Genomic DNA, 72,089 nt, shown 5'->3' on the forward strand with positions numbered 1-72,089 from the left:
CCCTCACAAAATACTCGCGCAAAATTCCTATCGCCTTCTACTCCCCTTAGGAAGTTACGTCCCCGTAATGCTACTAACCTGAAAGAGATAAGGGTACTTTGCTCGCATAGAGTCCTCTGTTTCCGATGTAGCCGCTTCATGTTCGTGCTTTGACCACAAGAATTTTACCATAGATATATCCTTCCGCCGTGTACTACGGACCTTCTTGTCCAAGATTCTAACCGGTTGCTCAGATTAAGACAAGGATGTATCCAAATCTAAAGGTTCGAGATCTAAGACATGAGAGGTTGCAGCTTGATATCGCTTAAGCTGCGATACATGAAATACGTCGTGTACCTTTTCCAAGGAATTTTGTAACACCCCGTAATTATCGGGTCTAGAAATAAATAAAATATAATAAAATAAAGTATAATAAAATAAAATAAATAAGTAATATTAAATTATGCTACTTTATATAGTTAATTATAAGTAATAAAGTAGGTTTAATTTTAACGGTAACGAGTTTTATCGCGTGACGTTTCTTTTCTGTTGTGACAATAACACAATAATTACTCAATTAATTAATTAATTAATTGATTAAAAAAAATTAAGCAGGGAATGGGAAGGGGGCAGCCGGATGAGTGAAGGGAATGGGAGCAGTTTTGTAACTCCTCTCATAATGGGGTTTATGGCAAAATAAGTGATTAATAATTCTTATTAATCCTTTAAACCTCAATTGAATTCTTCACATTTTTTTAATCCCCAAAAGTGATCACAAAAATCAGAAAAAAAATTCCTTCCCTTGCTCTTGGTTTCGGCTGTCTCAAAGAAAAAAAAATTTTTTTTGGTTTGTTCAATTCAATCTTTTGTTCAAGGGGTAAGTTTAGTTGAATTGTTATTATAAATTTAAGTCATAAGATTTCTAAGGTGAAATATATTTTATGTGTGATAATATCCTATGATTTTTTTTAGGAGGATTGAATATATATTCTTTTATATATAATTTTCTCTACTAATCCTTTAATAAACCTCAATTTTGTTAAAAGGATTGAGTTATGTTTTTGATTTATATTCTTTAATAAAGTTTAATTTGTTAAAAGAATTAAGTTAATATTGATATTTAAATAAATTTCTTTTATGATTCACATTCCTCTAACTAAATTACAATTTGTTAGTAGGAATTTTAATGGTATGGATCAAGTAGTGTAGTCATCTATGAAGTTATAAATCCTTTAGCAAAAAAAATTTGGATTTTTTTTTTACTTGAGTGATTGTGTGTTTATGTATATGTCTTGATTCAAGAGGATGATTTTTGTTTTATGATTCTCTACCAAATTTTAATTTGTTAAGAGAATTAAGTAATTAATTTAATTATCATAATTTGTGGAGTTTTAAGTCTCTTGAAGATCTTATGGATGGGCCTATTCTTTTTATTTTGATGACCCTTACGCTTTGATGATGGGGTTTTTTGTGTATGAATATATATAAATAATAATAGCAACAATAATAATGTAATGAGAGTTCAGGACAGCAGCTGCTATCTCGGTATTGGTGACGGCTCGGAAAACGTTAGTTGCTTCCGTTGTTGGTTTATGCATCCGATGTGTTTTTTTTTTCAACTCGTTAAACGTTTAAAATAATTAAAAAAAAAATAGTAAATGGATGTTATAAATTTTGAAATTTGGTACCCAAGGTAATTGACACGTTCCGAGCGCAATGGCGAAGTCGGATTTTTATTTGAATTTTCTAATCTCTCCGAAATGACCCTTAAAGTTTCTGGTCAGAATTTGTAATTTGGAATCTTTGGAAATTGGATGAAAACATTTAAAATTATCAAGTCTTAGTGATATCTTAGTGGTATGGAGTGGATTAAATGTGTAAACCCGATCTAATATGTGATCGTTTTGTGTGTGTTGTTTAGGACCTCGATTTATAAGAGGGCGAAGTTCCTTTTGTGTCTGTGCAACGTGTGTGTTTGCAGCGTTTAAGGTACATGCTTAGACCATACTGTTATATGGTTGTGCAAGTAATGTTGTTTTATTTCTAATCGAGGCATTGTAAATCACATAAGGATTAGACACCTCAAATAATATGGAATAATTAAGTGAAAATTGAGCATTTATGTGTTTGTCACCCAAAGGGATTGACGTTTGGTTATGTTACCCAAAGAGGGTTAACAAATGGTTTGGAATATTATAAATTATTGTTCCCATGGCAGTTTTGGATCATTACGGTCGCCATGGGGGTATGCGTACTTTAGCCTTTGGCGACCTGAACAGGACGGGCAACTCTTAGGTCGGTGGTTGCCTTGGAATTAGCTCTCCCAAGTGTATTCCTCCAAAAAAAAATATTTGAATTTATACTTGAACGACCCGAACAGGACGGGCAACGTTACAAGTTGGGATTATAAAAAAATAAAATATGGTTTACACTTGAACGACCCGAACAGGACGGGCAACGTTACAAGATTGGAAATATTGAATAGTGAATATATATTAGAGCCTTTGCATGCTAGGATAAACACAATACTTGTATTCAACCTGTTTGATATATGTATGAAGTCTCTGACGTGTATTGGTTGTTCTTTGGAACCTGCTACGTGTTGTCATACGACGTGCAGTAGGTTGATTGCAGGTGGGGGCTGGAGTGAGGACTCAGCTTAGAACCCGTAACCATCAAATCTAAGATATACTTTGTAATAAGTTTATGAGTCGAAATAACTCAGTTTATGTAACGAAAGTTCATGACGTTTTTCTTTTTATCTTGTACAACTTTTTAGCTAGCCTAGAGCCCGGTAGGCTCTCGAGTTGTATGTAAAGACTTCCGCTGACTTGTTTTCTTTATTTGGCGTTAATTCTTGCGTTGACCATATTCCTTTACTGTTGGAACGTTGATGATCCGAGAAAAAAAAAATTTAATTTAGTGTCCGTTTGCGAACCGGGATCATGTTTTCATATGATTTTCCGGGTCTCTTAAACCGGGCCGTTACAATTGGTATCAGAGCCAACATTCCCTAGGAGCTAAAGGAATATCAGACCTTAAGAAAGAGAGCTGGGGAATGGTCGAATGTAAAAAAAAAAAAAAAAAAAAAAAAAAAAACGTTGTATGTGATTGTAGTGATGTAGCTAGTTTTGGACCATTAGGATTTTATAGTGTTTTAGGTGTCCTTAGTTATCAATATTCTTACTTGATTCTTTTTCGTTATGTGTATATGTTCAGGAATATGAATAAGGGAAAAACACCAATGGACTCAGACACCCCTAGTGAAGCGAGGGAGGTACCAATGTTTGACCCAGAGACTGCCTGGAGAGAAGTCTCCAATGCTGATATATGGAAAATAAGGAGTGGTGAAAGTATCCGAGATTATAGGGAGAGGATGCTTATGGTTAAGGAAAAAGCCGATAGGGTATGTTACGATTTAGATTTGGACCTAAATAGGTTACACCGTTTGTCTGAATCTAGGAAGAGTGTAGAACCTGTGAAGAAGGGCGACCCTCCAATATCGGACGGCACCGATGTGACCATGGAACCGTTGAGGGAGCGGGTCCTTCCTGATTCCCCACTGGTGGAAACGGAGGCTCAGTCGGAGAGTGATATTGAAATGTGGGAGCCTAATTGGGAACCGCCTACTTATATAGAAATTTCCAGCGATGATGAGAGAGAGAACTGGGGATCGCATTACGACTTATATGGCTTAGAGGTTGGGTTTGATAGGGGGTGGTCAAATGAGGAAGATCTTGAAGAGGAGGTGGAGGATTTACGATTAAGCAGCCCCAGAGATAGTGGTAGTGAATCGGAAAAATCGTATTCGAATTCCAGCTCTGATTCTGGAAAAGACGGGGATGATGAGGACTTCGATATAGCAAGTTACGATGAGGGATGCTTGGCGCTAAATGTTCTTTTTTTGTTTCCGCATCTTTCTTTGAGTCATTTTCAAGTTGTATCTTTTAAAAAAAATAAATAATAAAGTAAACTCTTGCATGAGGCAATTTTGGTGTATTCAAGAATATCTATAAAATATTGACGTGTGCTTCCTATTTCTTTTGGTATTGTAAGTTTATGCATTACATACGTAATTTCCTTTTTAAATATTTCGACTTGGAAAAAAAAAATAATAATAATAATACTTATATATATATATATATATATATATATATATATATATATATATATATATATATATATATATATATATATATACATATATATATATATATATATATATATACATATATATATATATATATATATATATATATATATATATATATATATATATATATATATATATATATATATTCATAGATTTAAACAAACAAGTAAACGACTGTTAAATATTTTCAGCAAAACCTTGTTCGTTCTCCAAAGGTTTTGAATCTTAGGATATTCTTTTGATTTGAACCTTTCTTTCGCTTGCAGAAGATGCCTCCAATTTCTAGGAAGAGACTGTCTAGAATTGATCCTAACCGAACGCTAAGAAATCTGGTGAAAGCGTTATCAAATGTAAGCGCACCCCGAGAGAGGTCTGTGTCAGAATTAGCCTCTGAAATGAGCAAACGGATTAGCCAAAGCAAACCCTCGACCTTCGATGGTAAGGGGGAACCGTCAGAACTGGAACTTTGGTTAAGAGAATTTGACAAACTTTTCGATGTAGTAGAGTGCCCAGAAGAATTGAAAGTCAATCAAGCTGCCTTTTATTTGGTTGGAGAAGCCGACTACTGGTGGGCAAACAGTAGATCGGGGTTGTTAGAGCAGATTGAGGGGGATTTTGGTTGGGATTTGTTCAAAAGGGCCATGCGAGAGAAATTTTATCCGCTGCATGTAAGGAAAGATAAATCAAACGAGTTTGCACGATTAGAGATGGGTGGTATGACTGTTGATGAATATTACCACAAATTTATGGAGTACCTCAAGTATTGTCCTGATGACGTACCCACTGAGGAGAAAAAGATGCAACGCTTTGAGCTAGGTTTATCTTTCGACATTCAAAAACATATTGAAAGTGACCGTTATAACACTCTGGAACAGATGTATAAGCGAGCGTCACAAATAGGGAACATTTTGAGGAAGGAGAAGGAAAAGGAGAAGGGCAATGTCCCTGAGAAGAGGAAAGAAGTTACTGGCCAGGCACTGGAGAACATGTCGGGCTTTTATCAGAAGAAGGCAAGAAATTTCGGAAATTTTCAGGGAGGCGGGTCTAATTCGAATTCAGGGATTAGGAATGACGCGAAGCCTGCTAAGCCATTACTGGACCGAGACGGCAATGAAAGGAAGTATTTCTGAAGAAGGTGCAAGAGAAATCATCCTGGAAAAGATTGTGAAGGAAATTTGATCGAGTGTAACTTTTGCCACAAAAGGGGACATAGAGAGTTTGAATGCTACATAAAGAAAGGGGGTAGAAGTCAACATCCGAGTGGACAACATCGGCAATAGAATTTAAACAACGCCGGTAATCAAGCCAGCCAACAGTACGGGAATGGAAATCGTGGTAATGCTGGTCAGAGATTCCAGCGACCTTTTTATGGAGGACAAGGCCGGGTAGATGGAAACCGGGTTGAAGGGTCAGAAATGCATCGCGGGGGAAATCAAGTCGGAGGAAATAATGTACAGCCGGAGAGTGGAAGGGTATCTGCGGTCAGTGCAAGAGAAGTTGACCAGGCGACAGATGTGGTTACAGGTACGTTCGCCATTCATTCTATAGCTGTGAATGTATTATTTGATTCGGGAGCTACATGTTCATTTCTTGCAAAGAGTAAAGTAAACGAATTGAATTTGGAACCTTTGAAAAAATATACGGTGGCTGTTCCATCGGGAAAATTGTACAGTTGTGAAAAACTGTATAGGGATGTACCCTTAAGGATAGGAAAGGTTGTCTTTCCTAGCGACTTGTATGTGTTAGATATGGAAGGTTTAGAGGTAATTTTGGGGATGGATTGGCTAGGAAGGTATAAGGCCACTATTGAATGCAGAGAGCAGAGAGTTTTGTTGGAAGGACCAAGAGGGGAAAGCGTTAGATATAGGAAGTTTCCCAAGGGGCCCAGGACGAATTTGGTGTCGACCTTAGAGTTGCAAAGGCTTGTGAGGCAAGGACACCCTTTGTACTTATGTCATATCAGCCAGGGGTAAAAGAAAGAGGTGGAACCCAAGGATATTGTTGTAGTGAATGAATTTTTGGATGTTTTTCCTGACGAGATTTCCGGAATGCCACCTCAACGGGAAATTGACTTCACGATTGACTTGGTACCGGGGACTGGACCGATTTCTAAGGCCCCTTATCGTATGGCTCCGAAGGAGATGGAGGAATTAAAGTCTCAGCTTGAAGAATTGTTGGATAAAGGTTATATTCGACCTAGTGTTTCACCTTGGGGCGCTCCAGTTCTGTTTGTGAGAAAGAAAGATGGTAGTTTGAGGTTATGCATTGATTACAGAGAGTTAAACAAGGTAACAGTTAAGAATATATACCCGTTGCCCCGGATAGATGACTTATTTGATCAATTGAGAGGAGCCGGGATCTTTTCAAAGATTGACTTAAGATCGGGTTATCATCAGCTAAGAATAGCTGAAGGGGATATACATAAAACCGCTTTCAGAACACGTTATGGACATTATGAGTTCACAGTGATGCCGTTTGGGTTGACAAATGCTCCAACTGCATTCATGTGCTTAATGAACCAAGTGTTTAGCGCGTACTTGGATAAATTCGTCGTTATCTTTATTGATGATATATTGGTCTATTCGAAGGACCGAGATGAACATCAGGAACATCTACGATTTGTCCTGCAAACCCTGCGAGAAAACAAGTTGTACGCGAAATTGTCAAAGTGTGAATTTTGGTTGGACAAGGTATCATTTTTGGGTCATTTTGTTTCCAAGGAAGGTATTTCGGTGGATCCGGTGAAGGTGGAGGCAGTTCGAAGTTGGTCGTCACCCAAGAACGTTACCGAGGTACGAAGCTTCTTGGGCTTGGCCGGGTATTACCGTCGTTTTGTCAAGGATTTCTCGCGTATTGCTCGGCCCATGACCTCGTTAATGAAGAAAGAGAAGAAGTTCGAATGGACTGATGAATGCGAACAGGCCTTTATGACTTTGAAGGAAAAGTTAACTACAGCCCCTGTTCTTACTCTACCTGACCCTAAGTTGGATTATACTGTATTCAGTGACGCATCGAAGAAAGGGTTGGGTTGTGTTCTGATGCAGGACCGTAAGGTGATTGCTTACGTATCACGACAACTGAAAGTACATGAAGTTAATTATCCGACCCATGATCTGGAGTTAGCCGCTATAGTATTTGCTCTCAAGATATGGCGGCATTACTTGTATGGCATTAAGTGTAGGATTTACACTAATCATCAGAGTCTGAAATATCTCTATACACAACCTGACTTAAACATGCGACAACGTCAATGGTTAGAGTTGATGACAGATTATGACCTGGAATTCATATATCATGAGGGACGAGCGAACTTGGTGGCCGATGCTTTGAGTAGGAAGTCTAGTCACTCGCTGTCTGCCTTGGGCAGGGTTGAAGAGCTGCATCGGGATTTTGCTAGACTGAACTTGGAAGTGGTACGTAAAGGGGAACTACAGGGATGTCTGAATGCCTTAGCTATTCGACCTTCATTCTTTGAAGAAATTTTGAATTCCCATGGTAAGGACCCGAAACTCTTGGAGTTAAAGGAGCAAGCACGGGAAGGAACAGCAAAGGGATTCCTTGTCCATGAAGATGGAAGCTTGAGGTTCAAGGGTCGTTGGTGTTTACCAACGGGGGAGGAATCTTTGAAGGAACGTATCCTGGATGAAGCGCATTGTACGAAATTTTCCGTCCATCCGGGTGGTGACAAGATGTACCAAGATCTTAAGTTAATGTTTTGGTGGTCTAGGATGAAGAAGGATATTGCAGGATATGTCTCACGCTGCCTGACCTGTCAAAAGGTTAAAAGTGAGCATAAGAGACCAGGAGGGTTATTACAACCGTTAGAGATACCGGTATGGAAGTGGGATGATATCTCTATGGATTTCGTTGTGGGTTTACCTCGAACGAAAGCAGGTAATGATGCGTTATGGGTTATAGTTGATCGTTTGACTAAATCATCACGTTTCATCCCTATGAACTGTCGGTGGGAAATGGAACAATTGGCTCGAGCTTACATTAAGTATGTCGTGCGATACCACGGTGTGCCCCATACTATTGTGTCCGATAGAGACACACGGTACCTGCCACAGTTTTGGCAAACCTTGCAATAGACAGTGGGTACTACGTTGCTTTATAGTGCGTCGTTTCATCCGTAGACGGATGGACAGACAGAAAGAACAAATCAGATATTGGAAGATATTTTACGCGCTATTGCCATGGAGTGGCAAGGGTCATGGGATGAACACTTGGATCTAGTTGAATTTTCTTACAACAACAGTTATCAGGCATCTATACAGATGGCCCCATTCGAGGCTTTGTATGGGCGTCGTTGTCGTAGCCCGGTTTTTTGGGACGCTTTCACTGAAGCGGTGACCTTGGGACCTGAATTGTTGTTTCAAATGACTGAGAAGGTAAGATTGATAAGGGATCGTTTGAAAGCGGCATAGGATCTCCAAAGTCGTATGATGATTTGAAACGACGGCCAGAAGAGTTCACCGTGGGAGAACAGGTGTTACTTCGCGTATCACCCATGCGCGAAGTAGTACGTTTTGGTGCTCGTGGAAAGTTGAGTCCTCGATTCATAGGGCCATATGAAGTTTTGGAACGTGTAGGTAAAGTGGCTTATCGGTTAGCTCTTCAAAATCTTTAGATAAGGTACATGATGTATTCCATGTGTCTCAATTAAAGCGTTATCATGCCGCAACCACTCATGTATTAGATCCTGAACCTTTAGAATTGGATGCATCCTTGTCTTACCCTGAGCAACCAGTTCGAATCTTGGATAAGAAGGTTCGTAGCACTCGACGGAAGGATATATCTATGGTAAAAGTCCTATGGTCAAATCACGAGCGCGAAGCGGCCACATAGGAAACTGAAGACTCCATGCGGGAAAAGTACACTCACCTTTTTCAGGTTAGTAGCGTTACGGGGACGTAACTTCTTAAGGGGGGTAGAGGGCGATAAGAATTCCGTGCGAGGAATGTTAAATCTTTGATTGGTAGTTTTGTTTTACAAATGTTGAGTTATGATGTTGAGTTATGATGTGGAGTTATAGTTATGATAGCATGTGTGTTCGATGTTTTTCGTTGTCTATGTTTTGCGTTGGTCATTACAAGTTACGAGGACGTAACTTCTTTAAAGGGGGGTAGTCTGTAACACCCCGTAATTATTGGGTCTAGAAATAAATAAAATATAATAAAATAAAGTATAACAAAATAAAATAAATAAGTAATATTAAATTATGCTACTTTATATAGTTAATTATAAGTAATAAAGTAGGTTTAATTTTAACGGTAACGAGTTTTATTGCGTGACGTTTCTTTTCTGTTGTGACAACAACACAATAATTACTCAATTAATTAATTAATTAATTAATTAAAAAAAATTAAGGAGGGAATGGGAAGGGGGCAGCCGGTTGAGTGAAGAGAATGGGAGGAGTTTTGTAACTCCTCTCATAATGGGGTTTATGGCAAAATAAGTGATTAATAATAGCTATTAATCCTTTAAACCTCAATTGAATTCTTCACATTTTTTTAATCCCCAAAAGTGATCACAAAAATCAGAAAAAAAAAATTCCTTCCCTTGCTCTTGGTTTCGGCTGTCTCAAAGAAAAAAAAATTATTTTTTTAGTTTGTTCAATTCAATCTTTTGTTCAAGGGGTAAGTTTAGTTGAATTGTTATTATAAATTTTATTCATAAGATTTCTAAGGTGAAATATATTTTATATATGATGATATCCTATGATTTTTTATAGGAGGATTGAATATATATTCTTATATATATAATTTTCTCTACTAATCCTTTAATAAACCTCAATTTTGTTAAAATGATTGAGTTATGTTTTTGATTTATATTCTTTAACAAAGTTTAATTTGTTAAAAGAATTAAGTTAATATTGATATTTAAATAAATTTCTTTTATGATTCACATTCCTCTAACTAAATTACAATTTGTTAGTAGGAATTTTAATGGTATGGATCAAGTAGTGTAGTCATCTATGAAGTTATAAATCCTTTAGCAAAAAAAAATTGGATTTTTTTTTTGCTTGAGCGATTGTGTGTTTATGTATATGTCTTGATTCAAGAGGATGATTTTTGTTTTATGATTCTCTACAAAATTTTAATTTGTTAAGAGAATTAAGTAATTAATTTAATTATCATAATTTGTGGAGTTTTAAGTCTCTTGAAGATCTTATGGATGGGCCTATTCTTTTTATTTTGATGACTCTTACGCTTTGATGAAGGGGCTTTTTTGTGTATGAATATATATAAATAAAAATAGCAACAATAATAATGTAATGAGAGTTCCGGACAGCAGCTGCTGTCTCGGTATTGGTGACGGCTCGGAAAACGTTAGTCGCTTCCGTTGTTGGTTTATGCATCCGATGTGTTTTTTTTAACTCGTTAAACTTTTAAAATAATTAAAAAAAAATAGTAAATGGATGTTTGAAGTTATGAAATTTGGTACCCAAGGTAATTGACGCATTCCGAGCGCAATGGCGAAGACTGATTTTTCATTTGAATTTTCTAATCTTTCCGAAATGACCCTTAAAGTTTCTGGTCAGAATTTGTAATTTGGAATCTTTGGAAATTGGATGAAAACATTTAAAATTATCAAGTCTTAGTGATATCTTAGTGGTATGGAGTGGATATAAATGTGTAAAAACGATCTAATATGTGATCGTTTTGTGTGTGTTGTTTAGGACCTCGATTTATAAGAGGGCGAAATTCCTTTTGTGCCTGAGCAACGTTTGTGTTTGCAGCGTTTAAGGTACACGCTTAGACCATACTGTTATATGGTTGTGCAAGTAATGTTGTTTTATTTCTAATCGAGGCATTGTAAATCACATAAGGATTAGACACCTCAAATAATATGGAATAATTAAGTGAAAATTGAGCATTTATGTGTTTGTCACCCAAAGGGATTGACGTTTGGTTATGTTACCCAAAGAGGGTTAACAAATGGTTTGGAATATTATAAATTATTGTTCCCATGGCAGTTTTGGATCATTACGGTCACCATGGGGGTATGCATACTTTAGCCTTTGGCGACCCGAACAGGACGGGCAACTCTTAGGTCGGTGGTTGCCTTGGGATTAGCTCTCCCAAGTGTATTCCTCCAAAAAAAAAATATTTGAATTTATACTTGAACGACCCGAACAGGACGGGCAACGTTACAAGTTGGGATTATAAAAAAAAATATTGTTTACACTTGAACGACCCGAACAGGACGGGCAACGTTACAAGATTGGAAATATTGAATAGTGAATATATATTAGAGCCTTTGCATGCTAGGCTAAACACAATGCTTGTATTCAACCTGTTTAATATATGTATGAAGTCTCTGACGTGTATTGGTTGTTCTTTGGAACCTGCTACGTGTTGTCATACGACTTGCAGTAGGTTGATTGCAGGTGGGAACTGGAGTGAGGACTCAGCTTAGAACCCGTAACCATCAAGTCTAAGATATATTTTGTAATAAGTTTATGAGTCGAAATAACTCAGTTTATTTAACGAAAGTTCATGAAGTTTTTCTTTTTATCTCGTACAACTTTTTAGCTAGCCTAGAGGCCGGTAGGCTCTCGAGTTGTATGTAAAAACTTCCGCTGACTTGTTTTCTTTATTTGGCGTTGATTCTTGCGTTGACCATATTCCTTTACCGTTGGAACGTTGATGATCCGAGAAAAAAAAAATTTAATTTAGTGTCCGTTTGCGAACCGGGATCATGTTTTCATATGATTTTACGGGTCTCTTAAACCGGGCCGTTACAAATTTGGAAGGGCTAACCGATATGTCACCTTACCCACCCGTTCCAAAATTTCATATGGTCCCATGAATCGAGGGCTCAACTTTCCACGAGCACCAAAACGCACTACTCCGCGCATGGGTGACACGCGAAGTAATACCCGTTCGCCCACGATGAACTCTTCTGGTTGTCGCTTTAAATCAGTGTAAGACTTCTGGCGATCCTGTGCCCCTTTCAAATGATCCCTTACCAATCTTACTTTCAAATCATCCCAATAAACCGGATTACGAACAACGACACCCATACAAAGCCTCGAATGGAGCCATCTGTATAGATGCCTGATAATTGTTGTTGTAAGAAAATTCGACTAGGTTCAAATGTTCATCCCACGACCCTTGCCATTCCATGGCAATAGCGTGCAACATATCTTCTAGTATCTGATTTGTCTGTTCCGTCTGCCCATCCGTCTGCGGATGGAAAGACGTACTATAAAGCAACGTAGTGCCCATTGCCTGTTGCAAGGTTTGCCAAAATTTATGACAAATACCGGGTATCTCTGTCGGACACAATAGTACGGGGCACACCGTGAAATCGCACGACATACTTAATGTAAGCTCGAGCTAATTGTTCCATCTCCCAACGACAGTTCATAGGGATGAAACGAGCTGATTTAGTCAAACGATCCAGTATGACCCACAACGCATCATTTCCCGCCTTCGTCCGATTTCCATAAAGATATCATCCCACTTCCATACCGGTATCTCCAAAGGTTGTAGTAAACCTCCTGGTCTTTTATACTCACCTTTAACCTTTTGACAAGTCAAACAGCGCGAGACATAATTTACAATATCTTTCTTCATCCCAGACCACCAAAACATTAGCTTAAGGTCTGCATACATTATGTCACCGCCCAGATGGACTGAAAATTTTGTACAATGGGCCTTATCCAAGATACGTTCCTTCAGAGATTCTTCCCCTGTCGGCAAACATCAGCGAACATTGAACCTCAAGTTCCCATCTTTATGAACAAAGAATCCCTCCGCTTTTCCTTCTCGAGCTTGTTCCTTCAACTTCAACAGTTTCGGGTCTTTATCTTGGGAATTCAAAATTTCTTCAAAGAATGAAGGTCGAATAGACAAAGCATTCAGACATCCCTGTAATTCACCCTTATGCACCACTTCCAAGTTTAACCTCGCAAAATCCCGATGCAACTCTTCAACTCCGTCCAAGGCGGACAACGAGTGACTAGACATCCTACTCAACTCATCGGCTACTAAATTTGCTCGTCCCTTGTGATATATGAACTCCAAATCATAATCTGTCATCAACTCTAGCCACCGACGTTGTCGCATGTTTAAATCGGGCTGAGTGTAGAGATACTTCAGACTCTAATGATCAGTGTAGATCCTATATTTGACGCCATACAAGTAATGCCGCCATATTTTGAGAGCAAACACTATAGAAGCTAACTCCAGATCATGGGTAGGATAATTAAATTCATGTACTTTCAATTGTCGTGATGTGTAAGCAATCACCTTACGGTCCTACATCAGTACACAACCCAATCCTTTCTTCGATGCGTCACTGTAAACAGTATTATCCAACTTTGGGTCAGGTAGAGTAAGAACAGGGGCTGTAGTTAACCTTTCCTTCAACGTCACGAAGGCCTACTCACACTCGTCAGTCCACTCGAACTTCTTCTCTTTCTTCATCAACGAAGTCATAGGTCGGGCAATACGCGAGAAGTCCTTGATAAAACGACGGTAATACCCAGCCAAGCCCAAGAAACTTCGTACGTCGATGACATTCTTTGGTGACGACCAACTTCGAACTGCCTTTATTTTTGTCGGATCAACCGAGACGCCCTCCTTAGAAACAAAATGTCCCAAAAATGAGACCTTTTCCAACCAAAAGTCACACTTCGACAATTTCGCATACAACTTATTTTCTCACAGGGTTTGCAGGACTAAACGTAGATGTTTCTCATGATCATCCCGCTCTTTCGAATAGACCAATATGTCATCAATAAAGACTACCACAAACTTATCCAAATACGCACTAAATACTTGATTCATCAAATACATGAATGCAGCTGGAGCATTTGTTAATCCAAAAGGCATCACAGTGAACTCATAATGCCCATAACGTGTTCTAAAAGCTGTTTTATATATATCCCCTTCAGCTATTCTTAGTTGGTGATAACCCCATCTTAAATCAATTTTTGAAAAGATTCTAGCTCCTCTCAATTGATCGAAAAAATCGTCGATGCAGGGTAACGGGTACTTATTCTTAATGGTCACCTTATTTAGTTCCCTATAATCAATACATAATCTCAAACTGCCATCCTTCTTTCTTACAAAAAGAACTGGATCCCCCCCAAGGAGAAACACTAGGTCGGATATAACCCTTGTCCAACAATTCCTCAAGTTGAGACTTTAATTCTTCCATCTCCTTCAGAGCCATGCGATAAGGGGCCTTAGAAATTGGTCCCGTCCCAGGCACCAAGTCTATTGTGAAATCAATCTCCCGTTGAGGTGGCATGCCGAGAATTTCATCAGGGAAAACATCTATGAATTCATTCACAACCGTAATATTCTTAGGATCCTCCTCCTTCTTCCCCACTTGGCTGATATGACATAAGTACACAGGGTGTCCTTGCCTCATGAGTCTTTCCAATTTTAAGGTCGACACCAAATTCGTTCGGGGTCCTTTTTGAAATTTTCGATATCTAACCGCAAAATTAACTCTAAGCCTTCCATATCTAACACATACAAGTCACTAGGAACAATGACCTTCCCTATTCTTAAGGGCACTTCCTTACACAATCTATCTCAATTGTACAATCTTCTCGATGGAAGAGCCACTATATAAGAAACTTTTTCAAATGTTCCTAAATTCAACTCCTCTACTTTATTCTTTGCAAGAAATGAACATGTTGCACCCGAGTCAAAACGTACATTAACAGCTACAGAATGAATGGTGAAGGTACATGTAACTGCATCCGTTGCTTGGTCAGCTTCCCTTGCACTGACCGTAGTTACCCGTCCATCAAACGGCTGTGTATTTATTCCTTCCACTTGATTACCCCCACGTTGCATACCTGACCCTTCGATCCGGTTTCCATCTACGCGGCCTTGTCCCCCACTAATTGGTCGCTGCAACCTCTGAGCATTGTTTCCATGATTACCATTTCCGCACTGTATGTTGACTTGCCTTCCGGAGTTATTCAAATTCTGCTGTCGGTGCTACCCACCCGGCTGTTGACTCCTACTCTCTTTCTTGATGTAGCATTCACACTCCCTATGTCCCCTCTTGTGGCAAAAATTACATTCAACCAAATTCCCATCACAATCCTTTCCAGGATGATTTTCCTTGCATCTCCTACAGAATTACTTCCTTTCATTGCCATCTCGATCCAGCAATGGCTTAGCAGGCTTCGCATCACCCCTAAACCCAGAATTTGTACTAGACCTACTTCCCTGAAAATTTCCGAAGGTTCTAGCTTTCTTCTGATAAAAGTCCGACGAACTCCCTGATGTCTGGCCTGCAATCTGCTTCCTCTTCTCAGGGACCTTACCCTTCTCTTTTTCCTTCTCCTTCCTCAGAATATTCCGTATTTGAGACGCACACTTGTACATTTGTTCCAGGGTATTATAGCGGTCGCTCTCAATATGTTTTTGAATATCATATGACAATCCCAGTTAAAATCGCTGCATTTTTTTCTCCTCGGTGGGAACATCGTCAGGATAGTACTGAATATATTCCATAAACTTTCGGTAATACTCATCAACAGTCATGTCTCCCATCTCCAAACGAGCAAACTCGTTTGACTTATCTTTTCTCACGTGCAAAGGGTAGAATTTATCTCGCATAGCCCTTTTAAATAAAACCCAATTAAGGACTCCATCAGCTTGTTCTAGTAACTTAGATCTACTATTTGCCCACCAATAGTCGGCTTCACCAACTAAATAAAACGCAGCCTGGTTGACCTTCAGTTCCTCTAGGCATTCAACCACATCAAAAACACTAGTGGAAAAAACCTCGTTTGCTGCGGTTTTTTTTGCCATTATTTGCTGCGGTTTTGGCCCCCAGCAATAGTGATAGCAGCAAATGTCCTACTTTAAATGCTGCGGTTCAAAACCGCAGCAAATAAGGGCATTATTTGCTGCGGTCATGGGCTAAAACCGCAGCAAATAATGGGTGTTATTTGCTGCGGTCAGGGGGAAAACCGCAGCAATAAGTGTGTCATTATTTGCTGCGGTCAGGCTTAAAACCGCAGCAATAAGTCTCTTTTTTTTTTTTTTCTTTTTCCGTTTAATCCTTATAATAATGCAATAATATTACAATGTAATAACAGTGATTAATCCAATGATAATCACAGATAATCAACATTAATCTCTTTGTAATAATAAACTCTCGCTCGTATATATATATAATATAATATGTACGTACATATATATATATATACATTAAATAAACTATAAAAAATAATCAATAGTAATTACAATTTATCAAGGACAAATATTAGCAAGATACACGGCAATCTTGTCTTTTAATTCGCGCATCTCTTCACTTCTCAAAGCGCGTGTTTCCCTCGGAATGTCGTTTAAAACCTATATTATAATATTAAGATAAAAGCTATTAATATAGAAACATTAGATTTTACCAATAATATATTTAATTAAGAACGTAACAAATACTTACGTCATCTATATTTTCGACTCCAAATTCCTTCACGGAATTTATAATATCGTCCATAAACTTCAGCGCGTAGTAGCCGCAGTCAACGGAAGAAGGAGGTTGTTGAAAGCACTAAGAGAAAATAGAAGTTAGTGTCAAAAACGGTTAAAAACGCATAAAATCACAACTTAACACATAAATTCTAGAATATGACTATGATTTTCAATTCTAACAACTTCTACACAATAATATATACCAAATAGTGTTGTGTGCCAAGTTTCGTGCAAAACAAACAAAGTTTGAGCTACTTTACGCGCGGAATTGACAAAAACGCTTAAAAACGCATAAAATCGCAACTTAACTTCTAATTTCTAGCATATGACTATTATTATCAATTCTAACCATTTCAACACAATAATATATGCCAAATAGTGTTGTGTGCCAAGTTTCACGCATAACAAACCAAGTTTGAGTACTTTACACGCGAAATTGACAAAAACGCTTAAAAACGCATAAAATCGCAACTTAACTTCTAATTTCTAGCATATGACTATTATTATCAATTCTAACCATTTCAACACAATAATATATGCCAAATAGTGTTGTGTGCCAAGTTTCGTGCATAACAAACCATGTTTGACCTACTTTACGCGCGAAATTGACAAATAAAAACGCGAAATTGACAGCATCAAACTAGTGACCAGAACACCTGGCACGACACGTGGAGACCAAACCTATGCATCCAGGACCTAGGCTAAAGTGGAAATGGAATCTTGGTACTTGGATCTAGCTATCAAGGTCCTAAAACCATTCTAACAATCCCCGTGGAGTCCTAGAAGCTGAGCCGAAGGAGGGCTGGTCGACAGTTTGCTAGATCAGAAATTTGTTTAAGTGTTTGTGGTTGTTTCGTGTTCTTTTCATGATCATTTGTAGTTTTTGACTGTGTCATTAATCAAAGCTTACGCACAACATTAATCCTTGCATAACCAAGGCCTTAATCAGTCCCGGTTTCGCATCAAAACCAAGTTTGAGCTATTTTACGCGCGGAATTGACAAAAACGCTTAAAAACGCATAAAATCGCAACTTAACTTCTAATTTCTAGAATATGACTATTATTACCAATTCTAACCATTTCAACACAATAATATATGCCAAATAGTTTTGTGTGCCAAGTTTCGTGCATAACAAACCAAGTTTGAGTACTTTACGCGCGAAATTCACAAAAACGCTTAAAAACGCATAAAATCGCAACTTAACTTCTAATTTCTAGCATATGACTATTATTATCAATTCTAACCATTTCAACACAATAATATATGCCAAATAGTGTTGTGTGCCAAGTTTCGTGCATAACAAACCATGTTTGACCTACTTTACGCGCGAAATTGACAAATAAAAACGCGAAATTGACAGCATCAAACTAGTGACCATACCACCTTGCACGACACGTGGAGACCAAACCTATGCATCCAGGACCTAGGCTAAAGTGGAAATGGAATCTTGGTACTTAGATCTAGCTATCAAGGTCCTAAAACCATTCTAACAATCCCCGTGGACTCCTAGAAGCTGAGCCGAAGGAGGGTTGGTCGACAGTTTGCTAGATCAGAATTTTGTTTAAGTGTTTGTGGTTGTTTCGTGTTCTATTCATGATCATTTGTAGTTTTTGACTGTGTCATTAATCAAAGCTTACGCACAACATTAATCCTTGCATAACCAAGGCCTTAATCAGCCCCGGTTTCGCATCAAAACCAAGTTTGAGTACTTTACGCGCGGAATTGACAAAAACGCTTAAAAACGCATAAAATCGCAACTTAACTTCTAATTTCTAGCATATGACTATTATTATCAATTCTAACCATTTCAACACAATAATATATGGCAAATAGTGTTGTGTTCCAAGTTTCGTGCATAACAAACCAAGTTTGAGTACTTTACGCGCGAAATTCACAAAAACGCTTAAAAACGCATAAAATCGCAACTTAACTTCTAATTTCTAGCATATGACTATTATTATCAATTCTAACCATTTCAACACAATAATATATGCCAAATAGTGTTGTGTGCCAAGTTTTGTGCATAACAAACCATGTTTGACCTACTTTACGCGCGAAATTCACAAAATCGCTTAAAAACCCATAAAATCGCAACTTAACTTCTAATTTCTAGCATATGACTATTATTATCAAGTATAACCATTTCAACACAATAATATATGCCAAATAATGTTTTGTGCCAAGTTTCGTGCATAACAAACCATGTTTGACCTACTTTACGCGCGAAATTGACAAATAAAAACGCGAAATTGACTGCATCAAACTAGTGACCAGACCACCTTGCACGACACGTGGAGACCAAACCTATGCATCCAAGACCTAGGCTAAAGTGGAAATGGAATCTTGGTACTTCGATCTAGCTATCAAGGTCCTAAAACCATTGTAACAATCCCCGTGGACTCCTAGAAGTTGAGCCGAAGGAGGGCTGGTCGACAGTTTGCTAGATCAGAATTTTGTTTAAGTGTTTGTGGTTGTTTCGTGTTCTTTTCATGATCATTTGACCAAACCTATACAAAACCCATAAAATCAAATTTGTGTAACTTTCTTGCTATCCATTTTGGAAATGTGGCTCTGGATGTAGATCCCATTTGTCCACGCACTCTTTTCATTGCGTTGAAACGCATGGGAAAAGTAATACCATTTATATATATATATAACACTTAATTAAATCAAATTGGTAAAATAATTAATATTACGTACGCATTCAACAATGCTTTGAAACTTGTGTTGCGAGGTAGGCTGTTAGGTTTTTGTAATGAGTCGAAGACGTGCACGGTGTTCGTTAAAGGACATATGATCAAAAGTATCCAATGCAAACTACAAACACAAATTTAAAATCAACAAATTAGAGATTAGGTGACTTTAAAAATCAAAAGATAAGTTCAATTTCAAAAATAAAACTTACTCTTCCCAATATGGAGCCAGAATGAATGTGTGTTTACATGCAAGGGAATTAGTCAAAGCAGTCTCAATGTATGCTCTGACGACATCTGGATCATTTCTACATTTACTACCCGAAATCGTCTCCGGACAAAACCATCCAATTTTTATTGGAGGTTTGCAAGAATTTACCTCCTCGTAAACCGCACTAAACTCACAAAAAAGAGAATTTTGTTAGTAATTCGGTCATTAAAACAATTAAACAACAATGCCTAACTTGTAAGATAATGAACATCACCTCATGTAGACATGGAAAAGAGCTACGTTCAGCATCTCTCCTCTCAAAAATTGCCCGATGTCACTAGGACCAATAATTACATACGGGTCTTCTGAAAAGCAGTATTGCTCCTTCAGCAGGGGCAACATGATTGGGTCCTCCTCACTTATGCGAGATGCACAATAATGCAACCATTTGCAATCTTGAGAGAGATCTTTTAGCTCCTCATCAGTCAAAATTGGAGTGCTTGGCATCGACTTTGACCCAGTCGACACCTTTGCTGAGGAACCGGCCTCTCTACAAGATCCCTTTTGACTCTTTTGCTATTTCAATTTATAAAATTAAATTAGTGTGAGCATGCAATTAAAAAATAAAAATTAATAAGGTACAAATGATTCTTACCATGTTAGTGAATCGGACCCAAGCATATGGCCATGTGACGAAACTACCTAGGGCGTCTGATAGTTTCTCAAGGCTCCATGCTGGCATTGGAATTGGGAGTGAAAAATCTTCAAACCCCTTTACAATAGTCTCCACGGCCACACTGATGTGGCCATTTGTAACAAGCACTGAATGCACTGTTTGGCCCTCTTTATTTGGCTGTGCCATACCATATGCAACCTCAGTTAAGTCGCCATCACTAGCAACACCTAACTGAGGCAGCAAAAGAGAACAAGGAGTCGCCTCCTGAAAATTGTGTCGTTTAGTATAATAAGCATCATAATAAAATTTTAATTACGCGTTGCAATTTAAATTAATAAGTGCTTATATATTTAAAAACTATGTACCTGTAGCACTGGCACCGGAGTTGGCTCCGGATTTTGAGCAACGGGGGTATTAGTAAAGAGCTGGGGTGCTACGGGGGTAATGGGCTCAGGTGTTGGCTCGACCAAAGCGTTAGAATCCCCATGTTGACTTCCCTGATCCTCGACAATCAGGTTTGCCAAGTCCACAATGGGTGCACCCATCTTTTGCAACACGGTGGCCAACTTCGCGAGAACGTCCTTCGTAATCTCCGCTCGGAGGGTTGCTGCTTCTTCCCGCAGTGCCGTTCGGGATTGAGTAGCAACACACTCTTTGCCGAATGCCTTCCGTAACCCCACGCGGACGCCTCCTTTTCTGACTACCCGCCCACTGTGGTCTTTCCCTAAGACGATATGCAATGCGTCAACATTGCCTTTTGGGGTGAACTCCCCCGTAGCTTCTTTTTCCTTCCAACCCATCTGTTCAAATAAAAAGTGACATATATAGTAATTAGTATAAGTACATCAAAGCCAAAGAATACAAAACAAATGAAGAATATACTTAATAATTTCAAAACTCACCACAGCATCAGCAACCTTCTTCGTTCCCGGATCATTAATGGTAAATTTACCACTTGCATCTCGGGAATGAAGCCCGCAATACCAATCACGCACCCGATCTCCAGCAAGAGTATGTACGGATGCGGAGGTAGTCGTAGATGAGGGTGTGGATGAACTTTGATTGGGGTATAAACCCGCATCCACCCACTCTTTTCGGACCTCATCGTACGTTTTCTGGCCTAAGCGATGGTAAAACTTCCTTTTGCTTGCAGAATCTGAAGCTTTACCACGCTTTTCCTAATTAATCAATAGAAATCGAATGTCATGTATTAGTTTAATGACTGAATCAAAAGAAGTAAATTCAAATTGGTAAACTATAATATAATATGAAATACTTACAACTTCTTTGGGAGTTGTTCTTTTGGCAACAGAGGCCTCCCAATCCCTCTTCGATATGTGACCCCATATTTTGTAGGGCATCTTCGAAGGTGCTTGCTCTCCACCTTCGTTTCCCGTTTTGACCTTTTTGGTCGTACGGGCACGGGTCTTCGTAATCCAGCCAGTTACTAGCTTGGATTTGAAATCTCTGAATCTTTCAGCAACAGCTGAAAGAAACACATTCTTCTTGTCCTCATCGCTCTCGATGTGGAAAAGATTCTACAAAAAAAATGTATATTTGTTATTGTCAATTAAATTAATTTTAAAAGGGAAATTATTAATGGTGCCCTTGTACTATTGAAAAATTACAATGGTACCCAACTGCATTTCAGTGGTACCCCCCAATTATACGGTAATTACAACCGTGACCTTAATGATGAATTTTCCGTTAAATGTCCGTTAAATTTGAAATTTAACCTAACCATGGTTAGTTTCTTGTTCTTCTTCCCTTTTCTCTTTCATGGCAGCTCTTCTTCCATGGCAGCTCTTCTTCCATGGTTAGTATGAAATTACAAATTGCAAGAGCAATAAAATCTTTTTCATCCCAAAAAACAGCATTTTAAACCTAGAAATAAAATTAAATCAAATCAAAAACCCAAAAATCAAATCAAATTTCACCAGAAATCGAATCTCACCGGATAATTTGTTCTGCAGAATTAGAAGCTTTTTCATAGTCCCTTTTTTACACATATCAGGAGGGATTGTACCGGAAAGAGAATTGGTCGATACGTCGATGAAATTGAACTCAGCCCATGATCCAAGCTTCTGGGGAAGTTCTCCGGTGAGATTATTACTATATAGAGATAAATTTACCAGATTCTTGAATCCATACAAGCTGATTCATGAATTTAAGCTCAGATAAATCACCTTCTAAGCTATTATTTGAAGCATCAAAACGCTGTAATTTCGTCAAATTTCGAAACCCAGTTGGGATTTTCCCGGTGAGTTGATTACCGTAAAGCTCGAGTTGCCATAGATTTGTAAGATTGGAAATCTCAGATGGAATTGACCCAATTAAGAAATTAATGGATAATTCAAGATTAATTAACTGATGAAAAAGATTAATTTCTGGGTTTTTGTTTAAATTTGGATGTCTCCAAACATCAAATTTGGAACTGAAAATTGTCATTTAAAGTGGCTAAATTTCGTCATTGAAATGTGATACAAGTTCCAAATGCTACCTTACAGAAGTAATTCATGATTTTATGTCAAGCCATTTAGGTCGTATAATCATTGCTCATATTTTGATGTTCAACCACATAAAATAAATTGGACCTTCTTCAACTGTTCATCAGAATTCCAACAACTATAACAGTTTACCATATATAACTTTATCAGAAATATATTAATCTTTGATTTTTGGGTTTTTGATTTGATTTAATTTTATTTTATTTCTAGGTTTAAAATGCTGTTTTTTGGGATGAAAAGGTCCTGAATTTTTCTATGCCCCCTTCAATTTTGAGCTAATTGAGCAATTTCATATTGTTAATAGCATAATACCAGACATTGATTGGTGTTGAAGTTTTTCTGGTTTTCCTGAATTGGGTCTTCATTCTTTTCTTTTATTAGCAATTTCTGATTGTACCAATGTGTTGATTCAGCTTCTCCTTGGAATTTTGATATCCACTATCTGAGGTTCTGGCTGCCATGGAAGAAGAGCTGCCATGGAAGAAGAGCAGCCATGAAAGAGAAAAGGGAAGAAGAAGAAGAAACTAACCATGGTTAGGTTAAATTTTAAATTTAACGGACATTTAACAGAAAATTCATCATTAAGGTCACGGTTGTAATTACCATATAATTGGGGGGTACCACTGAAATGCAGTTGGGTACCATTGTAATTTTTCAATAGTACAAGGGCACCATTGATAATTTTCCATTTTAAAATGAAACTAAATGAGTAAAAATAGTAAAGTTGCTTACCACAGTATCATTCCATAGAGAGTTTTTCAAACCCTCTGGAACCTCGTTCCATGCGTGCAATATGGAAATCTTGCGGATACATAGGCCCACTTGTTTTCCATATTGCCTACGCCATTTTCCGCAGGGTTGACCCAATGCATTGTATTCCAAATGCATTGGTTCCGTGACTTTGAGGTTTTTCGTAGGACCTCGCCCTTTTCTTTTCTTACTGGTAGTGGGAGCATCCATTGGTGGGGCATCTTCAGTCTCAAAATCATTGTCTAGAGGTGGAGCGTCTTCAGCCATACGCTCGAATCTCACAATTTGGTCCTCTTCAATGTCGTAACTACGATGCTCATTATCCGAGGTCTCAATCTCGGGGACAATTTCGTCTCTGAATAGATGCATTATATATTAGTACCTGAAAGAGTATGAATAGAAATATATTAGAACATAAGCTAAGTAATATTAAGAATAAGACTATGATTTACAATTCTAATACGTACGTTCAACACAATAATATATAACAAATAAGTGTTCTGTGCAAAGTTTCATGCAAAACAAACCAAGTGCCAAAAAAACTTTTAAAAGCTTTAAATTCATACCTTGTGAATCACTTAATTCAAATGTATTCCTTCCGTGTGATCTACACGCATATAACCAACATCTACATCATCTTGATCCACTGATATTGGATTGATAAAGGGAGGGGAGTCTTCAAAAGCTTCATATTCTTCCTCATCCTCAACATCACCTATACCAAGAATGCTTCTTTTTCCCGGTACAACAATAGACCATTTTTTATCAGACGGGTCTACAATGTAGAATACTTGCTTGGCTTGTGTGGCTAGTATGAATGGCTCCTCACTATCACGCAAACGAGCTAAGTCTATAAGAGTGAATCCACAAGGGTCGTCATTTTTTATGCATCGTCGATTATTATCTACCCACTTACATTTGAAAAGACCAATATTGAAAGTAGAGTAGTCAAGCTCCCATATTTCATGTACCCGCCCGTAGTATACCAATTTAGCATCAACCGGCGCTTGATCCTTCGCACTCGCGTAAAATGTAGATGACGCCAAAATAGAAACCCCACTTTTCTGTAGATACGATGACTTCTTGTCTTGACCCTCAGTCCAAAATGTGAAGCCATTGACATCGTAACCCTCATATTTGTTGACATCATCACGAGGACCAAAAGCTAACCACTTAACAATTTCGGATACACCCTTGAGTTCTTCGCATATTACTCGATTATGAAACCAATTAATAAACGTCTTGTTATGCAACTGCATCAATGCCCTATCCCCTTTAGAAGGATGTTTTGCGCGCAATATATCAAAATGCTCACTCAAAAAAGGATGAACTTCCGGAATATGATGCAACACATACAAGTGTGCTTGTAGAAGGCTTTCTCGAGGAGGTGTGACCGATTTGGAGCCAATTGTTCCTTTTCCCTCAAGCCTTCCTTCATGTCTAGAGGTGGGAAGTCCAATAGGCTTTGCCATGGCAAAATACTCGGCTATAAAGTTACTAATCTCATCGCTCACACTGCCTTGAATCATACTCCCCTCGGGTTGTGCTGGATTCCTCACCTTGTTTTGTAAAACACCCATGTGTCTTTCAAAAGGATAACACCACCTTAAAAAAACTGGACCCAAAAGTTTGATCTCACAAACGAGATGGACAATAAGATGAACCATTATGTCAAAGAAAGAAGGTGGAAAATACATCTCAAACTTGCATAAAGTTACAATCACGTCGAGTTGAAGTGCATCAAGTTTAAAGGGATCAAGAACTTTACTACAAATTGTGTTGAAGAACGAACATAGCTCGGTAATAGCATATCTCACATGTTTTGGCAGTATTCCACGGATTGCAATTGGTAAGAACACTTGCATCATTACATGGAAATCGTGAGATTTCATGCTTCCCAACTTCAGCTCACCATTTAGGCTAACAAATCTCTTCATGTTGAATGAGTACCCAGACGGAACCTTAATGCCATACAAACACTCACAAAATGTCCGCTTCTCTGCTTTGGACAATGTGTAGCAAGCTGGAGGCAAATAAACTTTGTCATTAAGCATCTTCTTCTTACTGCCACCAACTTCATCATCAGCTCTATTTCTTTTCTTACTCACCTTAACATGTGCCCACAACTCCGGACGAAGACCCTTACATTCAAACCAATCTCGCACGGCCCTAACATCTTTTGTCTTACCCGGAATGTTCATGAGAGTCCCGAGTATGGCATCGCATACATTTTTCTCTATATGCATAACGTCAAGACAATGCCTAACCTGTAGATCTCTCCAATGTGAAAGCTTCCAAAAGATTGATTCCTTTTTCAATAATCGGCCTTCACCTCCTTGCACTTGCCCCGTTTTACCAAATACAGTCTCAACTCCCTTAACTTGTTCATAAACCTCATAACCGGTCAACGGTCGACGAGCTACACGGTCCTCAACCTCCCCATTGAACAACTTCTTCTTCTTATGATATTGGTGGTCTCGTGGGAGGAACTTTCGATGGTGCATGAATACGTGTTTGCACTTAGGAATCCACGTGGATTCCATGTCATCGATACATATCGGGCATGCTTTCTTCCCTTTGTTCTTATACCCCGATAAGTTGCCATATGCCGGAAAATCATTAACGGTGCATAAAAGCATTGCACGCAAGGTGAACTCCTCATTAGCATACGCATCAAACACTGAAACGCCTTCATCCCACATCTTTCTCAAATCCTCAACGAGAGGTGCAAGATACACATCTATGTCATTGCCAGGTTGTTTAGGACCCAAGATAAGAAGCGAAAGCATTATGTACTTACGCTTCATACACAACCAAGGTGGCAAATTATAGATCACTAAAAGTACCGGCCAAGTACTATGTTGAGAACTAAGATTGCCGAACGGGTTCATTCCATCCGTACACAGTCCGAGCCTTAAATTACGAACCTCATCCCCAAAAGTCTTATGCAACCTATCAATACTCTTCCACTCCGGAGAATCAGATGGATGTGTGAGCAAGTGACCTTTCTTCACCCTATATGCATGCCACCTCAAATTTAACGCATCTTTCTTTATAGAAAACAAGCGCTTGAATCTAGGTATTATTGGAAGATACCACAATACCTTAGCCGGGGGCCCTTTAGCATCCCGAGCCCCTTTACGCTTGTAGCGCGATAACCCACACCTAGGACACTCTTCTAAGTTCTCGTTTTCATTCCGATACAACACACGATCATTCGGACACGCATGAATCTTCTGGTACTCTAAGCCGAAAGGACACATGAGCTTTTTGGCATAATATGTCGACTTTGGAAGTTCATTTCCCTCAAGAAGCAACTCACCTAACGCTTCTAATAACATTGTGAAACTAGCGTCACTCAATTGAACTTTGACTTAATGTTGAAAATTGTCAACACTGCTGTTAGTTTGGTGAACTTTGTACATCCAGGGTACAAAGGCTTTTGAGAAGCCTCTGTCAACAAGTCAAAAACACGAGGACGTTTTCCTAACTCATCCTCGACTCCCTCCATCATCTCATCAACACGATCCACATCCTCATCGACATTCTCTTCATCTGTCTCATACCCATCAACATGATCTACTACATCCTCATTGACATCGGCCACATTATTGACGTCCTCAACAACACTTTTCTCTTTGCAAACTCCCTCCTCACCATGCCAAACCCAAACATGATATTGAGGCCTAAACCCACGTCGAAGTATGTGCTCCCTAAGGATATCAACACTATCTACCTTTGATACATTGCCACAACTGACACATGGGCAATAAAAACCAACTCCCCCCGTCCTAACTTGATGTTCAACCGCAATACTACAAAATTCTAATACGCCATCAATAAATTCCGACGATTCAATGCTTCCATACTTCCAAGAACGATCGTTTGTCATCCTAATTTGTGTGATTAATTGATTCAAAACAAAATTAATACACAACTTTTAAACATATATACTTATTTATAATAAACATATTTACTAAATATGCTAATAATTAATTAACAAACCACAAACCACAATATAAATAATAAACAACAAACCACATTCCTAAAAACATATTTACTCTAACTTTTCCAAGTGAAAATCAAGATGGTGAGAAGCTCACTAACTTAACCTTAAACAAATCACAATACATTTCATAGTCTACTTATCATTAACAAAGTTCAAGTTGCACTAATATATCGTTCATTCCCTCGACCCTTTTAATTCTACGATGATCACAAGTGGGTAGTTCTCTAACACAACTATAACCAATTCACAATACATGCCATAGTCTATCTAGTAAGTAGTATCTATCATCTAAACGTAATTCACAATACATGCCATATATAAATATATATATATATATATATATATATATATATATATATATATATATATATATATATATATATAGATATATATATAGACATATATATATATAGATATATATATATATATATATATATATATATATATATATATGTATATATATATATATGTATATATATATATATATATATGTATATATATATATATATATATATATATATATATATATATATGTATATATATATATTTTTTTCATCAAGATTGGATAAATGATATTTTATATGCAATCCTATCTCTAAAATAAGATGACCATATCATATAGATAATTTAGCCCATATCATACATATCATACAGACCATACCTATCTCTAAACGATATTTTCATTTCTTTGTTTTGATCATGATCTACATTAGAACAAAGCAACAAGAATAGAAGGGTTTTGACATTAAATGCGACCAGCAACAAGAACAAAGCAATGCGACCAGCAACAAGAACAAAGCAATGCGACCAGCAACAAGAACAGTAAGCAACAATGAGATATTTCAATGCTTATTGAAATTAAAAAAAGAAATACTACCTTAATTCGTGAGTTTTGAAGATGAACAAGCAAATGCCTTTGGTTTCAAACAACGGTTTTGAAGAATGCGCACACAGTAGAACAAGCAAACGTTTGTTCTGGGTTCGTTTGTGAATGAAAATGAAGATGAACACGTACAGTAAGCAAACGTTTGATTGAGAGAACAAAGCAGCAGTAGCAAACATATGGGTTTTGAGAGAACAAAGAATGGGTATTCGTTTGAGAGAACAAAAAAGGCAGCAGTAGTTTAATCGTTTTTGAGAGAACAAAAGGGTTTTGTGAGGGTTTATTGTGAAATAAAAGAAACTGATAATCGATAATGGCGGGTTTTCTTAAAATTCCAAAGGTTATTTGCTGCGGTTCAAAGGAAACCGGAGCAATTTTATTAATTTTGAAGGTTTATTTGCTGCGGTTCATGAAAAACCGGAGCAATTAACAAATTTCCAAAGAGCTATTTGCTGCAGTTCGGCCTTAACCGCAGCACGTAATGAGTTTTGAAGGCTATTTGCTGCGCTCCTGTGGTTAACCGCAGCACTTATAGTTTTTTTTTTCTTATTAATTTTCCTCTTTATTGCTGCGAATATAAATAAACCGCAGCAAATGATGAGCAGCAAATACGTTTTTTTCCACTAGTGAAAGTTTGTCAAATTCCCTTAACCAGAGCTTGAGTTTCGATGGTTCCCCCTTACCATTGAAAGTCGAGGGTTTGCTCTGACTGATCCTCTTACTCATATCAAAGGCTAAATCCGACACATATCTCTCGTGTGGAGTGCCCACATCCACAAGAGCTCTTACTAAACTCCTTAGTGTACGATTAGCATTGCTTCTAGATAATCTTTTTACTAGAAATCGGAGGCATCTTCTGCAAGCGAAAGAAAAGGTACTAAGAAGAGAAGTAAAACATTTAACGCCAAGCGTCCCAAAAGTCAAAAGTCAACAGGCGGATTTCCAGCTTGAGGGACAGTCTTCATCATCCCCGTCTTCCCTAAAATCTAAGCTGGAATTCGAATATGCTTCTTCTGATTCACTATCACTATCCCTAGGGTGGTTTATTGGTACTTCCTCTTCGGGTTCCCCCTCCTCTGACCACCCCCTATCATACCCAGTCTCATAGTCATACAAATCATAATGCGACCCCCAATTCCTTCTCTCATCTTCGCTGGAAATCTCTATAAAAGTAGGTGGTTCCCGCAAAATCTCCCACATTTCAATATCACTCTTAGACTGAATCTCGGGTTCCGCTCGTGGCAGATTAGGTAAGATTCATTCTTCCATTGATTTCGCAGTTAGTTCAGGTTCATACCCTAAGTTGAGTTCTCCCCCTTCCATGGGTCCTTCCTCTTCTAGGGGTTCTTCTCAATGATTATCCTCACTAGGCTCCCCCTGTGTAAGTTCTACTCCCCTCCTAGCCTCGGATAAATGATACAACCTATTTAGGTCCAGCTCTAAGTTGTAACATACCCTTTCGGCTTTTGTTTTAACCATCAGCATCCTTTCCCTATAATCCCGGATACTTTCACCATTCTTATCCTCCAAATATCATTATTAGAGACTTCTCTCCAGACAGTCTCTGGGTGAAACATCGGCGTTTCCCTAAAGTCACTAGGGGTGTGCGATTCCATAGGTGTTTTTCCCTTATTCATATTTCCTGATTCTACACGGATGAACAAAAATAAAACATTACTTATCACCTAGCAACATACTACACAAACACATATCAACAAATTTACGTCCTAAGGACTACTTCCCAACTCTCTACTAAGGTTGTTTATTCCTTTATCATCTGAGGAACCTGGCTCTGATACCAATTGTAACGGCCCGGTTTAAGTGACCCGATAATCCATATGAAAATACAAATTTCGGTTCACTCCTTGGGCTTTAGAGAAAAGTCTTCTTTAGGATCGTAAACGTTCCGTCGATAAAGAAATATAACTAAACAGAAAACAGTACTAACGTGAAAGGAAATATGTCAGGCCTAAAGGTCTCTAGACAAGCTAATTGAAATAAGCAGAAGCGAAAAGAAAACCACACTATCTCCTGTTACATAAGTACAGAGTTTCTTTCTACTCATAATCCAATACAAAAAGATAATAGCATAGTCTTGATGATTACGGGTTCTAAGTCGATACCTCACTCCAGACCCCACCTTCTATAGCATATAATGAGTTATATGCTGCGGTTCTTGAAGGAACCGCAGGTCCGCAGCTTATAACTTATTATATGTTGCGGTTCTTCAAGAACCGCAACATATACCTTATATTTTAAAAAAAAAAACCCGCCTAAATACAGTTGATAACCGATTTCTAGCACTCGTTAATACTAAGAACCAAGTTATACAAACAATATTTATAATTACCCCGATACTACTACAATGAGTGTAATGGTAAGTCGGGGTCGAACCACAAGGACAAGGGATGCTAGACTAAAGACTTGGTGTGGAAAGGTTATATGGAAGGTAGGTTGGTTGGTGAACTTAACTAATAACAAGAATAAAAAGCGAAACTCAATAATGAAAGACAAATGGGGAGTAGACTATGTCCACCCTAGGATGGTCTATTGAAAATAATGATAAGCTAGGTCAAGGGAGTTCGAACAATAATCAATCAAGACAATCTAGATATTGAGAGGAAGTTGGTAACCCTATAAGCCACACGAACAACATATAATCAACCAATGTCTCTCTAGGAGTGGCAGGACAAGATTCGAATCCAATATCTATCAACAACCTTCATCAATCTCAACCTTAATCCTGAACATTGAAGAAAAGACCAAATCTAGGGTTTCTCTAACCTAAAACCCCTAAAGAAACTATGCTAACATACTAAAGGTAAAAGCAATAAACAAGGAAAGCATTAAAGAAACTAAAGAACAAGAAAGCATTAAATCTTAACTAAGAAAGCATTAAATGAAAACACTAAAGGAAAGCAATAGAAGAAAGCAATAAAGACATCAAAGCATTAAAGAAATAAACTTACATAAATGAAGTGACATGAATGTAGAGAAAGCATAAATGAAGAACATTAAATCTAATCTAGGATTTAAAACTAAGAAAAGAAATAAATGTTTGATGTTCTAAAGTGAGGCATAAGAGCTCTCACGATAGGTGTAACGGCCCGGTTTAAGTGACCCGATAATCCATATGAAAATATAAATTCCGGTTCACTCCTTGAGCTTTAGAGAAAAGTCTTCTCTAGGATCGTCAACGTTCCGTCGATAAAGAAATATAACTAAACAGAAAACAGTACTAACGTGAAAGGAAATATGTCAGGCCTAAAGGCCTCTAGATAAGCTAATTGAAATAAGCGGAAGCGAAAAGAATACTACACTATCTCCTGTTACATAAGTACAGAGTTTCTTTCTACTCATAATCCAATACAAAAAGATAACAGCATAGTCTTGATGATTACGGGTTCTAAGTCGAGACCTCACTCCAGACCCCACCTGCAATCAACCTACTAGTCGTCGTATGACAACACACAGTAGGTTTCAAAGAAACAAACCAATACACGTCAGAGACTTCATACAAATATCAATCAGGTTGAACACAAGCAATATGTTTATCCTAGCATGCATAGGCTCTAATACATTCATTATTAGTTAATCTGAACTTGTAACGTTTCCCGTCCTGTTCGGGTTGTTCAAGTATAAATCATTCATTATTAGATAATTCCAACTTGTAACGTTGCCCGTCCTGTTCGGGTCGTTCAAGTATAAATCCAAATCTTTTTGGAGGAATACACTTGGGAGAGCTAATCCCAAGGCAACCACCGACCTAAGACATTGCCCGTCCTGTTCGGGTCGTCAAAGGCTAAAGTATGCATACCCCCATGGTGACCGTAATGATCCAAAACTGCCATGAGAGCAATAATTATAATAATCCAAACCAATACGTTAACCCCTTTGGGTAACATAATACAACCAAACGTCAACCCCTTTGGGTGACAACCACATAAATTCTCAATTTTCAATTAATTCCTTTCAAATTATTTGAGGTGTCTAATCCTTATGTGATTACAATGCCTCGATTAGAAATAAAACAACACTATTTGCACAACCACATAAACAGTATGGTCTAAGCGTGTACCTTTAAGTGCTACAACCAAACGATATTTAACCACGATAGAAATTTCGCCCTCTTATGAATCGAGGTCCTAAATATCACACACACACAAAACAATCACATATTAAAACGTGTTTACACATTTAATCCACTCCATACAACTAAGACATCACTAGGATTTGATAATTTTAAATGTTTTCATCAAATTCCTAATAGTTCCAATTTGTAAACTTTAACCAGAAACTTAAATGATCGATTTGGACAGTTTAGAAAATTCAAATGAAAAATATGACTTCGCCGTTGCGTTCAGAACGCGTCAATTATCTTGGGTACCAAATTTCATAATTTCTAACATCCAATTACTATTTTTAATTATTTTAAACGTTTAGCGAGTTTTTAACACATCGGTACATAAAACAACAACGGAACACGATTGATGTATCCGAATCGGCACCTTTACCGAGACAGAACTGCTGCTGCCCGAAAAATTATTATTATTATTTTTTATCATCATTATTATTATTATTATTATTATTATTATTATTATTATTATATGTACATTATTCAAATGATTAATCCTTTAAATCCCATGACCAAAATACATCTAACAAGATCACATTCACAAAATCCTTCAAGAACATAAAATTTCATAAATTATGATAATTAAATTAAATACTTGATTCTCTTGACAAATTAAAATTTTGTAGAGAATCATAAAACCAAATCACCCTTTTAAATCAAAACGTATATGTATAAACACAATCCTTCAAACAAGTCAAATTTTGCTAAAGGATTTATAATCTGTTGAATAACTACACTACTTTGTTTATACCATTTAAATTACATCTAACAAATTGAAATTTCGTTAGAGAAAATAGACCATAAGAAATTTATTTAAATTTCAATATAACTTTAAATTCTTAATTCTTATAACAAATTTAAATTTTGTTAAAGAATATTGATCATGAAGTTCTTGTCGTAATCCTTTTTAACAAATTATAGTTTATTAAAGGATTATTAGAGAAAATTTTTATATATAAAAGAAAAATATTCAATCCTTTTATAAGTCATAGGATATCATCATACATAAAACATAATTCTTTTATAAATCTTAGTATATAAAATCTATAATTAACAATTCAATTAAACTTACCCTTTGATCAAAAGATTGGATTGAACAACAAGAATTTTTCTTTTCCTTTTGAATGTGCCGAATTCAAGGAGCAAAAAGGGAGAAAATTTCTAAATTTTTTTGTTTACTTGAAGTTTTGAAATGGTGAGGAAAATAAAAGGAGTTTAAGGATTAATAGTACTTAAGATAATGGTCATAATTGTGCCATAATACACAATTATGAGAGGAGTTACAAGACTCCTCCCATGCCTCCACCAACCGGCCACCCCTTCAATTTCCCCCTAATTATTATTATTTTTTTAAAATTAATTAATTAATTAAGTAATTATTATGATATTGTTAAAACAGAAAAGAAACGTCACGCGATGTCATCGTACGTGATAAAACTCGTTACCGTTAAAATTTAATTTACTTTATTCTTATAATTATATATGTAAAATAGTATAATTTAATAACCTTATTTATTTTTTTATCTTATTATATTTTCTTTTTAAATCCGATAAATTACGGGGTGTTACAATAGGCATGGGGTTTATTCAGATACAAGGGCGTATTTATAAGCTAAGGAATAAAAGGGGTAAAAAGCCCTAAAAGCCCTCGGAAATAAACTTGCGAAGAAAACAAGTCGCGCAATCTGGGGGGTCCATTTGGCCGAATGGGTCCATGATTCACCCGAATGGTACGCACGTTTCTTTGATGTTTTAGATCCATTCGCCCGAAGCAGAAAACCATTCGCCCGAATCCATTTCCCATTCGCCCGAATCCATTTCCCATTCGCCCGAACCCAGCTCCCATTCGCCCGAATCCATTCCTTCTTGGCCTGTTTTCGTCTTTTGAAGCCTTAGATGCCTTCCAGACTTTTCAGGGACCTTGAGGAAGACTTGGAATGCTTAGGAAAGCTTTGGTACACGTGGCTAATCTTCGATCAAAGCATCTAAGTCTCGTACGCATCGTAAAATACTTTGAAATCTCCGAAAATACCTGAAATTACCTCAAAACACCATGGAGACAAGAACAAGGTAAAATCATGCATAAAGTGTGTAAAGCGCATTTTAAAACGTGAGACTCGACACTACAATAAGGAGATAAATGTGCTCTAAAAACGAGAACATCAACAGTACACTTAAAAACCCACGAAAATGCTACTATCTTTTCAAAACCCACGAAATTTGTTGCTCTTCATCTTCTTCAACCTTCTTCTTTAACCTTTAACTTCTTCAATCACGAAAATTGTGTTTTTCTTCTTTGAAACCCACGCAAGAATATCATTTTTTGGGGCTTCTTTTTCTAAGGTATAATTTCTCTGCTTAATTTATTAACCTTTTAGTTTTTAAAGCCTCATGGTATTTTTGGGCTTATTTTTTCTTATGCTAGTTATGAGAATCTCACTTAGCTTTTTTATGGTAATGGAAATGGTATATATCAAAATTGTTGTCCTCATTCGTTGATGCTAGCTTTGTGAATCTCACTTAGGTTTTGACAAATTGGTGTTTGGAGATTGGTATATGAACGTATGTGAAGCTTTTCTTAGAAACATACAATATGAGGACTTTGTAAACAATCTAAGGTATAATTCCTCTTTTTGATTTCTTCAACCTTTTAGTTTTTCAAGATTCATGGTATTTTCGGGCTTGGTTTTTTTAAGCTAGTTATGTGAATCTCACTTATTTGAGTTTTGAAGATATATTTGTGCTTTTGTGGATTAAGTTTTTGTGAGTTGTTATATAGGTTGTGTAAAGTTTATAACTTGATTGGAATGTTGGTAATTTGACTAGTTGATGGATATATATGATGATAGAAGAGTTATAGTATTGTGTAATTCGAAGTTTGTTTGTGTTTTGTGGATAAACTTAAGTGTTGTATCATATGAGGTGCTTTTATGGATTAATTGTTTTGTGATTCATTGTGTATAACTTGGAATGTTGGTAATTTGACTAGTAGATGGATATATGATGATAGTAGAATCATAGTATTGTGTAATTCTAAGTTTGTTTGTGTTTTATTAATAAACTTGAGTGTTGTTTCATGTGAGGTGCTTATATGGATTAATTTTTTGTGAGTTGTTATATGAATTCTGTAAAGATTATGGATTAAATGATTGTTTTTGTGTATAAGTATGAAATTTTAAAGTTTAAAGCATATTGTTATGTGAATCTCACTTATTTGAGTTTTAAAGATATATCTGTGCTTTCATGGATTAATTTTTTTGTGATGTGTTATATGGGTTGTGTAAAGTTTATAACATGAAATGTTGATAATTTGACTAGTTGAAGGATATATGGTGATAGAAGAATTATAGTATTGTGTAATTCTAAATTTCTTTGTGTTTTGTGGATAAACTTGAGTATTTTTAAACGTGAGGTGCTTTTATGGATTAATTTTTTGTGATTTTTTTTATGGGTTCGGTAAAGTTTATAACCTGGAATGTTAGTAATTTGACTATCTGATGGATATATGACGATAGAAGAATTATATTATTGTGTAATTCTAAGTTTGTTTGTGTTTTGTGGATAAACTTTAGCGTTGTTTCATGGATTAATTCTTCTGTTACTATATTTTGTTGTTGTATGAGTCTAAGCATCTAGTCGGAATCCGATAGAATGAGATCGAACATTGAGCATTTGATTTATTTATAATGTGTTAGATCTACTGATTTTCAGTTCATATTACACTTCAATCTTATTCCTACAATGTAGTTTTTTTTGTTCTTTTAATTGCAGAAACAACAAATTATGACTTGTGCATTTCTTATTGACAGAGGACTTCTTTTAATGTCGTCGCTAAAGCCTCTAATCAAAAAAAATTTATAAGCACCCTAATTTAACTCTACACAATTGTAGCAGCAAGTAGGGAGTTGATCTACAGGGAGACGAGTTGCGAGATTTAGGGCCTCTTTAGGTATTGGGGGATCATGTATTGGAAGATCGGATACGGGTCAGAATACTACTACAACTACGAAAATAACAAACAAAGAAGCAATGGGATGGGGTTAACTCACTTGTGACGGCTATCCTATGGTAGAGGTTTTGATTGCTTTGGTTTGATTAGAGAGAAGTGGAACACAATTTAAAGAGTAATCCGATCCTGGATCGGGCTTGGGATCACCTCCGAGAATCTCATCCTCCTCGCTCTCATGAGTAAAGACAAGAGAATCGGGTAACAAAAGTCCACCATCCGTCAATCCACCCCTACTATCGCAAGCGGAGGGGAAAACTCTTAGTTGAAGGGGCGATTGCAAAATTCAATTCTTGTTGATCCCTTACACCCGACTTCATTCATTGAGCAAGGGTTTAGGTTACTCTAGGATCCAACCCTCGTTGGCCTCCCAAAAGCAACCATGGCAACCGTCAAGCAATGGATAGAGCTACCCTTCAACAAAGTCTCCATTCAAACCAATATCAACCAATATTCCATCATTATCAAGCCATCAACAAGGGTTGAGCTAACCCCAACCTCTAACCAACTATTAACTACTCATAATCACAATCATCAAAACCATTAACATATATTCTAAGCATTCAAACATCAAAAATATAAAAATGAATAAGACAAGAATAAATAATCAAGAGCAATTGAGAAATATTATAAACTAACTAAAATTAATAATAAACATAGAAATTAAAAATAAATGAGATTACAAATTACCCATGAAATTTAGAAAGGATTCAAGAACAAATAACAAACACCCATAAACCATCGCCAATGCTTCATGAAAATGGCTTGAACTTTTAAATAAATATCAACAAAAGATAGAAATAACAACTTCTAACCAAACTAAACCAAAAATATAAAATGTTGTTGAAAGAAATTAAATTTAACGTAAGAAAAATTAAAAAAAGAAAGTTAGGGTTTTTAAGAGTGAAAAAAAAGGGAAAAGGAGAAAGAAGGAACTAAGAATATATGCTACTGTCCTATTCGCTTGCTCGCTGCTGCTCAATTCCTGCTGCCGTTCTCGAAAATTCTGTTTTCTTATAGTATACTACAGTTAAACTTGAGAAACATGGTTATGGAGTTGCCTGAGAACTATGGAATTCAACGAAACCACATTAATGAGTGTGCGCTAATTCAAGTTGATTAATAACGATATTCTTATTTATAGTGAATGCATCCTTGAGTTCTTTGTCGCACTCCATTTTAATTTTAGTAGATGCTTGTGATTGTATGTTGATTTCTTAGATGCTTGTGAATCTGCATTGACTTGATCGGTTTATAAAAGTCTCATTTCGATGAATAAAGGTCTACTATTAATTTATAAAGATATACTTTATGTTTATAAAGGTACACTTTATTTATTCTATGTAGTAAAATCGGTAGAGCAAGCGAAATGGTATATACAAATTGGAATGAAAATGTCCTCCTCATTAGTTTCAAAGACGATGTACCCCAACTCTAACAATCTTTAATTACAAACCTTTACGGCCCGTTTGGTTGATCGTAATGAAGTAATGGGAATGAAATGTTGTAATGACAATAGTAATGAAGGAATGGATATGAGAATTGATAATGAAGATTCTTTTGTTTGGTGTGCATGACTAAAGAATGGTAATGGAAGATAATATTCCATTGATTGCATTTGGTTGTTAGTAATAAAAAATGGTAATGACTCTTAGTTTCATTATTGTATATTTGTATCTAAAAGTATTATTGTATCTAAATTATTCTATCTAATAATTCTTTTTTTAATAATAAAATTTTTTATGGATAATTACATACATTACCTTTTTTTTCTTCATTATATTTTTTCTTCAGCTCGAAACAACATTACCTTATTTTATTACCACAGTAATACTTCATTACCATTACCGCCTAATACCATGTTATTTGATGGTAATGAAAATGACCCTTTTTGGTAATTTATTACCTTATTTTATTACCATCCATTACCATTGAAGCCATCCAAACAACCAAAATTTTCATTACTTAATTTTATTACCATTACCGCCCTCTAATACCATTTACCAAACGGGCCGTTAATTTCCAATTGAACTATCAAATCTCTAAACAAAATTTCTGTGTGAATTATACTAAATGTGCGAATTATGCTGCTGATTTATGTTGTTCTTCACATAATGTTCGAATTTATATTGTTCTTCCTCTTAAATTTTTTGAAGTTTTGCTGCTGCTTAAATTTGAATCATCAATTTTTGCTGCTTATATGGAGTTGTTCTTCATAATTTGATATACTTAATGTGCGAATTTTTGCTGCTTAAATGGTGTTGTCTTTCACTAGAGTGTTCCACATTCTGTTCTTGTTCATCAATATTTTACAATTTTTTCGAAAATTTATTGCTGTGATATTGCTGATCTTCATCGGTTTTGTTTGCTGCTGTTCATCAATATTTTTACAAAAAAAAAAAGTAAAAGGATGACTTGAGTTTTCTCTCTCCTAAACTTTGGCTTAACAATGGAAAAATGGGGTAAGAAGGAGGAAGAAGATGGTAGCAATAAGAAGGAAGAGAACAGGTGATAAACGGTTCTTTAATTTGCTGTAGCCGGTCAATTTTACGAAGGGGGTGTCGTGAGTAAATTCGCTGAAAAATTCGAATTATTCATGAATAATTAAAAGTCATTATCATCCTACCCAATATATCTCGCTCATAGAAAACTAAAGCCAGGGTCTGGGAGGGAAAAACGGCGGCAACTCAAACCAATCAAACCAATAAAGGAGAGTGCCACCGAAAGAATCTCCCAACTCGAGGAAGATAAAGAAATGTAATTACACGTGATATAACCTAAAAGCCAATAAAAAAAAAACAACCACTACAAAAGATAAATATACTGGGCGGGGATTATTAACAATTTTTCTAAATTTTAACCAAAATTTCAATCCGCGCATTAATTCTCTCTTGCCAAACACACACACCGAGAAAAGCAACAACTACTATCTTCGTACTCAACACAACAACCTCAATTTTACACCCTTCAAAGAATTGGAGAAAAACAAAAATGCCGGCTCATTCTCTCACCTCAGTATCTCTCTTCTCTATCACTTCATCGTCGGAGCTTCGGAAATTTAATGGCGGTTCATCGTTTCTTCGATCTGCTAATTCTTGCTGTTTACTCAGGTCCTTTACCGGCAACCAGCTCGCAATTGGGCAGCATAACCCTAATCGTTTCGCCTTGAAACGACAATCGACGATTATGACAGTTTCTTTTAGCTTACCAATTAGGCGAGTTTTTGTAGTTCAATCTTTTTTTCAGTTGGTGCATTTTGTATTGGATTTTTGATGTTTGTATTTTGGTGTTTGCAGTAAAAAGGAAGGAGTTTCAGCGGAGAAAATGCCAAAGTAAGTTTCCTTTAATTTTTTTGTTTAATTGGTTAAATTTTGTGTTGAAAATTTAAAAGATGAAGTTATGGTTTTTATTTGAATTTTTGATGTACATAATTAAATTAGTAAGGTGAACTTAGATGTATTGCTTGGTTTTAGGACATGATTCCATTTGTACTGCTTAGCGTGATAACATTTAAAATGATTTGAAATAAGAGCTAGATTACAGTCTATACTCAAACTCTCATATGATTCCATGGATGAGACTATCGACCAACATAGGGTTAGATACAAGTGGGAACGGATGACCATACTTGCCAACATTGTGTTCTAGAATGTACTTAAGGTGACTTCGAAATGATGGGTACAATTAAATTTTAGTAATATTTGATCAAAGTAGTACTTGCTTATTCTAAAGCACATACTCCAAAAAATAAGACTAGTAAATTTTAGCTTTTTTTACATTTTCAAAACAAATGAGAAAAGTAAGAATACGAAATGCCGTCTTCTTCTTCTTCTCTCTTTCATTTTCTCTTTCTTCTACCATGAAAACAAAGTTAAGGTTTAATCCCCTCCTCCTTCGACGATCTATTGTGCCTTTGACCTGCGATCCCCCTCCTCCTCCTCCTCCTCCTCCTGACCTGCAAGCCAGATGATCTATTGTGCCTTTGTCTAGTGATCCCCCTTCCTCCTCCTCCTCCTCCTCGTCCTCCTCTTACTCCTCCTGAACTGCGATCCAGAACGATCTATTGTGCCTTTGTCCTGCTATCCTGGCAACTATGCTTCAACATGATTACATTCTCAACGACATTGTGGATAAATTGCTTGATGTATACCAATATGTGGAGACGACCAAGGATTTGTGGAATAACTAGAGGATAAATACATGGCACAAATTTCCTTGTTCTAAAATGAATATTACATTATAGACTCTAGGCGTAGAATGGATCAATTATGGATCGACATATCCATATAGACTAAATCAAATCATATGAAAAATATAGAGCAACAATGATAGAGAAATGTGTGAATACATGAACTTGAATATGAAATCAAGAATCTAGAGGAATAAATTTGTAATTGAATGTTAATGTAAATCGTATGATGACATGTTGAAAGATTACAATGATAGTATAAGCTTTTGAGAGGCTTGTGGCTTTCTAATACGAGTCAAGCAACTCATGCCAAATTTATTACAAACTGATGAATGAATTTTCTTACCTTTTTCCTATTTATACTACTTTCTTTCTAAATCTTATTCCTCCAAAACTAATTACTAGGCTATGGTTAGCTTAAGCTATTTGAAGGTGTTGGGTTGTAGAGCAATATTAAGTGTGTCAAGAAAGAAGCTCGGTGAAAAGGGCTTTGAATGCATCTCTATAGGCCATGCTTCCTGAGGTATAAAATATAGGTTCTATGTATTGAATCAAATGATTACACTTAAAACTTTCGGTTTATAGTATTATAGAGTTAGGGATGCAACGTTTGATGAAAATCAATTTTCATCAGCTTTATGGATTTTTTTGATTGTTCCTTTGTGAGAGGCGAGATAATACTCACTACTCTCTATCTTAGAAGTAAGAGACAAAGGAAAGAAAAATCTTTCTGACTAGATTTCATGGTATATTTGGTGGAAGGTAATAAAAACTTTCTTTATGACAAGGTTCCATATATTTATAATGTGGAGGATGACCGATAAACTTACAAAAGCTTTGGAGTCACAAGATTGTGCCTATTCAAAGAAGACCTTAAAGGATGAGATGGATTCCATAATAGGCAACAATACTTGGTTATTAGGTTGTAAAAGGATTTAAAGAAGAAAATCAATATTGATGGGAGTATTTATAAGTTCAAGACTTGTTTGATGGCACAAGGCTAATTAAAAAGTAAGTTATTGACTATTTTGATACATAAGCACTTGTTGCAAGGGCAACACTCATTAGGTTGTTGGTAGTTATAGGTGCATTTTGTACAGGTCTTGTATTCCATTAAAATGTTAAGACACCTTTCATTTATAGCGAATTATAGGAAGAACTCTCTATATGAAACAATCCGAAGGATTGTGATAAAATGGCAAGGTATAATTGTGTAAATTGAATAAGTCACATTATGGATTTTAAGCAAGCATCTAAGCAATGACATCAAAAGTTTGATGATATTGTGTTGTCTAAAGGGTTGTTTTGAATGACCCGGACAAATGTGTATATAACAAATTTGAAGACCAAGGTCAAGGTGTCATCATTTGTTTAACTGTAGAGATGTTGATATTTTGTACCAATTTTCTCTAAGTGGTAAAAATTAGAGCTGTTCATAGGCTGGTTTGGGCGGGTTGTAGAGCGAATAATGTCCTTAAAATCTACCTATGGGCTCAAATATTCAAAATCCCATTTGCGGGCATATTGTTTTGTTGCTACTCGCCCGCTCTCTTAGCAGGACCCATGGGTAAACGGGTATTTCTTATATAAAAATAAAAACTACAATACAATTAATAAAGTTAAGTGTTAATAACAATTAAAATAATACAATACATTGTTCAAAATACTCAAAATACATAAAACTCTCAAAATATTCAAATTACATAAATATAAAAGTAGGGGATTAGAAAATGGGAATTGGGTTGGAGGAAATTGGGAGTTCAAGACAATATATGAGAATTGGGAAATGGAAATTATAAAAAAATTGGAATAGGTGAATTTTTTCCCTCCTTAATATGACATTCTAAAAGAGGGTTTTTTTTTTTTTTTTTTTTTTTTTTTTTTTGCTTGATGTCAAAGCTCATCTTTTTTTCTATATTTTCAGCATGCTTGTTTGCCTAATTATATTTTTGTTTCCAAGCTTGAAACAGATGGTCTGCAAGGGCTATAAGGTCATTTGCTATGGCTGAACTGGAAGCTAGAAAACTTAAATATCCAAACACAGGGACCGAGGCCCTTCTGATGGGAATCTTGGTTGAAGGTGTGTATCTCAGTCATGGTCGAAAAATCTTATTTATATGGGTGTTTGTACTTTTGTAGTGCCAATACTTTTAAGTTGCTTTTTTCTCCTCTTCGGTCATGATAGAAATTGAAAGAAAATACTTTTCTGTTGTGATGCTAGGTTATTGGCTTAACCTTTAAAGTGTGGTCAAAATTTCCTAATTATGCCTACATTTGGGGCACTACACCATGATGATACGATGCAGATAAAGGGGGTGTTTTTGGTACATCTTGGAAGTGTCAACATCGTAAAAGATGGAAATAGGGAAATATTATATAAGCCTTTTTGGACTCTAGGATTACATTGTGGGTTGGACTGAAACTACCTCCATGAATTCAAATTAACTCTTACATGTTTAATCATCTCCGATCAAAAGATTCAGTAAGCATTTAATAATTTTTGTTTTGCCTATCACCATTTCTTATGCACAAAGGCCCCCTCTCTCTTTCCATTTAGGGTCATATAAGGCTGGGTGCCTAAATGGACAAAAGCCTAAAAGAAGGGAAATAACATCGTACATGATTAAATCTTAGAATGGAAGCTTATAGCATAGAAGCTAATGAGGAGGGGATAATGAAATCGTTCTCATTGGTTTAGTCACTGATATCAACTTAAGGTGAATCATGCGTCTCAGACTGAATGATGAAGTGGAAACTTTGGTGAAGCATTTGATGGGCTGAGAGTTTAGCTGAGTGCTCATTATGTTGTAGGAATGTTTTCTTTATGGAGATATGGTTGGAGGTTTCATGTTCTTAACTTTTTCGGTCCTGCTGGAAGTTTCATTCGAATTGGAGGACAATCCACATAGGTTCTTAAGCTATTAGGTTCATGTCCTTTGCCTAGTTCCATTTGTGCAAGGCAAGCAAATGAGATGTTTTTGTTTTATACATATGATCAATGATATTTCTCATAAATCTTGGGAAACGCCATAGGATGTCTTTTGATAAGCCTGTTACTTTATGATAATATTCAAATATTGTGAAAGTTTTACAAGTCTCTTGTTCCTCATTTAAATGACATCCTCAGTGTACCTAGTTATACACGAGCCTTGATGAAACTCGCCTTGTCTATCAGCTTGTGAATCTTTATGCATGGATCTGTCCTATTGATAATCCGACCCAATCTCTCGTTGCTCCAGCATATATTTCAAGTTGTGCTGATCTGTTTTCACAATAAAGTGATGCCCCAACAGGTAATGCTTCCATCTCAATACAGAAAGAACAATCGCCATTAGCTCCCGTTCATAAATCGGTTTTTGTTGAGCTCGAAGCCCTAGCGAACGACTAAAAAAGGCAATGGGATGGCAGTCTTGCATCAATACTGCTCCTATACCCAGCCCAGATGCATTTGTTTCAACCACGAATGTTTAGAAAAATCCGGCATAGCCAAAATGGGAACTTGAGTCATGGTGACCTTTAAATCATTGAAGGCTGTGGTAGAGGCATCATCCCAACAAAAGGCATCTTTCTTTAGTTGATCGGTGAGTCGTCTGGCTTTCTGAGCATAGTTATACACAAAGCGACGATAATAGCCCGTCAACCCAAGGAACCCACGAAGCTCACGGATGTTGGTAGGTGTGGGCCAATTGGAGATTGCTGTAATTTTATCAGGATCGACAGCAACACCAGCAGCTGAAATAACATGCCCTAAGTAGGCGACTTGTGATACACCAAAGCTACACTTATGCCCATTAATCACCAGGGAATGCTGAGCCAGTCTCTTCAACACAATCTCAACATGTTGTCTATGTTCCTCCTCATCATGACTATAAATCAGAATATCTTCGAAAAAGACCAAAACAAATTTTCTCAAATATGGCCGGAAAACCTCATTCATCAATGATTGAAACTTAGCTGGAGCATTCGTAAGACCGAAGGGCATTACCAGAAATTCGTAGTGGCTGTCGTGAGTGCGAAATGCTGTTTTAGATACATCCTCGGCCTTCATCCGAATTTGATGATATCCGGATTTTAAATCCAGCTTAGTATAGACCGCGGAACGTTCTAACTCATCTAGGAGCTCATCGATCACCGGAACGGAAAATTTGTTCGGCACCGTAGCCTTGTTTTGAGATCGACAATCAACGCAAAAGCGCCATGAGCCATCCTTCTTTTTCACCAAAATAACCGGGCTAGCAAATGGGCTGGTGGATGGTTGTATGATACCAGCTTTTAACATATCTTGTACCATTTTGTCGATCTCCAATTTTTGAGCATGGGGATAACAATAAGGACGGATGCTTGTATCAGATAAAATGGTCTTGAGGGCGTGAGGGGGGTAATTTAAATAGGGGTTGTAAAACTTGAGGGTAGGTTTGCAATATATCAGATAAAAAGGATGGGATTGACATGTCACTTTCTATGTCTGAGACACTTAAGCCATTACACTCTATGAGCACGCCACTTATACCAGCTTTTAATGTTTTCCTCAACTTTTTCAAAGAAATTCTGGAGCATTTTAATGAGGGGTCTCCTTTTAAAGTGACTTCTCTTCCTTCCCATTGAAAACGCATAACCTGTGTTTTCCAATTAACCACCACATTCCCAAGTTTCTCAAGCCATTGAACCCCTAGAATTACTCCTAATTTGCCCAACTCCAAAGCATAAAAATCATCACAAATATCGATTCCCTGAATCGTAAGAGTAAGTCGTTTGCAAATGCCATCCCCAAAAACTTCGGTTCCCGCACCTAATGTTACCCACAATTGGAAATTTCGAGGCCCAATTCGACAGCAAAGGAAGTGGAGATGTAGTTATTTGTTGCCTCAGAGTCGAGTAACACAAGCACCCGTTTTCCAGAAATTTCTCCTTCAAATTTCATTGTTTTCGGATAAGTAAATCCAATTAGAGATTGTAACGTAATTCCGACCAAAGGATCATCATTCTCTTGAGGTACGGGAGCCTCTGAGGGCGTTAATTCAGCAATATCATCCTCCATTTCTTCTGTCAATATCACCCTAAGATCTTTGTTCTTGCAAACGTGGTTAAAGGACCATTTCTCTTCACATTTAAAGCAAAGACCCCTAGCTCTTTTCTCTCATCTCCCGATCAGAAAGGGGTAAATTTTTGTGGTGGTTTTCATGGGAGGTTTTCGGGTTAGTATTTTGTGGTTTAGGTAAGGTTGGAAAAGAAGGTTTTGGTGGATGGTATGTTTGTGGGTAATTTCTGGGAAAATTTGAAATATATAAGAAAAAATACCATCAGAATTTGAATAGAATTTGCCTCATCTCCTACATGACATCTTCCTCGTGACCATGTAAATCTAGGACGGGATTAATAGACAAGGAATTCACTAGGAATTGGTCGCGGAAAGAATTGGGTTCGAGTCCCGAGCACCGGGCTAAGGGGCGGTTGAGCAACTGACCTTTACCTAGCCCTTGCTCGTTCTCGTTTGACACCACGGTGGCAGGACTTTGCTATTACATCCCCCGATGCGATGAAAAGCAGTGGCAGCTCAAAGTCAAAGCAATGGGTTTTCATTGTCTTTTCACATGCGTGGACAGACTACATAGGCCTCAATAAAGCCAAACAAGCTAAACATTTGTGGGTTCAATGTGAAAATTGTTACTGGTCGGAATCAACGTATTATCCTCGAAAGTCAAAGGGATTGCGTTGCCAATAGAAAAGGTTCTATCTTCTCCGGGTCGTTTGTCTGCTTGGCTAGTCAAACATGGGCTATTCCAAAAGTAAGTGTGAAATTCCCAAACCTGAGGTTTGGGGCTGTTCGTAGTTACTAACTGTGAATAGGTCAAAACAGACAAAATAGTTGTTCGCACTTACTAACTGCGAACAACTATTTTGACCTGTTTTTGTGCAGCATGCTGTTCGCAGTTACTAACTGCGAACAACTCAAAACAGGTCAAATAGCTGTTCGTAGTTAGTAAGTATGAACAACTATTTTGTCTGTTTTGACCTGTTCGCAATTAGTAACTGCGAACAGCCCCAAACCTCAGGTTTGAGAATTTCACGCTTACTTTTGGAATAAGTTTAAAATTTAGTTTATTTTGTTAATTTTTTTTTATTTTTTCTCTATTTGGTTTAACTGGGCCCAAATTGGTTCTGCCCTCCACAAAATTTGGCCCAATCTTTATGTTCAAATTTTACGGCCCACTCCATGGCCATATTAAGATTGTGCGGGTCTATCAACCTAAGCTCACATTTGATTTCTTCTTTAAGACCGTTGATGAAAACTCCTACTGGAATTTCACTAGGAATTTTTTCCCAGTGGGGCTAGTTTCTCAACGAACTCTTTACAATACTCAGCTACTCCTCCATCCTGTCTCACAGCTACCCATTGCTACACCAAACTTCCTTGTCCATGAGAATGAAATCGATTGAGCAACAGATATTTGAGTTCACGCCAGCTACTGATGGGTTCCTCTTGGTCAGCCCATTGAAAGCAGAACAAGGCATCACCCTCCAAGCTTAGTACTGCCGAACTGCCAATTTCATTTTTTCCTCCTCCTTCAGATTGTAGTAAGAGAAGTAACTTTCAGCTCTAAAGATCCATCCATCCGTATTTGGTCCAGCAAACATGGGCAGTTCCATTCGCCTCACTCTCCCCATGTATTGAGTATTTTCTCGTGACCAGGATTCTTCTCGATTTCTATAACGTTCTGGCTCTTCATTGATAACCTGGTTGGGCCAAACGTTCCCTCCTGGATTAAGTAATGGTGTTCCCCTTAGAGGAGTAAATGGTTGAGGGGGGTTTCCCAAGATACTGGGTTGTGTTTGCACCCTGACGTTTCCATTCATCAGTTGCTGGATGGAATCCTGCATCTTCAGCTGGCTTTCCCATGGTTGCCGTGGTTTTATCCAGGTTGGTATACTTAGTCTCAAGCAGTGACTGATTTAGGGTCAAATTTTCTTCTAACTGCCCTATCTCAGCGTGAATTTGAGTCGAGACCTTTTGGCTGAGCTCTTTGAATTCCATCTCAAGATGTTCGATACGTTGTTGGTTAGTTGGATTGCCCATTATAGCAGAAAGAATTTAGGCTCTGATACCACGTTGTGGTGAACCTGATAATTTCAGCAGCAGAAGTACAGAATATAGATGAGAAAGATAAGGATAGAAAAGAGAAGAGAAAAGAAAGAGAGAGAGAGCAGGGAAGAGTACAGGAAGGACAAGTAAGAAGAGGGAAAAGGAATGATTTGTATTAATTGGTTGATGCCCCCAGACCAATTATTACATCATGATATATATAGCTAAACAAAGACTAAAAGCTTGCTGCTAAAAGTTGGTTACAAAAAGATTCCATTTCTAGAAGATTTGCTTTCCCTATAACAATTTTCAGTTATGCCCGTAACAGCTCATCAATTAGCCTTGCGCCTATGGTAGACTATCATTTGCTTTGCTGGCTCTGGATTCATCACAGATTCTTTATGCATGGATCTGTCCTGTTAAATCTTTTACTTTCTAGTATGGTGGCAAGGTACCATAGGACACGTGATCCCTAATACTGGGATCCACTGCCCCTCTCTTGTTTTGTTTTTTTTTTTTATCTCTTCAAGTGTGATCTGTGTTTTAGTATATAGCAACCCTATTATTCGTCTTTGCTTTCCCTTTGTAGGAACAAGTCAGGCTGCAAAGGTATTGAGAGCCAATGGAATAACCCTTTTCAAGGTGCGAGAGGAAACAGTCAATTTGCTTGGAAAGTCTGACATGTACTTTTTCAGTCCTGAGCATCCGCCATTGACTGAGCCAGCCCAGAAGGCCCTTGATTGGGCTATTGATCAGAAACTGAAATCAGGTAGATGCTTTATGTGTGTTATACTTTTTTGGTCTATATTTTAATTTCTAGCTGTTTTTTCTTTCTTTTCCCAATGGCAATCAGCAAATTTATAAGTATTTTGAAATCCATCATTGGCAAGCTGTGTTTATATTGATTACTACTAATGCGATCAAAACAGAATTCCAATTGTCTTTGATTACTCAGGTTTCTTTTGTGTCATCGCATCTACAAATGCTAGTTTATCGATTTGCTGCTTGATATTGCACATTCTATCTAAAAGCGTTTACTTTGTGGATTGAACATCCTCTGTGGTCATTTGATTGTGCGTATATCATACGCAATTATGTTAGCAATTATAATCATGTCATTCGCAATGTAGGTGAAGATGGAGAAGTCACTGTCAATTATTTGCTTCTCGGAATCTGGGAGCAGAAAGAGTCTGCAGGTCATCAAATAATGGCAGGTTTGGGTTTCAACGACGAGAAAGCAAAGGAGCTTGAAAAATCTGTATGTCTGTCACAATTCTTTGAAAATTCACTTGTCATCAATCAACTTAACGTATTATTTTGTGTATTTTTTGAAAATTTGTTTTGAACAGATGGACAAAGACATTGTTTTGACTCATAAGTAGGTCTCTGTAAAAAATTGGGATTATGCATAATTGTGGCCATGCAAAGTCTATTGACAAAGCTTTGGAAGTGAACTCTTGTCCGGGACAATATATGCCACTTATACATCTTTCCAACAAATATGATCAAAATTTTGGGAGCAAACTGAAGTTGCAATTCATTTAGCAATTAGTTGGCCGGATGCAGAAGAATCCCCGGGAAGAGACTGTTCATCATTTGGTATTAAAGGTTTATTGTGCATTTGACGGTGGAATTATTGTAATTGAATGATTTTGTTCATCCTGATAAAAATCTTTTCTTAAAACAGTATGCCAACAAACTTGAATAGTAATGCATGGAATGTGATCCCTCTATCCCTATGAAGTTGCATCTACTTCTATTTAAATTTTGATGAGTACAGGAATGGAGCTGATACCTGTTCATTGTCGTAGCTCTTACTTCACATTAAATATTTCTGCCCTCGATCAGGCTTTTAATATTGTCTCTAGGGATAGATTGTAGTACTGCCTTTTGGACGTTGCCACGAATAAGAAACATTCACGTTAGTTCTGAATGAAATATTTGCTCGGTCAATCTATGGCAACGGTGAAGAATTTGTAAGAATAGAAGAGATCACCGAATCTGGATATCTGAACCACAATACATTTCATATAATATGGGCCATGAAAGATTTTTCAAGATAGGGAAAAGGAAAGTGAAAGGAGAATTTTTGAAATTGTTGAGCGAAAAAATAAAAAAAATTAATCAAATAAACGATTTTTTAAACTTTTTCCAAAAGTAAGCGTCCAAATCCTAAAGCTGTGCTTTGGAGCTGTTCGCAGTTACTAACTGCGAACAGCTATAAAAGACAAACTAGCTGTTCGCAGTTGGTAACTGCGAACAGTTCAAAAAACACAAAATAGTTGTTCGCAGTTAGACTGCGAACAGCAAAAAGACAAAATAGTTGTTCGCAGCAGTTATTAACTGCAGGAAAAAAAAAAAAAAAAAAAAAAAATTTATGTTCACAGTTAGTAACTGTGAACAACTATTTTGTCTTTTTTGACCTGTTCGCAGTTACTAACTGCGAACAGCTCCAAAGCACAGCTTTGGGGTTTGGACGCTTACTTTTGGGAAAAGTTTAAAAAATCACTTATTTGATTAATTTTTTTTATTTTTTCGCTCAACTTTTTCAAATTTTCGTGAAAGGAAGGGGAGCGAAATAAATACAAAGCAACTATTGTTTTTTAAGGAGGAACGAGAAAAGAAGGGAAAGAAATGAGAGTGTTTCCTCATATCTTTTCAATTTTGAATTGTACTTTTAACAAAAAAAAAAAGGGTATTACTATAGGTCATTCTTTTCATTGTGCTTGTCAACCATTATATATTAAACTTTCAACTTTATTCCTGATATTTTTCAAACTTTCACTCTCTAAAATCTCTCTAAAACACTCACTAAACTAAAATCAAAAATCGATATACAATGGTAAATGAAAATGATCATCAACATGATTCGATAAGTATCGATATTAATCGTAATCAAAAAAAATTGAAAGGGGGCAGTTCCGTACTCGCGTGCGATCGGGCCGCGGATTGGTTGCGTGAAACACACGACTAGACAACTTTATGTTGCATGAAATGCATGACTTGACCGCGGTTCGGTTGCGCGTTTCACGCGACCCATCCGGGGCCCGATCGCGCTCCCTTCAAATTTTTATACTTTTTATTTTTAGTTTACTTACTATCCCGTTATTAATTTACATGTTTTTAATATTATTTAATTAAATTATATTTCTTGCGATATTATCTTTAATTTATTTATTTTATATTAATTTTGCATTATTATCGTTATATAATTATTTTTTATATTTAATATTTTTTGCAATATTATATTTGTATTAATCTTAATTTTGTTTTATTATCGTTATATAATGATTTGATTTATTTACTTAATATTTATAAATATTGTTGCATTTTTTTGAATTTATAACGTTAATATTTAACTATTTATTAATTTACATGTGCAGGACTTTAAAATTTTAAGTTACAATATAGATTATTATGTTAGATTTGTTACATATAGGGAATTCGACTCTATAATATAGATAAATTACTTGCTTAGGAGATGAGATCGCTTTTGGAATTGGTTTTCAGTTTACACGGTATGAACAAAAAGAGGGTCGTTTTAGAGTTACTTTATACATGCTTTGTCATCGTTATAATTTCACTAACGTTGATGCTCCTGTTAGTGAACAACCGCTTCCTGCGCAACTCACTCGCAAGCTCTCCAAAAAGACTAGCCAATGCTAGCTTCCAATCCCCATCCCAAGAATGAGTTTGCACGTCGTACAACATAATCGTCATCTCACCCCAAGGCATGTGGAAAGTTTTGGTATCTGGCTGCCACCTTTCCACAAAGGCCGATATCAAAGCATTGTCAATGTGTTGATGCATAATATACAAGTGGCCCAAGGGAGTCGGTAGCACTCCATACAGCTCCTAAGACATATCATGCTGTCTGATGATGGTGTCGAGGGACTTCTTCCTAGTAGGACACTCCAGATTCAGAGGCGTACGCTTTGAACCACTAAAAATAATTCTAGGTATGTGCCCTCTATAGCTGGGTATCAAACGAACATCTGTTGGGCGCCCTGGTTGGAGTTACGTAATTAGCCAATTTGTATCTGCAGATTGTGAGCGTCTCCTCCCCCGTGGAATTGCATCCTCCACTTAGATGTCTTCTGCAGCATCATAAGCTGCAGCAGTACACGGGGCCAGCATGTGCAAACTTCCCCATATAGCCCCAGACTACCGTCCAATCTACAGGCTGCCTTACAAACCATGGTGGTTACTCTCTCATCATCACTCGACCCACCAGTATAACTTTCTGCGCTCATATAGTCATCGAAATTAGTATGCACCTAGTGCAAGGTACTAAAATGTTGTGCCTGACTAAGTCTTGCTGCCTGCTCTTACCTAGCACGGCGGGCAGAACTTGTAACCCCCCTCTCATATGGGTCCCCCTTTAGAAAAGTGGGTCTAGAGCTGTTCCCACTCAGTAAACCCCTTAAAAAACCCATGCCTTTACCATGATTACTCACCATTTACTACAATTATCATAATTAATTAAAGGATCAATTGCCAATTATAGCCTTAAAGTTTAGGCGTTTTACAATTAACAACCTTGAATTTTTTTTTACAAACAACAACCTTCAAATTACCAAATATGACATCGATACAGCCACTTCACCGGATAACCTACTAATTGACCATTGATCAAGGTAAATGACCTTTGACTTTCAATTAAATTTATTAATCTAACCTAATTTACCCAATTACCCCCAATTAAACCTTCTTCCCCAACCTCTCTCTAACCCTCCCTAATCATCACCATTCTCCCACCCCAATACCACCACCACCTCCATTAAAACTCCTTAAATAACAACCCATCAAAATTTATCAAAATATCCCCAATCGTACAGAAATTTAGCTGATTAAATTTTTTCGCAAATTATAATCAAAACTATGTGTAGTTGTCTCTTTTCAATCTCTATCATACAACAAAAAACCGCTTACAACTTAATACTCATAAGGCTAAAGATTATCTTTATTATGTCACTTTGTGCCTTTTAATTAATCTTTCATTACTCTCTTGGGTCATTGCTTACTTCAAAAAACATAGACCACTACCTAATTACCTACTTAAGGATCCTTATAAAGTATTAATTTAACCATGTGGTTTTCTGTATCCTTTTCTTGTCATAACACACTCTTACAGTATATATCTGATAGTTGCTGCACAATGGCCCAACTACTTAGGGGGTAATATCTTGGGTTTTCAAGATTATCAGATATGGCATTAGACAAGAACAATAGAGAGAGGAAAAGAGTTGAGAGACTGAAAAGAAGAGAAGAGAGGAGGTTATTATTAATTTATGAATGAATGCCAACTGTGGCTACAAATAAGTATATATAACAATAGCTAATTGAATTTCCATCCAAAATAACTAACTAACTAACAACAATAGCCAACAAACTTTTAACTCACTTAACAACTTATTTATACATAGAAAAAGATATATTTCACCCTTATGACTACAACATTACTTTCCCTTTGAAGAAACCAAGTTTCAAGCTGAAAATGAGGAAATATTTGGGCCAAAGTAATGCTGCCACCTAAGAAGAGTGTTCTGCGGGAATATTCAACCAATTGATGAGATATTGGGTTTGAGTATGATTATTAACCCTTACAATTCTTCTATCTAGGACAGCCTTTGGAGCTTTGATGGGGTCTGAAAATGGATCAGTGCCTTGAAGCCAAGGTGGAATTTGTAAAGCTTGGGGCAATTGACCATGAAAAGGCTTAAGCTGCACATGAAATACATTGTGAATTCTTGCCCCTGCTGGTTAGGGGTGTTTAAAAAAATCCGACCCGATTGAAATAATTGCTAAGATCGATACGACGATGCGAAGTACTTTGATGAACAATTACGATTTCAATGAACTAACAAATGTTTGACGAAAATAAAATTGCAAAATTACACAATGATTTAAGGAGGTTCACCCAATGATGGCTACGTCCTCCGTGGTGTGTAGTTGCTTGTTTATATTATTTCAAGGGAGTAAAATACTCTTACAAATAAAGTATTACAATTGAGTAAGAGATAAACAAAGACTATGTGTTTGGCTTACGGGTTGTGTTTTTTATGTGTTTTGGCTGAGCGAAGATGCTCACTATTTATAGGGAATAATATATACATGAGTTACACAAATTTAAGACTAGGAATAAATTGCATGATAACAGCTGTTAGAACATAAAGAAACGAAACAAAATCCAAAGCCCATGACTGAAACTGTTGCTCGTTCGAGCTACCTTGATGCTCGTTCGAGCATTTCCCCTGCTGGACTCACTGTGCTGCTGTCTGCTACACCCTTGTTCGAGGATCCTAGGTCTCGTTCAAGCACTGACCACCATAAAGCTACTGGATGCTACTCACTTAGTGTTCGTTCAAGGCATTGTCTTTACTTGCCTGTGCCTTGTTCGAGCTTCTCATACAGACCACGACCATTGAGATTTACCACACCTCATAAAGTCTTTGATTAAGAACCTCAATCAATATACCCAAGTAACTCAAGCATTAAACCATATACTTAATCACCACATTAAATCACACGTATTAAGTAACCAACTTACTTTTTCCCATTAACATACACATAACTCCACTCAAAGAGATTCTTTCTCTATGCACCCGTGAATGCATAGACTTGAATGGTGCACTCAAGAATTGAATGGCGGGTCCCTTTCAAAAAAAAAATATATGTTACGAGTCGGGTACCTGTCTTGTCTTAATCGGGGTCGAATCATGGGCCATAAAATAATTATTTGCAGGTATCCGCCAACCTGTTATACTAGATAATTTTTTTAAAAAAATATTTTTTTGACTCAGTACGGCTGCCTGTCTATTGAGTTTTAAGGTGCAAACTCAAAGAGATAATAAAACTAACTACTTTGAACCAAACTAAAATAAAGGGGATAGTGTTACTTGTTACGTTTTACTGATGGTACATTGACCAAGAGAAAATCACTCCTTTATTAGAATTATAAAAACTACTTTACAGCAGCATTAATGTAGTTACTGCCTAGTAACTAAAGAGATATGCATACTGCATAACTTTAAAGCAGCATTATCAAATATGTAATACTGCCTACTAACTAATGAGATATGTATATAACATAACATTATCAAGTATGTAATGTTGCATTATATAAGTGATTAAGTATTTTTTTTATTCTTATAAAGCTTCATAAATAAATCGGGTTCTCGGTGTCCCGACCCGATTTATCCGGGTACCCGGATAAATCGGGTAGGAACACGGGCCACTTAATTTCATACCTGATGTTTTGGGTACCCAAAATGCCGTGTACCCGGTTATGAACACCCTTACTGTTGGTAGTCTCTATTTATAAGCTACCTTTCTCACCAGACAATAATCTAAAAGGGACCATAGAACGTATGTGACGGAATCTGTATTTCTTTGTTGTATGGATGTCTGCCTATAAGGCTGAAGTTTGAGCCATACCCATTCCCCTTGAGTAGAAGTTCTATCTAACCTATGCTTATTAGCCTGAGCTTTCATCCTATCTTGTGCCCTTGCTAAATGGAGCTTAACCACCTAGATCATCTGCTCCCTTCTTTGTAAACTCCTATCTACTACATCATTAGAGGAGCCGTCTGATAGGTGTGGTAGATGGTGAGGGGGCTGCTGGTTATACTCCACATTATAAGGTGTCATTTGAATGGTGGTACGATAGTGGGTATTGTACCACCATTCAGACAAAGATAACCATTTGCACATCTCTTGAGTCTCATGTCCACACATAAACCTAAGATACATCTTAAGACACCTATTAACCACCTTAGTTTGGCCATCACTTTGTGGATGGTATGCTGATAAAAAATAGAATTGAATGCCCTGTATATAGAAACAAGCCTTCCAAAAGTGGCTCATGAATATTGCATCACTGTCACTAACAATGCGTCTTGGCCAACCATGCAGCTTGAACACATGATCTAAGTATGCTTGAGCTACTTGTACATTAGTGTATGGATGAACTAAGGGTATAAAGTGGGCATACTTACTCAACCTATCAACCACCACTAAAATCGTATCCTTGTGCATGAATTTAGGTAGCCCAGAAATGAAATCCATAAAAACATCTTCTCAAACTTCCACTGGGATAGCCAAAGGCTGTAATAGCTCAAGAGAGGCAATAGTTTCATGACATATGAGAAATTCCATGACAAATTGCTTGAAATCTTTAGTGATTCCTTTCCAATAGAATAGTCGTTTCACCTCATAGTTGTAGCATCTCGTCCCACATGTCTTGCCACAGGATTTGAATTTTGTCAGTCAATGATTAACTTCCTCAAGGTCAGCAAAGGCCCTATAACCAACTTGCCCTTCTTTCTCAACAAGCCATCTTTTAATAAATAATGTGAGGTTGGCACACCATTGTTGAGTTTTTGTAACATATCCAATAAATGAGCATCCAAATGGTAATTGTCCTTAATCTTGACTTTCAAATCAGTGGTAACAAGTGAAATGGCCAACAACAATATTTCTGACCCTGAACTCTAAAAAGAGCATCAACAACCCCATTTTCAAACCCATTCTTATACTGTACTTCATAGTCGATCCCATAAGTTTGGAGAGCCAAAATTGCTGAAAAGGAGTTGAACTTTTCTGTTTGAGCAACCCCTTTAAGCTCTTCTGGTCTGTCTTGATGATGAAATGAGTCCTTATAAGATGCTGCTCCTATTTTTTAACAGCAAACACCAGTGCCAACAACTCTTTCTCATACACATATAGCATCTTCCATTGTGGACCTAAAGATTTGCTTATGTAGGCTATGTGATGAGAGTCCTTCACAAGCACAAAATCCCCTTTTGGGAAGCATTAGTCTCAACTACAAACACTTTTGAAAAGTTAGGACTAGCCAAAACAGGAGCTGAAATCAAAGCTTGTTTTAAAGCAAGAAAAGCATGTTTTGCTGATTCATCCAATCAAAAGCACCCTTTTTCAACAAGTCATTGAGTGGCCCACTGATTAGAGCATAACCCCTAGTGAATTTTCTATAATACCCAGCACAACCTAGGAAGCCCCTTAAGTCTTTAATGGATTGAGGAGTTGGCCAATTAACAACTGACTCCATCTTCCTAGGGTCTGTTTTCACCCCTGGCCAGAAATAAAATTCCCTAAATACTCATTTTCTCTACTTTAAATATACACTTACTAGGTTTAGCATGTATTTGGTAAAGGGTCATTAATTCAAAAACTTGCCTTAAATGCACCTAATGGTCTGGTTAGATTTGTTGTATATAAGAATCTTATCAAAGAATATTAACACACATTTCCTTAAGAGGGGTTTAAAGACTTGGCTCATCAATTATTGAAAAGAAGCTGGAGCATTAGTAAGCCCAAAGGGCATTACTAAAAACTCAAAGTGCCCATTATGAGATTAAAAAGCACTTTTTATACATCCTCATCATTCATCCTTAGCTGGTGATATCTAGATTTGAGGTCTATCTTGCTAAAAACCATGGCTCTAAACAATTCATCAATTAAATTATCAAGAAAGGGGATGGAAAACTTGTTTTCAATGGTTTGTTCATTTAACTTTCTATAGTAAATTCATAGTCTCTAAGAGCCATCCTTGTAACACCCCTAATTTTTATAATAATAAAATAATAAATACAATAAGACGTAAATAATATCTCATAGCATTGGAAAGTAAAAACAGGGTATCCGCAACACTCAGAAAGTGTAAGGCGTCAAAAACAACATTTAAAACTAATATAGATTAAGGAAAATAAATATTCTAACTCTAATTTATTAAAATATAATATCACGTACGATCTACGTTGCCCGACCCTCATGCATTAAACACGTCAAATAACTTGTCACTACCTGTGGAAAACAAAAACACAAAACATGAGCCATAACTCAGTGAATAGTTACTATAACGTGTCAAACAATATATACTTGAAAACGCTTGACTTTAAAATAATATTTTTTTTTTGTTATTTGAAGCCCATAAAATCGTAAAGTATTGATATATTTAGTATAAATCAGAATGTACTCATATAGTATAAAATCCTTGAACTGTCACACACACTTTGTAAATTTCTTTCACAATGTACATTTATCTAATGTCACAAAAAATAAAAAATCCCCTTTCATGGACTTCTCCCGAAAGACCAATCCACTAGACACCTTAGGGAGGTAATTTGCTTTTGGCAATATAAACACATATCACATTTAGGTGCACCAAGGGTTGACCAACCTTGCACAATCTGGAGCAAAAGATTTAGTTAAAATTCTACACATAAGTTAGAAATACTCTCTTAGTAACAATCATATACATACGTATGCAAATGACTAATCAACTATTAGGTTTATAATATTTAAGAAAAACAAATTAAAAGTCATACATGACATTTTATAATAAGGCTAAGAAAATTACAAAGTCATTCTCTATAAAATCCCAAACGTAAGCATTGAAATACTAACTTTTGGCTAAACCTTACATTATTTATTGTAAAAATTAACTAATAAAAATGTCCTTATGCAACACTATTAAAACAAAGTTCTTAAGTTTTTTTTATATAAGTTGGAATTACACCTTAAAATTAGACTATTAATCCAATCTTACTATATCTTGTGACCACACGTTTGAAAACTATTTTCATGACTATAACAAGTATAATAGGCAAACTTTATAACACCATCAAAGTGAAATCGAGAGCTTAAACATATCACACTTAGAATTTTTTTTGGAAAGAGTTAGACATAACTACTCACATTGTATAAAGGAACGTGATTGGACAGTAAAAGAGAATGTAATAAGACATCCGGATCAACGAGGACTCCATGTCGAGTGTGTACTGATTCTTACTATATAAGATATTCTACTGAGAAAAGAAAAGGAAGGTAAGAGTAGTATGTGATGAATATTGGCTTGCAAGGTTTTTGACTATTTATAGGAGAAAGGGAAGATGGACGTCAATGTACATGCATTGCAATAGCCTTTATCAGGTTCTTGACAAGCTTTTCAACTATTGACTTTCATCCTTTCAATATTCTTTCTTTCTTTTTTTTTTTAATCTTTTACCAGTATTATTATGTATTATTTGGTTTACAAATTTACTGTAGGTTATTTTATATTTTTATTATTTTTGTTATTATTATTATTATTATTATTATTATTATTTGTTTCTTTCCTCCTTATATTTAATTATTGTTGCTAGTGATTCCCAAGGAATAATGTCCCACATTTATTTAGTCATATTACTACTTGCTCCGGCTTATTGAATTGGTCAATCTCAAAATGGCCCAGTCAAAATGGAATTTAGTGTATGCTTGTTAAGTATCACTAGGTCAGAGTATTGAAGGAATACACCATCAGCAGTATTTTTTGCTTGGTGGTCCTACCTTTTTGCACTTACCTGATTACTCATGGTTACATAGTTTTCCCATATTTGTAAATATTCTTTTTTGCTGTCCTTTCATTTGCAATCAAAGTGAGACATGTGTCATCCTCTGAGTGGTATGGGTATGCCCTTTCACTATTTATGTAGCTTGCTCCTCCTTTAGGGAATGAAGCAAACAGTGCAAAAAGCTTTTGCCTTCACTTTCCTTACGTTGCTCATCATGGTATCAGAGCCACTGATACTCTACATTATATCCTGATATCATCTCCTTTTTCCTTTTCTTATCCATCTTTACCCCATCAAACCCTAAACCCATCCTCATCTACTTCATCTGATAAATGAAAAAAATGAACTCACAAAATCCACTCTACCTACACGGGTCAGATGGCCCTAACTCAGTTAGTGTTGAAAAGCTAACTGGTATTGCAAATTACAGGAGATGGAAACGATCAATGAAAATAGCTTTATCATCAAAAAGAAATCTAGGTTTCATAAATGAGACTGTAGAAAAAGATGAATTAGGTAGAGTAAAGGGAGAACTATGGGATATGTGTAATGACACTATGATAGGGTGCATAATAGGATCAGTAGATGATACAATAAAGCAAAAAATCATCTACATGCGCACAACAAGGGAAATATGGATGTACTTTGAGAGAAGATACACTGTGAGTAATGGCTCCTTGAAATACAAGCTCAATAGAGACTTGTATAGGCAAAAGCAAGGAACATTTGGGATAAATGAATATTACACAAGAATGAAAGGAATGTGGGAAGAACTTGAATCTCTTGATCAACTCCCCATCGTCACGACAATAGGAGAAGATATCCCTAAGTTTCTTGAAGCCTTGGAGCACCAAAAAGAAGAAAGGAGATTGTTTCAGTTTTTGAATAGAGTTGAAGAATTATATGGTTCCATAAGGAGCCAGCTCCTTATGATGCCGACACTTCCCACAGTTGAAGCAGCTTGTTGTGCTCTACAACCAGAGGAATCACAAAGAAATATCTTGACAACGTCTCCTTTCACTCTTGATTCTTCTGCTATGTATAGCAAAGGAATGAATGAAAAAGATGTGTGCATAACCTGTGGAGTAAAGGGACATGTGAGTGAGAGGTGCTGGACTATAATTGGGTACCCCAAATGGATCCAAAACATAATGCAAGTAATAGAGGACGAACTAGAAAATCAAGCTCATCATATAGTGGCACGAGAAACCCTTCATCACCTGGTTCTAACTGGACTCGAAATAAGAGGCAACCAAATACTCAAACAACAACAAATGTTCATGGAAACAATGATAATACTGGATATCTCATCAACAATTGGAGAGAATCCTAAAAAACCTTTTAGGGGATGCAAAGACTATGGTCTCAGGATCAGAGACTGATGATGAAATAGAAAGCGGAGTTGCTGGTTTTGAAGGTATGATTACTTGTTATAATGCACATATTGATAGCCGTGAGTGGATAATAGACTCAGGAGCTTCAGATCATATGTGTGGAAACAGAAAATCGATTAAAAACCTGCTTGACATTGACCATACTATGGCAATTAATCTTCCAAATGGAAAAACTTCAAAATAGAAGCATGTGGATGTGTTGAATTGAATTATGGACTGCATTTGAAAGAAGTGCTTGTAGTTCCTGATTTTAAACATAATCTTCTTTCCCTGAACAAACTAGCCAAAAATGAAAATTGTAGAGTGCATTTTTATGAGGAGTATTGTGTTATCTTGGATAATGTATCTCAACAAGTAAAAGGCTTAGGAAAAAGTAGAAATGGCCTTTACTATTTACTTGATGCAAAAATTGAGGATGCAATTAATAGATTGAAGTGCACAATAAGAAGCAACGTGTATCATCACTCAACACATGCAAATCAACCAATAAAAGTTGAAAAATGGAATAGTAAAAAAGCATCCTTATGAGTGAATATAGTCTATGGCATCGTACACTAGGGCATGCACCATTGAAAAAGTTGAAGCAAATAGGGTGTATTACCCATGAGAAAGTTCAGGAAGAGTGCTTGATTTGTCCAATGGGTAAACTTACCAAACAACCTTTTTCCCACTAATTAATCACATGTTGCAAATGCATTTGAACTATTGCACATGGATATCAGGGGGCCGTATAGAGTGCAAAGTAAAGGAGGTCATAGGTTCTTCTTGAATATCGTGGATGATAATACAAGAACCAAATGGGTCACTCTTCTGAAACACAAATCTGATGCTTATAGTGCACTAGAAAAATTTATCAATCTAGCAACTACACAATTTGGCAAATTAGTAAAGATTGTGAGATCTGATAATGCGCTAATGTTTAGTGATCACCAGTGCAATAAACTATATGATGAGAAAGGGATCATACATCAGACCACATGTGTTGATAGAGCACAACAAAATGGTCGAGCTAAAAGAAAGCATAGGAATGTTCTGGAGATGGCTCGATGCCTTAGAGTCCAAGCAGGTTTACCAAAAATTTTTTGGGGGGATTGTTTGTTAACTGCAGCATTTCCTCAGAAACCGTCTTCCCACACCTATTCTACAAAACAAAACCCTATTTGAAGCCCTTTACCATAAAAAATCAAATTATTCCCATCTGAAAACACTAACAAGCTTAGTCCTAGAGGCATTCCTCGTATTTTCATAGGTTATCCTTGTCATCAAAAAGGACACAAATTCCTCAACCTTATCTCCAATCAAACCTTATCTCATTTGAGATGCAAAATTTTATGAATCCCCCCAAAATGGTTGAGTGACTAACATACTACCTCCTCCACCTCAAACATCTCTTCTAATCCAATCACCAACCTTACATTTTCCGATGTCACACCTACATTTACGAGCTTTATGTCCGCCATTCAACACCACCATGACCCTACTACTTTCAAAGAAGCCATCCACTACCCTCATTGATAGTAGCCATTAATAAAAAACTTGCTGCTTTGAAGGAAAACAACACTTGGGTTGTAACTGATCTTCCTCCAAGAATGCAAGCCATTGGCACTAAGTGGCTCTTCAAGACAAAGTATCAACCTGATGGCACCATCGAACGCCATAAAGAAAGGTTGGTAGTGTTGGGAAATCGATAGAAATATGGGGTGGATTATGCTGAGACATTTGCTCCTGTGGCAAAATTGACCACCATCCGATCTTTACTTGCCATTGTTGCTATCAACAACTGGGATGTCTCTCAAATGGACATAAAAAATGCGTTCTTATACAGTGACCTCAATGAAACTTTTTTCATCAAGATGCCTACTGGTTATCTTGGTCCTAGGATCCGTATCTACACCATTTGATCCATATGGTTAGACTCCCCTTAAAGTATGCAAACTAGACAAATCCTTGTATGTGCTCAAGCAAGCTCCCCGACAATGGTTTGCCAAGTCCTTGGCACTTCAGTCTTTTGGTTTTTCTCAATCAAAACATGAATACTCTCTATTTGTCAAACATCATAAAAACTCTCACACAGTTCTATTAGTTTATGTAGATGAACTTATTATTGCTGAGAATGACTCCATTGAAGTATGTGCCACCAAGCAGCATCTTGCATCTCAGTTTCACATGAAAGATCTTGATCCCCTTCGACATTTCTTAGGTATCTTTCTCTCTCAACATAAATACACTCTTGATTTGCTTTCTGAATGTAGGATTCGACACACAAAACCCCTCAAATTACCCTTGGAATCTCATCTCAAACTTAATCTTCATGTAGGTGACCTTCTTCCTAACCCGGTACACTACCAACAACTCGTGGGTAAGCTTATTCCCTTAAGTATCACCAGCCCTGACATTTCCTTCATAGTGCATGTCTTGAGTCAATTAATGCACAATTCCACCTCAGTTTACATGCAAGCTGCCAAACGTGTCCTTCGGTATCTCACAAGACATCCTTCTCAAGGCATTCTCCTTGCCTCGGATTCCACAACTAGCCTTACAGCATTTTGTGATAGTGATTGGGGCGGTTGTCCATTTACTAGAAGATCCACCATTGGCTATTACATCCTTTTGGGAAAGTCCCCTATCTCTTGGAAATCCAAAAAGCAATCTGTTGTAGTTCGTTCCTTGGCAAAGGCTGAATACAGGTCCCTTGCATTAACCATGTTTGATGTGTTGTGGGTTCAACAGCTGCTCAGGGACTTGGGATTGAAAACTCTTTCCCCTACTTCTATCAAATGTGACAACAAAGCTGCATTATCCATCCTCGCCAATCCCGTTCGTCATGAACGGATCAAGCATTTGGACATGAATTGTCAATTCATCCGTGAAAAAAGCCACTGGAGCATCGCCAAACAACTGCCGGTTCTACAGCATCGCCAACTGCTTGTCAAGCTAGGAGTTCTTCCTTATGCTCCACTCCCAGCTTGAGGGGAAGTACTGAAGAAATACACCATCAATAATATTATTTTTGCTTTGTGGTCCTACCTTTTTGCACTTACCTGATTACTCATGGTTACATGGTTTTCCCATGTTTGTAAGTACTTTTTTTCTATTCTTTCTTTTGCAATCAAAGTGAGACATGCGTTGTCCTCTGAGTGGTATGGGTATGCCCTTCCACTATTTTTGTAGCTTTCTCGTCCTTCAAGGAATGAAGTAAACAGTACAAAAAGATTCTGCCCTCACTTTTCTTACGTTTCTCATCACATAGGACATAAAATATTATTATATAACATACACATATAATAATCGTAAAGAAATTTTAACGTAAAATTACGGGGTATTACAATCCTTCTTACCTAACAACACCAGAGGAGAAGCATATGGGTTGTTGCTTTCTTGGATTACCCCCCTTTCCAACAATTCTTGAATAAGATTTTCAATGATATCTCTTTGTCTAAGAGGATATCTATATGGTCTGATGTTTACTGGTCTAGCATTAGGCTCAAGAGGAATCCTGTGGTCAAATAGTCCTCTAGGTGGAGGTAGTGTAGTGGGTTCAATAAAGATATGCTTAAATTGTGTCTTAAGTTGACTAAGCTCTAAAGATTTAGATTCTTTAGAAAGTTCTTTAGAATCATGCAGTAGTAGAGATGGAGATTCATACTCATAGTCTGTAGTAGCTACAACCTGCATTAGGTTAAATTTGAATAGCGTCACAGGATAGTTTATTAGAGAATTCTTCTACCACTTGCAACATAGAATTGTTAGAGATGCCTTTTAGATAAACGTGTTGTCCTTGCATGTTAAATTTCATGATCAAATTCTAAAAGTCCTAAAAGACTTCACATAATTGTTTAAGCCATTCAATGCCTAAGACCATATCACAGATACCAATTTGAATAAGTAACACATCATTAACAAACAATATACCAAGCAAAGTTTCTACACATGTATTGGCAAGAAATTTTATTGCCATCAGCAACTGTTACATGCTGGAGAGAAATTGGTTCTAAGTTACAATCTAGGTTCTTAGCATAATCAAGATCCAAGAAGTTGTATGTATGACCTGTGTCAATCAAGATGTGTAAGGGTTTCTTGTGTACCATTCTCATAACCCTCATAGTCTGGTAGGTGTGAGTGCTAGTGAGGGCCTGTGTAGATAAACATGCTACAATATTCTCATCAATTAGAGGATATTCTTCATGAATATAACTCTATGAATCAATTTCATCATCTACTACTTCCACAATGAACAATTGGGGCTCCTTAAAATCATATTTATGCCCTTTTTCGAAGTGCTTGTCATAAAAATAACATAGTCCTTTTTCTATTTTCTCTGCTCTTACCCTGGTAGGAATGTACCTAAAGTTCGTATTTTGGTTTGATGAAAATTTTTGGGGAAATCTAGTGTCAATAGGAGTTGGTAACAAGGGAGGCTTGGTTTGTAATTAGTTTTAAATGAGGAGTTTTTTTTAAAGATTTGGGTTTCAAACTTTGTAGAGTCTCTTGTTGCAACCTAGCATAGGTTATAGCCTGGGGTATAGTCTGGGCTTAAATGCTTTAACGTAAGACTTGACACTATCCCTAACTCCACTAATAAAGCTATCTAGGATAAATATAACAAGTCGTAACTATGTATATCCAATAATGCCCTGCTATATTCAAAGGAATCAATCTATTCCTCCAAGCTGCCTGTTTGTGTAAGTTTATTAAAGTTCTCAACAATTTTTTCTAAAGAATCATCCAAGAATCTAGCTCTTACTGCTATGGTTAATTGCACCCATCCCTCTATAGGTTTAAAGAGCCAAATAGCTAGCTACCCACACAACAACTTTATCTACCATATACAAAGAAGCAAAATAAAGCATCTGATTTTCAGGTATTTTGCATAAATCAAAGTATTTGCAACACTTACGAATCCATTCATTGGGAGTAGACCCATCGAACATTGAAAAATCTAGTTAAGAGTAAAAGAAAGAGGTTGTGTACCTTCTTTATGTCCATGTCTTACCAAGAACAAGAGTTTTGTCACTAACCTTTGATAACAGAAATTCAAACTTAATATTAATTAATATCATCCTTTAGAGCCTCCATTTGTGATTGAATTTCACAATCTTGTCCTCCATGGCTAGGATATGCTTTACCTGTAAAGGAGGCGCCAGTTGTCCAACCACCAAGAAGCATCAAGAAGTCAATATATTTTGCGTTGCCACAAGACACGTGGCTCTGATATCAATGATAGCTGCTGCACAATGGCCTAACTACTCAGGGGTAAGATCTTGGGTTTCCAAGATCAGATATGGCATTAGCCAAGAACAACAAAAGAGAGGAGAAGAGTTAAGAAATAGAAAAGCAGAGAAGAGAGGAGATTATTATTAATTTCTGAATGAATGCCAACCGTGGCTACAAATGAGTATATATAACAATAGCTAACTGAATTTGCCTCCAAAACTACTCATTACCTAACTAACAACTATAGATAACAAACTTTTAAAAAACTTAAAACTTATTTAAACATAGAAAAAGACTTCTTTTACCCTTTTAACAACAACAATATCATGCTAGAAATACATTACTCCTTTATGTACAGGAGAAATGTCAGAGGGAAGATAAGATGCAAAAAAAGAAGAAAAAGAAAAAGACATTAGGTATGCAGATCTCAAGAAGCAAATGTGGATGGATCAAATGCGTATGAAGAAGTTGAAGGTAGAAAGACATGGTGCAGAGAATAAGGAAAGTAAGAGGGGAATAGTGGTGGTGGTGGTGTTGATGTCCCGGAAAGCCTCTCCGATGTTTAAGTTAGACCGGGACAGGTAAACGTAAGAGGTAGGTATGAATAGGAAAGTAAAATTGTGTAACCTGATTCTAATAGAAGGAAGATATATTTATAAGGATTTTGATACTAAAGTTATAACTACTAGTTAGTTACTTTAACGATGCTGCCTCATGGAGAACATGACCTCGGAAGTGACATGGTGGGGGGCAACAATTATCAGGGATCATGCACAGATACGCTATGAAATGTTTTCAGGTTGATGAAAGTGTGGAGTTGCTGTATGATGATGGATTGAGGTGAACATGTGACTTTGACCTTAACTGCAATGTTGACTTAGCTATTGATATTGACTCTTATTATGGACCTTTAACCCATTGACCGAGGGTGTTTTTTGGTATTTTAGGTATATGGGATACCTGATCCCCAACATTGACCCCACGCATAGAGAGGAAGAGAGGACAACCAAGCTTAAGAAGGAACGATCTTGGTCTATATGCGAAATGGAATGATCAATTTTCTTCGAAGGAATGCCTTGAATCTTAGAGTTGTTTTGATCCTTTTAAGATGAACCTGGCTCTTGAGATGTCTCGGACTTTAATTAATACTTGGTTTTATATTGACTTTGAATAGTAGAGCTGAAAAGGGGATTCGACTTATAGAAGCTCGGACAAGGATCAAGACTTGACTAGATTTTGGCCCCAATCCCATGTTGAGCTAATAAGGGGTCTGACTTATAGAAGCTCAGACAAAGATAAAGACTTGGCTTGATTTTTTCCCAACGCCATGTTGGGCCAATAAGGGGGTCCGACTTATAGAAGCTCGGACAAGAATCAAGACTTCGCTTAATTTTGGACCCAACTCCATGTTGGGCCAATAAGGGGATCCGACTTATAGAAGCTCAGATAAGGATCAAGACTTGGCTTGATTTTGGCCCCAACTCCACGTTGGGCCAATAAGGGTTCGACTTATAGAAGCTTGGACAAAGATTAAGACTTGGCTTGATTTTGTCCCAATGCCATGTTGGGCCAATAAGGGGGTCCGACTTATATAAGCTCGGACAAAGATCAAGACTTGGCTTGATTTTGTCCCAACGCCATGTTGGGCCAATAAGGGGGTCCGATTTATAGAAGCTCGGACAAGGATTAAGACTTGGCTTAATTTTGGCCCCAACTTTATGTTGGGTCAATAACGAGTTTGAGTTATTCTAACACCCTTGAATTTCCGAACCCTTATACGTAACCAAAACCGCAAAGGACGGGAGGAAGTTTGGGTGTAACAAATAAAATAAATAAAAATCTTATAAATGTGATTAGAAATTTCGGCAGCAATTCCACTAAAATTGAGGGCCTGAAAGAATATAAAACACAATAAAATAACTAAACTCATCCAAGGCATCATCGCTTTTAAAATCTCGTACCACGACAAAATGATTCATCATTAGCTCCTCAAATCTTCATGTCAAACATGGATCGTGGTTCCAGTGTTTACGCTTGAGTTTTAAAAAAAATAATGAAATACTTTAAACAATACAAACCCATAACCTACGCCGCAGAAAATTTAAATAATATAAAGGAGGACACAAGGCCTCATATCAAAAACATATACAGACAAAGTTTGCAACATACATAAGAACTATAACATCAAAAGACGTTTGCATAACACGAGTTATGCTTCGCACTGCACACTCCCCCAAAGTAATGCAAAAGATGCTCCATATACCTGGTACGCCAGTTTATGATCCTCCACTACTCAACATCAGACCAAAGCCTAATATGTCATAGCAGAACAATCACTGAATGTCGTAAAACAATCAAATATAAACACAAACACGTACACGTCACTAACTGACATAAAATATAATAAGGCCAACGTACTAGATATCATTATGTCATACCACGATAAAAATATGATTTCATAAGACACAAGAACAACTAGTGACCATTTATCATTTATTATTTCTTCCTTCCCAACCTGAACAATGCGTTCCTAGGTGGAATGTAAGTCTTAACACTCCTTTTTTAAAAAACATAAACTCTGATAAACACAGGTAATGTCAACTCATATAAGGGCACCAACAAGCTACTTAACTCTTGATCTTAAAAAGCTTGTCTACCTTAAATAAAGTATAATCATAATATATCCTTGGGATTCTTAACTCCCATAAGGTATCTTAAAATAGGTGTAATCTTTTTATGAAGGAAAGCACTTGGGGTTCGTAAGACCGACAGGGAACTTCTCACTATAAATCTTGTACCAATGAATAAACTCTCTATCAATAAGAACCATGGGTTTTGCAGGACCCACCAATAACTCAAACATACTCTTGCTATCAATGAGAACCATGAGGTTTTGTAAGTCCCACTGATAACTCAAATATACTCTTGCTATCAATTAGAACCATGGGGTTTGCAAGACCCATCGATAACTCAAATATACTCTTGCTATCAATGAGAACCACTGGGTTTGAAAGATGCAACGATAACTCCAACATACTTTTGCTTCCAATGAGAACTATAGGGTTTGCAAGACCCACCGGTAACTCAAACATAAACTCAAACTCATATATAAAGGGATCATTCCAACTCCAAGTAAACATAATGAATCTGTTAATAAGGGAATTGTGCTTAACATCTAATAATACCTTAGTTCTTTGCGTCTACACCATTTTAAGTCCAAGAGATACGCAATCAATAGCAATTATGTTTAAGGCTTATTCTAGTACATCATATTTATAATACAATGCTTAAAGTCGTAAATATTGATATTACTTTGAAACATAAGCATATAAGAGTTTGTTATCGTGTGTGCGTACCTGTAATTGCAACTACAATACAAAAAGTTATCACAACCACCAAATATGAGGTTCTTAAGGTTCTCTTATGAATTGAGCACCTATGCACGTTCAAAGTATGACTAATAAGTCTACTTAGCCTCATATAAGAGTCACTTACTCTAAATGAAATTACCCTATTACCAGTAAAGCGATTTCTAGTTCATGCTATCAAGAAAATTAGCCACATGCAATAATTTCAATTCTAATCTTGCTTATCACTATACCATGAATTCCAATCTAAGCACAACACACGTTTTCCACCAAATATTTGCAACAAAGTATGTTTTAGCAAGACTTAAGTATATACTTTTACGTTATCATATTACTATGAATTAGTAGACTTAAGATAAAATAAAGTAATGTATTACATATAATAGACCAAAGTAGTAAGCTAGTAATTACATGATCCATTTCACCACATTTTTCAAGGTTCATAGAGACTATAAGAAATTACTTATATCGCTCACAACATCAAGTATCCCTTCTTTTTTTTTGTACCAAGGCTATGCAACTTACAAAGATGATTAGTTTAAGTAAAAATGAAAATTAATTTAATTCCAAAGTACAACGAAAACAATGCCAATTCATAACAACAATCGCCAAAGCCCATTAACAACTTATCAATCAATTAAATTTAATTAACAACAACTATTAATTACCACCTCTTGATGGTATTAACAATATAAACCACCATTAACCAAAATAATAATGACAAGTAACAATCACTTTTTGTGACCAAGAATCCTAACCGTTACTAATAGCTAATTTTACCACTATTCATTAATAATGTCACATACACAAAGCTTCTACAAGATTTTTCAATTAATAAAATACATCCAAACCACAAAAGTAGTATATACTACTTTTAAATTCATCCTAATATAAAACCTAACTTAATCATGTTCAAATCACACTTTTTAACACTTACCCACTATAAATTCTATTAAGATATAACTTAATTAAAGTTATGATTCATGAATTTACCCCAAACTTTATGATTAAAGCAATAAACTAACAAGAAAGAGATGCTAAAAAAAATGGGGGAAGAAAAGAGGAGGTGGTGGCATGTGTGGTTGGCCCACCGGAGGCGGTGGCCGTGCGGCTGCTGCTGGCAGCTAGTTTATGGTGTTGAAGAAGAGAGGTGAAGAAGAGATAGGGAAGGAAGTATGAGGAAGATTAAGGGTTTGGGTTCTTTTATTTCTTTCTTTTTTTCTTTCTTTCTTTCTTCCTATATTTCTAATTTTCCTAATTCAAAGTTCTAACCCATATATATAATTACATATTTACTTATAAGCCCAAATTCAGACATATTTCAATATGCTAGCATAATTTTGAATTACAAGTATAAGTTTAATTTGAACATCTTTATTTGAGTAATTATAAATATACTCTTAATATAAATATGTAGACATTCATATACAATTATAAATAATCGATATAATTGAATTCAAAATAATTATCAAAATAAAAATAACTCCCTAAAAAAATTTTACCACCACTAGATACTGACGATGTAATTAAATGGCAGGTTGTTACAGGCTACCCCCTAAAAAAAGTGTCGTCCCCGAAACTAGAGCAAGAAAGACCCGAAAACATGAAAATTCTCCCTGCAGTCATCCCAAAAATGCTTCCTTCGGCGCACAAGAGATAACAAATTCCTATTAAAGATAACTTTGATTGTAATTAGAACAAACATATATGACTTTATTATCATTGTTTCTCATAACTTTACTTTAAATGGAACAACTAGTCACATAAAATCATAATCAAGCTTGAATAAACATATAATATAGCTCAAATTTTCAACGGCAAGCATGCAGTAATTGCAATAACACACATTTTATAGGAAGAAACAAAAAATAAAGCACGTGAAAACGTGCGAAATTTTATCGTATTCCACCCCCTTAAAAACAAAGTTACGTCCCTGTAACTCCATAAACCAATATACCTCACCCTATTTTATACAATGAAGAAAAAACTTGCGTTAACCTTCTTATAGATATTTCTTCAAGAAACCTCTAAGAACTTTCTTAGCTAGCATTCTTCCTACAACTAATAAATAAGCAATTATTATCATTTTAACTAGCTATATCTATAATCTTACATATGTTTAAACTCAAGAAAATGTATCAAACTAAATTGATATTTATGACAAAACTTATTTTACAACCTCACAAAAGATTACATCATCAAACGCGTGGATCAACTTATTGTAAATAAAAAGAGATTTTTATCTATAATTCCATATTTTCATTCGATAATATTGTTTAGGAAGTGTAAGCCACCATGACCTAACCTCTTTGTCCCATGAAAAGGATTTAACGTACAATATTTCATAATATAAATTAGCATTTGCTAATAAATGAAAGTTAAGTACAAAATTGAGGTTACTTAATATGAAATTTTGCTATCGTTCTAAAATAAAGAATCAATAAAATAAAGTCCATAATTGAAATACACTTTCAAGTTTTTATTCTTCGCAAGTTTCTAGTTTAAATACCAACTAATGGTGCTTAATTATATAAGTACCCCTAGAAAGAAAAACCAGTGTTGACTCACACTAACACGCATCATAAATGCTCAACGATAAACTCCTTTATGCATTAGAATATCAAACTCTAATTACGACTTTTTAAGGATAATTTAGAATCAAGAAGGTAAACGTCAAAGGTCTCCTCAACTATTCTTCGACTAAATTTGTTGGAAGTATAAAACTTGTATCAAGCTACATATGAGTAAAGTAATAAATTATATATGTACGTAGTAAGGATTCCAATAGGATAGTAATAGCAGTCATGATCAAATAGTATTTTAATATATATATATATATATATATATATATATATATATATATATATATATATATATATATATATATATATATATTATATATATATATATATATATATATATATATATATATATATATATATATATATATATATATATATATATATATATATATATATATATATATATATATTACATTAAAGTCTCACTGCAGGCATAAGACATTGAC

At 36.4% G+C, this 72,089-nt stretch overlaps 1 protein-coding gene across 2 annotated transcripts; it reads left to right on the forward strand.

The window, feature by feature from the left end:
• Positions 1-39,327: 39,327 nt before the first annotated feature.
• LOC130825391 (ATP-dependent Clp protease ATP-binding subunit CLPT1, chloroplastic) lies at positions 39,328-49,480 on the forward strand. 2 transcript variants are annotated; one of them, XM_057690592.1, is made up of 6 exons: positions 39,328-39,676; positions 39,758-39,793; positions 42,621-42,730; positions 48,321-48,500; positions 48,862-48,989; positions 49,081-49,480. In XM_057690592.1, exons 1-6 carry the CDS (start codon positions 39,453-39,455, stop codon positions 49,111-49,113), a joined length of 711 nt encoding a protein of 236 aa, XP_057546575.1. In that variant the 5' UTR covers positions 39,328-39,452; the 3' UTR covers positions 49,114-49,480. The 2 variants fall into 2 exon arrangements, with proteins under 2 accessions (XP_057546575.1, XP_057546576.1); XM_057690593.1 differs by having other exon boundaries at positions 39,336-39,676; positions 48,862-48,945.
• The last annotated feature ends 22,609 nt before the right edge of the window (positions 49,481-72,089 follow it).

Source organism: Amaranthus tricolor, chromosome 10 (assembly GCF_026212465.1).
Source record: "Amaranthus tricolor cultivar Red isolate AtriRed21 chromosome 10, ASM2621246v1, whole genome shotgun sequence".
NCBI classification, from domain to species: Eukaryota; Viridiplantae; Streptophyta; class Magnoliopsida; order Caryophyllales; family Amaranthaceae; genus Amaranthus; species Amaranthus tricolor.

Coding starts and splice junctions, on each gene's coding strand:
- LOC130825391 (XM_057690592.1), top strand. CDS start 39,453: ATGCCGGCTCATTCTCTCACCTCAGTATCTCTCTTCTCTATCACTTCA. Junction 42,731..48,320: donor GATGGGAATCTTGGTTGAAG/GTGTGTATCTCA, acceptor TTCCCTTTGTAG/GAACAAGTCAGGCTGCAAAG. Junction 48,501..48,861: donor TGATCAGAAACTGAAATCAG/GTAGATGCTTTA, acceptor TTCGCAATGTAG/GTGAAGATGGAGAAGTCACT.